This window comes from Protomyctophum parallelum (genome assembly GCF_964188405.1).
Source record: "Protomyctophum parallelum genome assembly, chromosome: 14".
Taxonomy (NCBI): domain Eukaryota; kingdom Metazoa; phylum Chordata; class Actinopteri; order Myctophiformes; family Myctophidae; genus Protomyctophum; species Protomyctophum parallelum.
The window spans coordinates 8,018,382-8,090,470 of record NC_139709.1 but is presented as its reverse complement, the minus strand read 5'-3'; the positions used below and the strand labels follow the sequence as shown (position 1 = coordinate 8,090,470).

General features: G+C 42.9%; 6 protein-coding genes across 6 annotated transcripts in view; 5 read left to right on the top strand and 1 right to left on the bottom strand.

The window, feature by feature from the left end:
* LOC310871036 (voltage-dependent L-type calcium channel subunit beta-3-like) overlaps nucleotides 1-31,882 on the top strand; it is a 32,223-nt gene extending 341 nt beyond the window's left edge. Inside the window, exons 2-13 of the mRNA XM_083782468.1 lie at nucleotides 13,939-14,004; nucleotides 15,613-15,735; nucleotides 15,977-16,116; nucleotides 19,034-19,092; nucleotides 19,202-19,227; nucleotides 19,324-19,404; nucleotides 20,031-20,089; nucleotides 20,216-20,325; nucleotides 26,393-26,544; nucleotides 28,325-28,420; nucleotides 28,751-28,924; nucleotides 31,100-31,882. Coding sequence (XP_083638594.1) covers nucleotides 13,939-14,004; nucleotides 15,613-15,735; nucleotides 15,977-16,116; nucleotides 19,034-19,092; nucleotides 19,202-19,227; nucleotides 19,324-19,404; nucleotides 20,031-20,089; nucleotides 20,216-20,325; nucleotides 26,393-26,544; nucleotides 28,325-28,420; nucleotides 28,751-28,924; nucleotides 31,100-31,876 — 1,863 coding nt within the window. The 3' untranslated portion in view covers nucleotides 31,877-31,882. The remainder of the gene's footprint in view (nucleotides 1-13,938; nucleotides 14,005-15,612; nucleotides 15,736-15,976; nucleotides 16,117-19,033; nucleotides 19,093-19,201; nucleotides 19,228-19,323; nucleotides 19,405-20,030; nucleotides 20,090-20,215; nucleotides 20,326-26,392; nucleotides 26,545-28,324; nucleotides 28,421-28,750; nucleotides 28,925-31,099) is intronic.
* Nucleotides 31,883-39,104: 7,222 nt separating this feature from the next.
* On the top strand, nucleotides 39,105-55,791 carry LOC310870709 (gigaxonin-like; the record flags this gene model as incomplete). Its single annotated transcript, XM_083781982.1, has 12 exons — nucleotides 39,105-39,274; nucleotides 39,501-39,615; nucleotides 46,900-47,094; nucleotides 48,327-48,395; nucleotides 48,989-49,128; nucleotides 50,115-50,236; nucleotides 51,462-51,574; nucleotides 53,005-53,154; nucleotides 53,411-53,547; nucleotides 54,405-54,542; nucleotides 54,755-54,864; nucleotides 55,046-55,791. The coding sequence occupies 12 exons, from the start codon at nucleotides 39,105-39,107 to the stop codon at nucleotides 55,216-55,218; spliced, it is 1,632 nt and encodes a 543-aa protein (XP_083638108.1). The 3' UTR covers nucleotides 55,219-55,791.
* Nucleotides 55,792-61,037: 5,246 nt separating this feature from the next.
* Nucleotides 61,038-61,421, bottom strand: LOC310871049 (histone H2A-like; the record flags this gene model as incomplete). Its single annotated transcript, XM_083782498.1, has 1 exon — nucleotides 61,038-61,421. One exon carries the CDS (start codon nucleotides 61,419-61,421, stop codon nucleotides 61,038-61,040), a length of 384 nt encoding a protein of 127 aa, XP_083638624.1.
* Nucleotides 61,422-62,087: 666 nt separating this feature from the next.
* LOC310871048 (histone H3.2) lies at nucleotides 62,088-62,498 on the top strand (the record flags this gene model as incomplete). Its single annotated transcript, XM_083782497.1, has 1 exon — nucleotides 62,088-62,498. One exon carries the CDS (start codon nucleotides 62,088-62,090, stop codon nucleotides 62,496-62,498), a length of 411 nt encoding a protein of 136 aa, XP_083638623.1.
* A 2,322-nt stretch (nucleotides 62,499-64,820) lies between these two features.
* LOC310871047 (histone H1-like) lies at nucleotides 64,821-65,426 on the top strand (the record flags this gene model as incomplete). Its single annotated transcript, XM_083782496.1, has 1 exon — nucleotides 64,821-65,426. The coding sequence occupies one exon, from the start codon at nucleotides 64,821-64,823 to the stop codon at nucleotides 65,424-65,426; it is 606 nt and encodes a 201-aa protein (XP_083638622.1).
* A 999-nt stretch (nucleotides 65,427-66,425) lies between these two features.
* Nucleotides 66,426-66,747, top strand: LOC310871052 (histone H4; the record flags this gene model as incomplete). Its single annotated transcript, XM_083782501.1, has 1 exon — nucleotides 66,426-66,747. The coding sequence occupies one exon, from the start codon at nucleotides 66,426-66,428 to the stop codon at nucleotides 66,735-66,737; it is 312 nt and encodes a 103-aa protein (XP_083638627.1). The 3' UTR covers nucleotides 66,738-66,747.
* Nucleotides 66,748-72,089: the final 5,342 nt, after the last annotated feature.

Here is a 72,089-nt window from a genome sequence, read left to right as displayed (position 1 = left end):
CGTGTGTGTGCATGTGCATGTGCATGTGCATGTGCATGTGCATGTGCACTGCAGGAGAGATGGATGGAGATTGGAGAGATGCATCTATTCTCCACACATGTATACATGTGTCATGTCATGCCACCAGGCAGTGTGACGCTTGTTCAGGGGCAGGGGGCATGCCACATATGATCTCGGTGGATAATTTGAAGAAGCACATGCTATGGTTGCATAACGAAATAGGCAGTAGTAAGGAATTGTATGATAGGCTACACAGTAGTATAGGGCTATTATTTGATTATCCATTGCATCGAAAGGGACTGATTGTATATTGTGAGTTTTGATTGATTGATTGAAATATGTATTAACAGTTTGCAGAATTACAGTACATTTCAAGCACAAACTCAATACAAGGACTGTTAACTGTGAGTGGACGACCCAATTAAGCATTGCACTTGTTTACAAGAGGGTCCACCTTGTTCAATTCATCAAAACATTTAGAGACGTACAAATAGACTATATAGTCAAAGAACAGAACGGGAATTCATCATAAGGGAGGTATAAAGGGAAAATAAACATATACAGTGGGGGGAAAAGGCCGTAGGTGCCCTCTGGGAGCGGTTTTGAAGGAGTCAAGGGATTCGCATGTCTTAATGACTGTTGGTGGGGCGTTCCACATTTTGGTGGCATAGGAGCGAAAATAATTTAGTCCCTTGTTTGTGCCGAATCTGTGTTGTACATTGTTCGTTGCACTTCCTCTGGTCAGTCTGGTGTTGTGGGTGTAGACTTTTTTAACATTAATTAAGGAATTATTTAGACAGGTACATGGGTATCTTGGTGGTGTATCGAATCTTGTGGACCAGACCCATTGCAAGATGCTGTAACACTTTGCCTGCCATTGACTAAGATTTCAGTCAATTGAAGCCTAATTTTGATACTGACGCTCACTGCCATTGACTGAGATTTCAGTCAATTGAAGCCTAATTTTGATACTGACGCTCACTGCCATTGACTGAGATTTCAGTCAATTGCACTTTTATAGTGCATTCGGTCGAGCGACCCATAATGCTACTCACGTTAGCCTGTTAGCTAGCTGTGTTGTTAGCACAACATTGGATCGTCCATCTTAGATCGCCTATCCATTTCTTTCAACTGCTTTTATACTGCTAACTGACAGGAAATGGCGGCTTTTCAAAATAAGAGCTCAAATTTTAAAAAATCCTGGCAGTATTAGATCCTAATTTTTCAATAAATGCTGGCAGTAATTAGATCATATTTTATTAAAAATGGCAGCAGTAAAAGTGTAAGCCATTCCAGCCTGTCAAAGTGGGCAGGGGTGAGGTGGGTTCGGGGGGTGAGGCCAAGTAGGAGCCTGACCAGTTTGTTTTGGGAAGTCTGGAGCCTATATGCAGCATATACTCTGCATAATATACTTGCCATATATTGGCATACAGTATGTTCATATATTTAAAAAATAAAAAATCACACCCGGGCCGTGTGAAGTGAGAGGGGTGCTATGCATCATCATACATCATCTCATTCTGTTATTTTGAGGGGTACACACCGCTCAGAGCCCTGACGTCACGTCATTTGGAGCGAGGCCTACGCGGAACGGTTGACTCCCACTTTTAGGCCAGTGCAGCCCATGCGTAAATCCAGGCTTTCATTTTTCACGCAGACTAAATGAAAGCCTGGGTATCGAGGCTATAGGCAGCACACAAGTAAGACGCGCAAACGCGGGAAGCGAACGCAGCTCGTAAATTGCAATAACAACAATTGTGTGTGTGTGTGTGTGTGTGTGCTACAGCTGCGCCCTCTGGTGGCGGGCGGGTGGTGTCACACTCACAGACAGACAGACAGACAGACACACAGACAGACAGACAGACATGATCTGCAGGGTCTCATAGTTAGTGCTCATTGCGTTCGCAATAAACGAGCGTTAAATGCCAACCTTTTCCTGTATGGTATAATTTATCATTTATGGCATAAAATCAATAATTCATTCCCCACAATATTGACCATTCATTCTTTCTGGAAATAAAGGAATGAAGTCCATGTCAGTAATCATCAGTAGCAGTAAAACAATATCAGTAAAATAAATATATATATACAAAAGGGTGTGATGTGTAAAATGTGTGCTTATCCAATTGGAACAAGTCGTCCTCTAGAATATTCCATAGATAGACCTGCTAGCAAACTAGCAGGCTATATCTGACTGAGAGAAGGTATATGTGGATATAATGCCCCAGTAATGACCATTAAGAGGCTTTTCCTATTCCGGGAAACAACTTAAGCAATGAGGCAGCACCAACAAACTGTACTGTCTGTCTGGAGCGTATACCACACAGCTCAACTATACTAAAACTACTATGCAATTCATGTTTTACCAAATCAATGTTTAAATTAAGTAATCTCAGGTAAACATTGACCCTACCTAAGGTCCATCTTTGTCCTTTTGTAGACAAATTAGCAAAGGTAATGGTGTATAAATGCCAAGCTTATTCATAAACTGGACATGCTATACATTTACATACTAAATGTACAGTAAGTAGCCTTGCCGAGAATACGAGAGGACTCGACCCGCCGAGTCTTCTTCAGCTTTGGCGAGATTTCTTCCCCTTTTGGTGAATCTGTGAGCTTGTAGATCAGCCTGCGGACTCTGAGAACATTCAGAATCTTGCAGCTGCAGCTGCTGAAAGTGCCCCGAAACGTGAAGAAAACTCGCCAGAATGTGAAGAAGCGTCGCCCCCGCGGCGAGTTTTCGTCACGTTTCGGCGAGTTTTCGTCACGTTTCGGCGAGTTCTCAAGATAACTCGCCAAAAAGGGTAAATGTGGCGAGTCTTCTTGTTACCCTTGCCGAGCCATGAGGCCCATAGGGCAGGAGCCTATCTCCTGTTTCTGTAGCGTGAGGCAGCTTGATGTACAAGTACACCCCCTGGACATGACGCTAGTATGTCGCAGGGACATGCGACTAATGTACAGTGGTGGAAAGTAACTAAGTACATTTACTTAACCCATTTAGACCTAAGAACTGATTCTACAAAATGTCTTCCACATCATGACAGTTTTCTGAAAAACCTATGTTTCTATGTCAGTGGTGGTGCTCAACCTTTCTCATGTCAAGGACCCCCAGAATTATCTGTATTTGGCCACGGACCCCTATGTTGTTTTAGTGCGTGATTTCTTTCTACGTCCGAGCATAGACATGGTAACGCCACCGCCTGCCTCTGATTGGCCTACCGACACTGCCGACGTCTTGCCTGTCCTCCGAGATGCAAGGCTACTCCGTGGTGGGAAATAATACAAGAGAATGGCAACACGCGACAGTAGCTTGTAACTTTAATTTTTATAGAAGAGCTCCCGACCGGATCATACGGACTTTTGAAACAGAGACCAGGCTTTCCTCTGAGGTGGTGGAAAGCTAGCCCCATATGTTCCCTCTCCCTACGCTCATTCTGTAGCTCCGAGATGAGGTCACACACTGGGCCACTCCCACCGCGTTTCAGAAACGGCGCAAGTTTCCACTATGTAAGTTTCTTACCCTGACGCCACGATTAATCCAAACGTGAAGGGGACGTGAAGGGTTTACACTAATTCAACCATAACAACGCCCAAGAAAATCCAACTAGAGATTTGAACCGAGCCTTTACGTCGCATATTTTGTCAGTCGCTTCCATGTTTATCAAGGAAGTGTGCGTGTGCGCGTGCATGTCGAGTGAACTGAAGTCAGTTGGAAATTTCGACCAGGGGAGGCGCCGGGGAGGCGCTAAAGCTTTTCAACTTCCTTGATAAACATGGAAGCGACTGACAAAATACGGGACGTAAAGGCTCGGTTCAAATCTCTAGTTGGATTTTCTTGGGCGTTGTTATGGTTGAATTAGTGTCAACCCTTCACGTCCCCTTCACGTTTGGATTAATCGTGGCGTCAGGGTAAGAAACTTACATAGCGGAAACTTGCGCCGTTTCTGAAACGCGGTGGGAGGGGCCCAGTGTGTGACCTCATCTCGGAGCTACAGAATGAGCGTAGGGAGAGGGAACATATGGGGCTAGTGGAAAGCCTGGTGAGGCGAGGTTACATGCTGGATAGTCTGCCGCCAGGTTTTCTTTTTGCAGATCAATTATTCAATCAAAGCAAACGGCACAAACAATATTAGTTTACCTCTTCTACAAAGTTACAAGTTACTGTCGCGTGTTGCCATTCTCTTGTACTTGTATTATTTCCCACCACGGAGTAATAGCGTTGGCAGTGTCGGTAGGCCAATCAGAGGCAGGCGGGCCGTTACCATGTCTATGCTCGGGCGTAGAAAGAAATCACGCTGTTTTAGTCCTGCTACATCTGCACTGCAGATATAACCTATATCTACTGTATGATAGGAGCCAGGCATGTAAAGCTTTCATGACATTCATTTTCCTTTATTTTTATTTTTATTTTTTTATTTTAGGTTTTCTGAGCCCAAAAAAAACCCTGAACTTTGAACATTCAGTGGATTCTCTGTTGGCTGGGATTTATTCTGTGTCTGTGAAGCCTTTTGAGTTGCAAAACAGGCAACATATCTGCTGGCAAATCCCATTGTCATATATGGGATTTGCAGGCTGTGACATCGCAGTCAGCAGGAAAATCATAGCACGAAAACCCCAGACCACAGAAAATCTACTGAATGTTAAAAGTTCAGGGTTTTTGGGTGTAATTGAGCTCAGAAAACCTAAAGAAATAAAGAAAAATTACAAAAAACTTTTTTTTAATGTAACAATCCCTTTAAAGCAATACAGATAAACCAATGCTGTGTGTCATTGTAAGGTAGAGTAAAGTACTATCACTATCTGATACAGTACTATCAGTGTCTTTCTCTATTAAATCCCAGATTGACACATGCTATCTTAATCTCCTTACAGAGAGAGAGAGGGGGGGGGGGGGGGGGATAGAGAGAGAGTTTCATTTGAGTGTGAGTATTAGGATCAGGACACACTAGCCTGCTCTTTGACTCTTTTTTCCTAATGATTCTTTCTCTTCCCCTTTCATCTATTTTGTGTTGGATCATTAGCTCACTCTCTCTACATGAACGGATTGACTAAGTGTGCCTTGATCACAGGCACAAAATAAACCCATTTTCCTTCTACGGTACATCTGGGTATCTCTAGGGCTTTCTTTGCCCTTGAATCGGAAAGAATGACCAAAACAAAAAAAATGATATTCTATAGGGGAACACGAATACATATGTCCTGTAGTTAGCATGCCACTTTTAATCTGCCATTTGGATTTGAAGGGTTTAGGCTTGAAGCCCAGACACTGTGGCCCATGCCAAAGTCAACTTCAGGGTGCCAGCTGTCTGATCCATGTCGGTCGATGATACGAGAAGGGGGGGGGGGGGGGGGGGGATTATGTGAACTAAGTCCTAAGGTGGGGTGTTAAAGAAAGAAAAAAGAAAGTTAGGGTTAGGGATCACTCTTGAAGATTTTGTGCCGCATTTTCACAATTTTTCTAAAAATAGCAGACCTACAAGCTCGTAGCACGCCACTCGGTGGCACGCTATGAGCTTGTAGATCTGCTATTTTCTAATAGCTAAAGTATAACATAATGCCTAGTTAAAACACCAAAAGGGGTTCCTTCTCAGAATGGGTTAAGTATCAGTACTGAAATGTAGAAATAGTCTGTATAAGTAAAAAATACGGAATTCTAAATTGACTTGAGTAAAAGTACAAGTGAGTACTGGTTTCAAAATGTACTAAAAGTCCCAAAAGGAGAAAGTACCCGCGCTACGATTTGACACGTTTTTCAAATGTATAGGCCTACAAATCCTTTGAAATTAGCAGCTCTACAAACTGACAAGGCGTCACACATCAGCTTGTAGATTGGCTATTTTCAAATGGCTGAAATCAGCGAAATTTAGGGCTGAAGTGGGTAATCTTCAAAGTAAGTAGTTCTAAAGTTTTAAAATAATTGTAGTGGAGTAAAAATATTTGTCTGTGAGATGTAGGTCTCAATGGTGTAAACCCCCAGATTGATGCAGTATGGGAACACCTTGCCAAAGTGTGCCAGCATCTCGCTGAGGTCCAGGCAGGAAATAAGTCTCAATGTTTTAGTGACCACGCTCCACAGCCCAGGGCGCGCTCAAAGTCTCAAAGTGGTGTTTTCAGGGAAGCAGTGATTGTATTGTCGATTTTCTGATGGATGATCCTGTCTCCTCTCGCCTGCAGCAAGATTATATCGAGCATGTTTATTCAGGGATAGTATTCCACTTTACATGAGGATAACACTATCACAGAGACACCGACACCTGCAGGAAAAATCATTAGGCTGATAAACTGAAAAGAGAAATTTATTTTGTTTTTTTACCTGTTGAAAATAATGTCCATAATGATGAGAATCCACCATCGAGCCAGGAAAACATATTGTACCTTTACTCCACTACGATTATATGAACACTTTAGTTACTTAATTTGTAGTTTGGGATTATTATTACAAAACACTAACCACTTCAGCCCTACATGATATATTTTGGCCATTTGAAAATAGCAGATCTACAAGCACATGCAGATCGGTTACAATTTTTAAATCGGATGTTGCACCATGAGTACTTTTTGTACTCATGGTTTTGTACTTTTTAAAATAATCACGTAGATTTTGTTACTTAGTGACCTACTTCTTCCGTCACCGCCTCTGATCTGATCACCACTAAGATGTAAGTTCTTACAAACCACTGCCTAACTAACACGTCTACTCTCAGATAGAGTATACAATTGCCATAAAAAGCAGAACAATTAACTGGTTTTCATGCAGTTCTCTCTCTCCAAATCCCTCGGATTGGAGGGCAGGCTCTCCACCCGTCAACAATAGAAGCATTATCAATGCGTCAATCATGAATACGCGCTGAATGCAAATTCACCGGACAATCACTGCAGCACACATGCACACAAAGTGGTTTGAGACAAATCCAACATTACCCAGACTTAAGTCAAAGGTCCTGCCCGCATACAGTTGCATGTCCGATCCTACTGAGCCAGAATGTTGTTGCGTACTATACATGTAAATGGGTATGCACTCTCTCTGATGCTGGCCTTCGGGTCTCTCTGGTCTCTCTGGCCTTCGGGTCACTCTCTCTGATGCTGGCCTTCGGTCTGGTGGAGACGATGATGCAGAATGCATTCAAAGCGTGCCAAAAGCTGTTCAATCATTCTATGAAAGAAACTAACACTTAAGGGACCAGCATGATATAGGATTAGTCCTCTCTGTCTTTTTTTGCACTCCATACGGGAAGCTACTCCTCAGGTTTACGAATTAATCTCTTTTTGGCATGCACCAGCTAAAAAAAAAGAATGTCGAAGTTACACTAACAAGTAACAAACAGGAGAAGTGTTGGCTGAGGTGCTGACACAGCCGCAGTGTGAACTTTGTGAAGGCAAACCGCAGCAAATTAAATATGCAATAATCGCAACTTCTCCGCCCATTCGCATCGAGTCTACTGAAGTATTATAGGTGAGAATGTGACCTTAGTTCAGTCAGACAACTCACAAATAGATTTAACCAATATTTATTATGGAATGAGTGTGCATATGATATTTGACTTGGTGTTCGGCTCTGCTGCATTTTCTCCCTGCCCATCAGCGAATGACGTGTGGGACTTGCACACACACACACACACACACACACACACACACACACACACACACACACACACACACACACACACACACACACACACACACACACACACACACACACACACACACACACATAGTAATGCAGTATGTTACTATGTTAACCCCTTGAGTATAGTGTGCCTATACAGTACACTTTATAGCCAAAAAACAGGAAATCATCATACAGGAGGTAAAAGGGGCCAGTTTCGTATTGCAGTCGTCCGTAGGTGCCCTTTGAGAGCCGTTTTGAAGGAGTCAAGGGATTCACATGTCTTAATGACCGTTGGTAGGGCGTTCCACATTTTGGTGGCATAGGAGCAAAATTAATTTTGTCCCTTGTTTGTGGGTTGCACATGGTTTGTTGAGCTCCCTCTGGTGTTGTGGGTGTGGACTTTGTTGACATTAAGGAAGTATTTAGACAGGTACATCAGGCAGGGTATCTTTGTGGTGTATCGAATGAGTCCCCTAACATCATATCAGTCTTAACCGGCCACGTAAGTCAGCCACGTAAGACAGTTGACAACGTGCGTCATCGCTGTCAAAACAGTAGCCGTGATCAACGCACAGAATGCAGCCTGCTGAGATCTTGGTAGGTCAGTAGTAGACTGAGAGCATTGCAATGCTCTGATTACAGTTTAAACGTCATTTTGTGCCTTTCAATATATTCACATTCGAAGCCATTTAGATCTGCCTTTATCTGGTGTATTATTTAATACTCTCTCTCCTACATAATGCTCAGCTTTCCCCCGTTGCCTTGAATTACCTGCCATGGTTAGGCCACGGTCATGCTGTAGTACTACTAGTAGTACAGTCAGGGACAGATTAACCCCCACAAGGGCCCCTGGTCCGGTAATATTTGCAGGGCCCCCATAGCGCGCACATGCGCGACATTTTCTTGTTTTTCCGTGTTTTTATCATATTTTTTACCTAAATTTAACAAAATCAATGGCCAATAAAGGGCCCCAGGAGCCCTTTTCAGGGCGTCAAACCTAGTACCTCATGGTCCAATTTGCCACAGGGTCCCTGAGAGCCAAGAGCCCATGGGCCACGGCCCCACTGGCCCAATGGCTAATTTGTCCCTGAGTACAGTCAGGGTGCCGAGCGAGCGCTGCCAAGCTGACCTAACTTTACTCATATTCTTTTCTATTGAGATGCAACAAAACGGTCTCTTCCTCCTCGCAGTCCTTCTGTGGCTCTCCATTGATTTAAACGTACAGCTGAATAATAGTATCTCTACTATCGCTTGATGAGGAAGGAGCTTGCCTCATTCTAGAACCCTGTAAGTCACACAAGTTACAACCAGAGACACATTTCACCAGTGGGAATCGTTTTCTGCTTAGGTGGCATATTCATTTTGAGTGGTTTCCATGGAAATGCCCCCCCCCCCCCCCCCCACCCTTCCCAATATGTTCAGGGAGTAACTTATGCACTAGCCCATTCTGACCGGGCAGTGCGGGCACCCATTTTGGTGTTGGCATCATGTCGTGCTTTAGGTATTTAAAAATAGCAGATCTACAAGCTCATATCGCGCCACCGAGTGGCGCGATACGAGCTTGTAGGTCTGCTATTTTTGAACAATCGAAGAAGACTGACATTTTTTTTAATCTGATCTCAGGTCAGAATGGGTTCTTCAGACCGGCGTGTGTCCAGTGGAAACCTCGTATGAATCTGATCTCAGGTCAGAATGGGCTAGACTCGAGACATGGGTGCTCATACTGAGCTTCTGTGCATGCTCTAGTGCGGAATAATACATCACAACAAGATGTTTTCTGCACACATACGAGGAATTTAAACGATCAATCAGTCCCGGTGGATGGACATACAGATGGATGACAGATGTTTGTATATACAGTATATGATTATGAATGCATGTAAGACAGACTGACTGATATTAACCCATTCTGAACTGAGATCAGATTCATACGAGGTTTCCGCCGGACACACACTGGTCTGATGAACCCATTCTGACCTGAGATCAGATTCTAAAAAAATGTCAGTCGTTCTTCGATTTAAAAAAAATAGCAGACCTACAAGCTCATAGCGCGCCACTCGGTGGCGCGATATGAGCTTGTAGATCTGCTATTTTTCAATAGCTAAAGCATAACATGATGCCAACACCAAAATGGGTGCCCGTTCAGAATGGGTTAAGGGAAGACCCTGATGTCCTTGATGTTAAGGCTGTAATATATTGCATTATTATTATTAAGGCCAATTCATAGTCCAGTTTTCGGTGACGTGTTGTGTGAGCGGTGACCACCGCAGCCTGACGTCATGTTTTCCGTGGTCACCTCTTCACCGACAACTGGACTGTGAATAGGCCTTTAATCTTGCCATATCACCATTCTCAGTAGCCTATTTTCTAGAGTTGATATCTTGTGTAACGTACATCTGCCCATTTGGGTCTGAATGTCCCCGTACTATTTGGGGATATGCCTGGTCTATTAATGTATTTTTCCTGACCGGCGCTGGTACTGTACATGCCATATGGTCTAGCACCATTTACATTTTGCTGCGTGAAGGTCGTCGTGTATTGGCTGCATACTCTCAACTCGATCAAGGTGTCAGACGGGCTAGTTAAGTCACTTTCCACCAGTGGAAACTGGAAATGTTGATTCACACTGTGATTCTGTGAACTCTTAAAAACTGCGATATATATATATATATATATATATATATATATATATATATAATATATATACCGGTGTGTATATATATATATATATATATATATGTATATATATGTATTGTATATATATAGCCAGACAGACAATATTAACTGGGAAAGACTTGTTCAGCTTTTGTTCACCTAGCTTGTAGGCTTTGTGCTTAATGACATAATTGGCTTCATTTGCTGGTAAATTGCTGCATTCAAGTACTGACGTAAGTTGTGCTATACAGCAGCCTGCTTACTTAAAGGGCCATTTCAACGCTGGAAGGAACTGCAATCACTCAATTAATAGTAGCACAATTTGAAATTGGCCAGAAAAAAAAAAAAAAAAAAAAGTCTGCGTGTTTGACTAGGTTTTGACTAGCCTGGCCACCTTTCCATGTCGGGAGCGGATGATATCGCTACGTCATGTCATAGACAGTATTGTTTTGTAGTCATCGAACTTCCGGAACTTCCTTTCCCCTCAAAAAGGGGAAAGGCTACGATCTTTTATTGTTATTTTTTACAACATGACGTAACGATATCATCCGCTCCAGACCGGTTCACACGGCACTTTTGGAACAGAGACCAGGCTTTCCTCCGAGGTGGAAAGCCTGGTGACAGACAGTGGTGAGGCGAGGTTAGGTTTTGAGTGGATTGTTGAATTCCTACACTGACCATAATGCTTTGGTGCACTTGTGGAGAGGAGACACAGTAGACACCCCATGTGGGCTGTCTTACTGAGACAACATGTAGTCCATTTTCATGACAAAGCGTTGGTCATGAAGATGGCGGCTTGACTAATATATCTAGAAACACATATTACACACAAGACAACTCTGGGTTTGAATAGTTGGTATCCATGATGCTGACTGTAATGCTGCTATACTGTACATTCTTAGTGGAACAACAGGTGGTTTAGTTGGGCAATGCCAGGCTATGGATTGCTTGTCCCAGCAAGCCAAATGACGTGATCATCCCCACATGGGGATGATCTTTAATTACGTCATTTCCAGGACGTCTTCGTCCAGGACGCCCGCCTTAGTGGGCAGAATTTATGTTGGTTGAAATCGGGTGATATTCTGAGCCAGATCTGTCTAGTCTTGTTTTGACTTGACCCAATCGAGACGTCACTAATTCGTCCATTGATTGGTTGAAATATTTATTAACAGTTTGCTGAATTACAGTACATTTCAAGCACAAACTCAATACAAAGACTGTTAACTGTGAGTGGACGACCCAATTAAGCATTACACTTGTTTACAACAGGGTCCACCATGTTCAATTCATCAAAACATTTAGAGACGTACAAATATACACTTCTATATAGTTAAAGAACAGAACAGGAATTCATCATAAGGTCCTGACCGTGCTTGCCGGGGTGTAAGATTATTATATTGGAAAAAGTCACTACTGTTTTTTTGAAGTTACATGACATAAATGTATACATGTATGTCACACATGTCACACATGTATTCACAGCTGACGGTATATGCAGCTCCATGCCACCGTGCCTTTCCTTCACCCAGACAGTATGCATCCCTATGCCACCGGCCGTAGCAGGCCTGTCTGTAACATACATTGCTTAATAATTCAACAGTGGCGTTTTGTACCATTGGCTAGGTGACAGTGCTGCGTGAACAGATGTCTGTGCCAAGCATGGGTAAACAACAACACAGACATTGGTCTAACTCTGCCCAGGGGAGGTATATATAGCGCTTCCTCTGTCTTCCTCTACCACCCCTTCTCTCTCTCTCTCTCTCTCTCTCTATCCTGTTTGTTTTAGTTTCACTTTCATCTCTCTCCGTTCTTTGCGCACAATTCCTCCCACTTTGATTTTTCTTTCTTTCTTTCTTTCTTTCTTTCTTTCTTTCTTTCTTTCTTTCTTTCTTTCTTTCCTTCTTTCCACGCTGTCCTGTGGCTAACTATGCGCTGCATGCTTTCACACTGCAAAGTGATTATCATGGAAAATAGTGAGCCAAAACATTATCCTATATATTCTCTCTGTTGCTCGATTTACTTTATATCGTTTACTTTGTTATTCGAGAAAAGACGGCTCCTAAGTCATATTCTCCAAGCTCTGCTTATAACAATTGGCCTTGTGTTTTCTGTGCTGCAGTCATAATACCCCATATAGACACATGAAAAATAAATTGTGGCACTCCATCTAAGATCTTCGGTCTGGCTGTGCCTGCGTGCAGTGCTTTTCCTTGACCCAGTATCTGGGGGCGAACTCGTAAGAAATCACCACGATTTGGCTTTTGGCGTGGTGATAGGTATGGGTATAAGGTTTGAAGCTGTGCAAACGCGTTGGGCACACCCCTTGGCTGTTTGCACAGAATACAATATTAGATACGTATAGCTATGGTTGTAAACCAAAATAATTGATAAAATAGATTTTACTTTTAACTTTTATTCTGTTACTGTTGGAGTGTTGGGTGTGCTAAATAACATACTACAATTTTAGGAAAAAACGAAAAACCAGAAAGGCATAGTTTTCAAGATGGCGTCCATGGTGGCTAAAATGAGCTAAAATACCTATAAACTGGGATTTAATATGTAAATAAATCATAACAATTATGCACTACTTTTTGAATTTTGGCATGGTGGTCGAATTGCAATGAAACCACTTCATTTACTTTCTATTGTTTACATTGTTATTCGAGAAAAGACGGCAAGGCTCCTAAAGTAATATTCTCCAAGCTCTGCTTATAACAATTGGCCTTGTGTTTTCTGTGCTGCATTCATACATCACCATCCAGGCCAGAAAGCATTCAGCTTCAGAGTGTGTGCTCATTTGGAATAACTGAGATGGTGAGCCGGAGAGAGAAGAGAAGGGGAGGAAGGATCGAGCGAGCGAAAGCAGAGAGAAGGAGAGAAAGTGAGACAATAATTCTGTCCTGCAGTGAACGACTGACTGAGCATGAGCAAAGCAAATGAAAGAGTGTGAACGACCTTAACTCATCAAGACCTCATGAGGCCGAGATTTGGGTTACAAAAACTCTTTCAAGATTGAAAAGGTGTTCAACAATAGCAGATGTACGAGCTCTCAGCATGGCATGAAGTGACACATTGTGAGAGAGAGAGAGAGAGAGAGAGAGAGAGAGAGATGATTTGTGACTTTGCGACATGACTGGCATGGCCACAATGACACGTTCAAGGATCTGTTGTGTTGTGCAAACTACCAGCTAAGCTATATAGATAGAGGCCATTCATTACCATGTCTAGATTGAGGGGACAATTTTAATCACCGAGACGCAGCGCATACATCTGTGCGTCACGGGGGCCAGCCCATGGCAAGCATCACGTCCTGTTCTATTAAAGACGGTGGAAGTGCTGGGAACACTGAGACAGAGGAGACATGACAAAATGTCCCTCCAGACTCCACGTGAGATATTGGAAAAAAGCCGTTTTGTCAATCCGCTGACTGTAAATTGGATATGAGTTGTGTTTTAACACTGATCTGAATTTATTTGGCGTGAAATAATATGACAAGTTGTCCTCCACCCTCCCCGCCACCACCCGCCTTTCTCCACTGTCTGTGTGTGTTTCACTCTCTCTCTCTTTCTCTCTCGGTTCCTCACTCTTTGCCCATTGCTGTCGTTTCTCCTTCCCCATCATGCCTCCATGTCGCTCTCAGTATTTATTTCATTCTCGCTCTTTTTCTCTCACAGGGAGAGCGTCAGGACAATGACGAGGTTCAAGAGAGAAATGCCCAGGTTCAGTTGGAGAAGGCCAAGGTACGTACATGTGCTCTCCCCCTTCCTTCTCCTCAAGTCCCAGTAGTTCTACGAGGTCCCTAGTGTGATATAATGAGCAACGGGACATGATCTGTTGTCGATATATCAATACAAGTCACTTGTGTTTCAACAGATATAACATGATTATCTGATCTCTCTCTGTTGCTTCTCCTTGATTGCTGTTGCTTCTTTTTCTCCTAACCCCTCCTCCTTAACTCCTGTCCTTGAGTGCAATTATACACGCACGCACGCACGCACGCACGCACGCACACACACACGCACACACACACGCACACACACACACACACACACCCACACCATGAATGTTGTGATATCACATGCAAATTATTTCACTAATCCTATCCTGCACAGCCTAAATGAAGTAATAACTTCTTTCAAGGACACGATTACATCACAGGCAGGAAGCAGGAACCACAGAGACATCAATACAGCGGATTAGCGACGCAATATTCTGCTGCAATAGTCACTGTACTATCTTCAAACCTTAATCCATTTTACAGCATTTGTTCAACGTCTGGAGCAGGAAAATGAATGGGTATTCAATACTATTGATTATTACACTTTATATGCATATCAGTTTATTTCTGTTTATATGCATTCTTAAACTCCCTGGAGTTGACTTCTTTGTAGAACCTTTTGGTATTAGCATTACGTTATGCTTTAGCTATTTAAAAATAGCAGATCTACAAGCTCATAGCGCGCCACCGAGTGGCGCGCTACGAGCTTGTAGGTCTGCTATTTTTTAAAAATCGAAGAACGACTGACACAGAAACATAGCTTTTTCAGAAAACTGTCAGGATGTAGAAGACACTTTTAGAATCTGATCTCAGGTCAGAATGGGTTAAGCTACTAGGGGACCGGAATGAAACCCTGGCTGTGTAAAGTGTTGCGCCGTCGTAATGTCTTTCACCTGAAACATACATTTTGTAACGTGATCGTCTGTGCTTTAGAACTGGGCCGTGTTTTGGAAATAAACGCAATCTGGGAAAAGAAGATACATGCATTTTAAAGAATCTGTTTACATGGAGGCGGACTTTTCACTTCCTGTTCATCTCCGGTTTTATCGATCGCAAAGCAACCCAGAGCAGTTCATGCGATGGAGAAGAGCGTGAACTAACTATAAAACCCTTAAATGGAGAAATATTTCGTCGATGGCAGTGAGCGGTTGGGTTTGAAATGGCGACATGCTTCATCAATGGCAGTGAATGCCTTCACATTTTAGTATTCTTTCCAATTTGTTAGTTAGGGTTAGCGGTCCACTTGCAAATGTAATTTGCACCAGTGGGCTCCCCACAGGTCACTGCTCCAGCTGAGGAATTAAATTACATTAAATCCCACCTCCCAGCTTCACTGTGCTCCAAGTGGAGGCTCTGTAATTAACGCTGCGAGCCCGTAGGTTGCTGAACCACGTACAGCCTTCTCACAATGAGCCAAACCTTCCCAACCAGAGTAATTAGACTTGTTGGTTGTCCCCATGCTCAATAGAAGTCTATGTAGGAGAGCCGCCATTGGACTGAAGCCCCCTGAAGTGAACGCAGTCCGCGTAACTCTGTCTTTATCTAAGGCTCTGCTCTGTTCCTACGACAGTACAAGCCTGTGGCGTTTGCCGTGCGCTGTAACTTCTCGTACACGCCAGCGGACGATGACAACGTGCCCGTACCGGGCCGCGCTGTCACCTTTGAGTCGGCTGAGTTCCTACATGTCAAAGAGGTGAGAGCTTCATATGCTGTACATAGGACATAGTTTTAGCAGATGAGACTCACTGCTTTATCATGGCAGGGTGGGTCCATGGTTCTGCTTTTGATAGTGCCCGTGTGCCCCTCTGGTCATTATGTTTTGTATCGGTTATTATCGGTTATTACTATTAGCTTAAAACTGAAATAAGAATTTGCTGCCAAAAACAACACTGGTTCAAATGTTACAATAATTTTTTTTTTCTTCTGCCCTGCAGAGGTTTAACAATGAGTGGTGGATTGGACGACCGGTAAAGGAGGAGGGTATAGTGGGCTTTATCCCAAGTCCAGTCAACCTGGAGACAATCCTCATCAGAAGAGAAGTCCAGGCTAGGAAAGCTGCCAAGGCCTTAGCCAAGTATGTATTGTGATGTTTTGTTAAGTATCCGTTCACAAAATACTTCACTCTATGGGATGTTTCCCTTGCTCCGCAAGAGTGAGAGAGGTTTTTGGTTTAGACTAGTCATTGGTTAGACCAGTCATTAGTCCTACAACTACAACCTATCTCAAACCCTCACCCTAAACCTAACCTCCCACGAGGCAGCACACCTAAACCTAACCTTAACCCATGTCTAAGTATGCACCCCTTTCACTCACTTTACTTACAAAACCTTGGTTTCTAAAGAAACCTTTTCATTTTCCTATATGTGCAACAAAAGGCACATAACTACAGTATATGGGTATATATTATGTCTCTGCTGTCGGGAAGAAACTACCTACCGTAACTCCAAAAGAAATAATCAGGAAATTATATAATATTTTTCTTTTCAGGAAATTAAGAAAACCTTATATTTTTAAATATATGGTATGCCCATGCATAAAATAAAAGGCAAATCGAGTGGCATCAAGTGAGTTTAACGTAGTTTGACTTTGTTTAATGCAATCAGATATAGGACTTTTCTGTCAAGGGCTGTCAAGGCCCTGAAAGTAGTTTTTTGCCACTCAGTAACTTCCCGGTATGATGATGATTATGTCAAGTCACCCGCATACCCTCCATTGTGACTTTATATATTGTCAATTACTTCCATGAGAGGGGGAGAGGTGGTGGAATTAGCTGCTTTAGCAGACAGTTTGAGGGTCCAATGGAGAGAGTTGTGCGCAAAGAAAGCGCCTTTTAATACCTTTCATTGGTTCAATATCTTTGAGGGGCGCTAGACCCTCCTATGCCCAGCTTTGTGTGTTTGTGTGAATAATAGCGATGCTTTGATTGGCTGATCACTCCATAGCAAGGATTTGATTGCCTGAGCAAAGTACGTATTGAGGATACAAATGAGGACTGAAAAGTGAAGACTGAAAAGTGGGGACGCAAATTGTGATTGGCCCGAATAAGATGACGTATGATGATAAGAGCGCCCCTCACTTCACACGGGTGTGATTTGTTTTTTAACCAACACACAGATGTCAAGGGTGTTCAATCAGGGGACATGGAGATGGGGTCAGAAGGGTCTGAATGTCTAGCACTTTTGGGGGATGACCGCTCTATGTATTTATTTATTTTTCCCAGACTGTGTTGTATTTGCTGGTCCAAAATGTAACATTGACGATGTGGTATTGAAGTGTGATTTTATTTCTGCCTCTTGGCCAGTTCATACTTGTAAAAGAGACACAGGGTGCCATTAAGGACTTCAAATTATATTACTAATCATATTACAGTTTTATGAGCTGGGGGCGTGTGGTATGTCATATTGCAATTTTGGGCATGTTAAGAAGCGCTTTTGACACCCGTGGAGTGCGCAAAACGGCCTTGAATTAGTCATGGGTGTGTTTAAGGAGTGTTTGAGACGTACCCAATCAACATGTCTATGTACTATTCTATTTACCAGTCAGCTGATGTCACATACGGAATGCGCACTTTGGGGATCGTGGTATTACATTTCTTCAGGCTGGCACCATAGAAGACATGACATGACTTTGTCACATTTGGGTTAATTATTCCTATTGCACTGCATGCTGTCACCTTTATGCCTAAAAATAATTTGTTTCTATTGAAAAACACCAGTAAAATAACGTTTATTATATTTTATTTCATTCAAGTCATGATGAAGGAATGAGTTGAATGTTGCTGCTTAATGCTGTGCCTGTGGCCCCGATGTATTATGGTCTTCGCTCGTAGCATTTTATTGAAGAAGACTTGAATCGGGTGTGATACAGCATATGAAAGCAAACTTCCCGAGGATTATGGAGATGTTTTTATTTATTTTATGGCCGTTTCTAATCTCAACATTTTACAAACAAATACGCAAAAAAAGGCTGTTGCCATGTCTCATAGAAACAAGTAAATAGGTCTATAAAAATAAGCGCATATAACAGGGGTCTGCAACCTATTTTAAATGAAGTGCCATGTTTTTATTTTCTAGATAGTGAGTCTGCCATATCCAGATTCATTTTAATGACACCACATTAAAATAAAAAAACATATTTTGATTGTCCACAAATATAAAGTTCTTCCTTCTTTTTAAATATGTTCTTGCACATTGTTATAATGATCATTATATATCCCCCTGCAGTCAGAGTTCATAGTTTTAATGAATGAATGTGATGCATTGTGAGCTGGTATAGATCTGCTATTTTCAAAAGTAATCTTGGAAAATGTTAATTTAATTTTTGGATTAGCCGTCCTTAGTTGGGCAAATGCATTCATCTGGGGATCCTTGACATGGGAATGTGCTGTGTGAGGATCACTGGTTTAAACAACATTAGGAGAAAAGCCCAAATAACCACTTTAGAAACAAGAAAAGCAACCACAAAATAGTACAACTACCAATATTTACAAGCAACTTTACAGAAAAAGAAGCCGCTTATAATAAACAGACATGGCAGCACTCTAGCAGCCTCCCAGAGCCGCTCAAGTGTAAAATCAAACAGTGCTTGTTGCGTTTATGAGGTGGTCAGACCCACGTCTAATCGTTATGCCCTGAGTGTTTCTAGGTCAAGGGGCTTAATAGCAAATTGCGCAAAGCGAAAATAATTAACATATGGACACTCCCACAATGTTAAAATATTCAGGAACGCCGTATGCCATAATGTGTGTGCGTTCAACACGGGCCGAGTGCGTTCAACACGGGCCGATATGCCTTTCATAGTGCGCAGAGCGAGGGCAATTTCTGTATTACCCCATTGTAAAACGGATCTTCAAAATCTGGGCCACAGTCTCAATGTGAATTTACTGGTTAAATAAAGGTTAATCTTTTTTTAACAATGGCTAATATAAGAAGATAATGGCTAGTTGCAGCCCTACTGAGGACACAGTTTTCTTTCCCTTCTTATAATTCCAGCAAAGCAGCAGCAGCAAAAGAGGCTCAAGACACAAAGAAGTATACCCCTCCTTCACAAGGTCAGTTCACCCTTTCCACTTTCATATCACTAGCGATAATGCAGGATGTTTTCACTCATGGCGTGTTATCATTATGTAACTCTCTGCACTCCCTCCCTGCCCATAACAGCTCAACAGCAAGTGAAAAGGAAACCGGTAAGTGAATAAATCTGTATAGCTCTGTATGGTTCATATAAAAACAACATGATCAAACTATGTATGATGTTTTCATGTTCTTTCTGTGGGGTGCAGGGGGAACAGATCGCTATGTATGATGTAGTGCCTACCATGCGTCCTGTGCTGCTAATGGGGCCGTCGCTGAAGGGCTTAGAGGTATGTAAATGCAAACAAAAACAGCAGATCTGCAGAACGTCCCTGGGAATTTCACCCACAATTCCTGGTGTTCCAGTGACCGAACATATGAACATACAGTATTTAGGGGTGTAACGATACAACAGCGATACGAAACGTATCACAATACATGGTTGACGATACAATACATGGACGATATTGGTTCATTATGGCGATGCGATTCAATGATTTAAAATACGGTAACTATTTAGCAAAGAAATTAAATCTGTGTGAAATGTGATTCTCTGCCAAATATATAGACATTATATTTGAACACATATGGACTTTATTTATTTGTCTTGAGACAATCTAATATTTGCATTGCAAAATGATACGATACAAAGTCAATGTAGCCGTTTACATTTCGATGTACTTCGATTCTTGAAATAGATTTTTCGATGCAGTTAATACATCGTTACATCCCTAGAACGCCCAACAGATCAACGCACTGTATACTGACCAACCAATTGTCATCAGAATCGGAATCTGCTTCATTGTCACATCACAGATTTACAAAGTAAAACAGTGGGGGGGGAAATAAACAGTAATTTAGCCATTCAGAACATTGGATTGCTATTCAACACTCTTTTTTTCCCCTCCAATTTCAGGTTACAGATATGATGCAAAAAGCTCTATTTGACTATTTAAAAGGAAGGTTTGCAGGAAGGTGAGTTTATGTATTTTCCACCACTTACTGTCACTGTAAATAAGTTAAATGAATAAATACGTAAATAAATAAATCATGACAAATAGAGAGTGTGACTTTCCGTTTGGACTTTTTTTCCTGTTTCAGAATTACAATCACACGGGTGCAGGCAGACATCTCTCTGGCTAAGCGGTCCATACTCAACAACCCTGGCAAAAAGGCCTTAATGGACCGCTCCAACACTCGCTCCAATCTAGGTAAATAAATAATACCGTAGCTCCTCAAACAGTAGACCTGAGTCAGTTCATGTGTGGGTTCTTAATCCTCAGTATTTCTAAACCTCCTTAAAAAGAAGACAATAACTCCTTGCTGAGCGTTCCGTTCCTCAGCGCTTTACCTGCACGGCCGCTCAAACGCTAGATCTCTTCTTCAATCGCACGGAAATTATAATTATTTCTTTCCATCTGTTGTTGTTGTCTCTATCGCTTCCTACTTACGCTCGTTTGACCGGTTTGAGACCGCCTACCTTTCTTAAAGCCGCAGCACCATGTATATCTTTAGTTATATATTTTTTCGCAACTAACAGGGCTTCATACATACATTATCATCAGAATTCAGTAAAAAAAGAAAAAAAAAAAACGGATTGTGAGGAATTCTCCTTTAAGACTAAGGGTCGGGCTACACTGGGTATGGAACTGGCTCCGCAGCGGTCTATAATCAATGGAATCCGGCTGCGGTGCGCAGGTTGTGCGTAAGCTCCGTGTGTGAATCTTTGTTTTACGCAAGTGCTCTATTTTTCCATGTGTTCGTGGCGGTCACGCCCACGTCCCCTCGCCTTCAGAGGAAAAGGAAAAAAGTAAATAGGAAACTCCCCGCGGGACGGACAAATTGTCGGTGCAGCCACCTAGCTGCGTACGGTTCCGTTATGTCCCCAGTGTAGCCGCCCCGTGAGAGTACCAACCAGGTACCACATGGATGTTTTATTTTATTTATGTTTGTTCACCACCAAGTGTCACAGACAGACACAGACACACACAGGCCAGGGAGGAGAGCTTGTACAGTACAGTGCAGTACAGTACAGTACAGTACAGTACAGTACAGTACAGTACAGTACAGTACAGTACAGTACAGTACAGTACAGTACAGTACAGTACAGTACAGTACAGTACAGTACAGTACAGTACAGTACAGTACAGTACCACTCACTTCAGACGGGTCTGATTTTTTAACCACAGCCAGGGAAATTAAGATTTTGCCAGTGACGGAGAAACATTTTAATTTACTTTTTAACCACATGAATCCTAGCATGTCTATTCTGGGTATGTCATAATTGGTGAATATTCTGTGAAAATAAGTGAATATTCTGTGAGAATTGGCAAATATTCTGCAAACTATAACCTTTGGTGAAAATAGAAGATGTACAAGCTCACAAAGTGTCACAGATTATGTGACACATTGTACGCTTATAGATCGGTTATCTTTGTTTAGGGTTTAGGCATTTCAACTTTTAATTCCTTCCATTATTCCTTGTTATAATAACTAGTGTGCTAATTTTGACTGACGCACAATACCAATTGCACTACAGTACACTGCATGCAGCAACACCTATTGCTTCAGGGCACCAGATAGAAAATGGGATGTAATTTGAGACATAGCCTTGTTTCACTGTCAGAGTAAAGATTGTATATTTTAGGATGTAAAGCGTCAATTGTCTCTGACCCGCTGAGAATTTAGGCTATTCTAACCTCCCCTTTTTGTAAAAGAGGAACAGATGATTAAATTGCGAACCAGAGGCAAGATTACGATTTGCTTATCCTATCTTTCTCTCCCTTGTCTCTCCCATTGCTCTCTGACTCCAGATGCTGCGGGTATGTATGTATGTATGAAGAAAAAAAAACAACTAGAGACAAAAACTAAACTATACGCTAGCTTGATAGTTCATTTGTGTTTGAGTGCTCCCCTTTCTTTTTTTAAATAAAATCATGATGAAAACCGTATACCTTTAAGACCTCCCACAAATACTCTCTGGATATAAAATCAAAAGCCTTTTTTTGATCTAAGCTTATAATAAAGAAACCCTCATTTGTATACCCACTTGTTATATCCCTTAAAATACCTAAGTTATCCCACATCAACCTTCCCTTAATAGCACATGTCTGTTCTTTTTCAACAAGTTTTTCCAAGTCTGTATTTAATCGATTAACTATTATTTTTTTCTATAGTATTTTATAGTCAACATTCATTAACGTAACATGTCTCCAATTATCTAAGTTATATGAAGACCCTTTTTTATATATAAGCGATATAACACCATGGTAGAAGGATGAATGCATTTTGCCTTCCTTGATCCCATCATTATATACAGAGGTTAGCATATGTACTAATTCGTTTGTGCAGGAGAGATATAACTCATTAGGCAGGCCATCGGGGCCTGGGGATTTACCCTTACTCAACTGGACAATTGCGTCCCTCACCTCCTGATTGGTGATTTCCCCACCCGTAGAGTTACGGCCAACCTCCCTCAAATCAACGGAATCAAGGAAAGCATGCAATTTATATTCATCAATCGTAGTTTTCTGGTAAATTTTTTCACAAAGCTTCCTAACAGTTTCTCTTTTCATCTTCTCATCTTCTACCATATCACCATTTTCATTTAAAATCGCACTGACATGTTTACTTTGGAGTTTCTTTTTATGCATATTAATAAGACAAAGTGCATTGCTGGACGCATTTGTGTCACCCATGCCTGCCTGTAGGCGGAGGCCCTGGGAGACATCATTTAATTTGGCCAATTCAGATTCCATTTCAGTTAGTTTATCATTATCCTCATCCGTTCTATTTGCCTTAGTTTTTAGATTTATATAATCAGCCATTAATATACTGTATATTTCGTTTAGCTCTTGATTCAATCTTTTACATTTGTATTTAAAGTAGTATCTTAGTCTATCTTTAGTGATTTCCCATAAATCAACATATGAGTTAGTCAAGACATTTAAGCTTTTGGCAATAACCACTTATTTTTTTAACTCTGTAAGCACATCATTATTATTAGTGTGGTTGCCCCAAAAGGGGCAACCAGACTCTAGTAATTAGTGTGGTTGCCCCAAAAGGGGCAACCAGACTCTAGTAATTGTAACACTTTATTATTATTATTAATTTTATTATTCCACAGTAGTCTTTTTTTTGTCACTTTATACCTCCCACACTGTACGCTGTACGCACTTGAGCCATATGTCAAATTGACCGGAAAAATCGGGAATCGTGTGCTTGTATTTTGTTAAAAGAAATGTTGTATAGTTTAATTGATATGAATTTATTAGTGAATTAAATTTCCCCATTGACATGAATGGGAAAAGGCAAAAAATCACATTCAAGTATTTTTTCCTCGGAGACTGTAATCACTATAGTTACAAAACTTTTAGGGATATTTCTTAATTATGACTAAAATTAATTAAAATTCTAATTTTATAGGTCGGCCTCATGGTGGCGCTATAACAGCCCACTTTACCTTTTGGCTTATAACTCTTGAACCGTAGTTCGTAAAATCAAAATTATTTTTTCCCTGGATTCCTTGGGTCATAACGCATCTCCCCATATAGGCCACGCCCATTTCCGCCATGATGGATTTTCCGCCATTTTGAATTTTGTCCAAAACAAACTTTTTGCTTTTCCTCCTACATATTTCGTCCAAATCTCACAGAAATCGGCACACATGATCTCTGGACATATCCGATTAAAACACCAGATGCAGAATTTTGGTAGTGCGTATCGTTCGGCCGTAATCGTCTTCCGAAGTTAGTAGGAGGGGCCTATATCACAAAAATGCCATAAATCACGAACGGAATGTCCAATCCATCCCAAATTTGAATCACATGTCCGGGGTGGTTCAATCAACCAAGTTCTAAAAGCAATTCCATTTTCATCCATAGGGGGCGCCGCAAATGCGAGAAATGTAACCGTTTGTCGCAAAAACATGAATTTCGGGGGTTAAATCCCCTCCGAATTACTTACGCATGATCTAAGGCGTGACTTGAAATTGTAATTGGCTGGCAATACTAGTGGGAGGGGCATATGTAAGCCACTGCGGCAACCACACTCTGCAATTTTTTAAAATTGCGAATTTTCTAGTTGTAACACTTTATTCATGCGTATTCTTTTTATTTCACAGTAGTCTTTTTTTTGTCGCTTTATACCTCCCACACTGTACGCTGTACGCACTTGAGCCATATGTCAAATTGACCGGAAAAATCGGGAATCGTGTGCTTGTATTTTGTTAAGAGAAATGTTGTATAGTTTAATTGATATGAATTTATTAGTGAATTAAATTTCCCCATTGACATGAATGGGAAAAGGCAAAAAATCACATTCAAGTATTTTTTCCTCGGAGACTGTAATCACTATAGTTACAAAACTTTTAGGGATATTTCTTAATTATGACTAAAATTAATTAAAATTATAATTTTATAGGTCGGCCTCATGGTGGCGCTATAACAGCCCACTTTACCTTTTGGCTTATAACTCTTGAACCGTAGGTCGTAAAATCAAAATTATTTTTTCCCTGGATTCCTTGGGTCATGACGCATCTCCCCATATAGGCCACGCCCATTTCCGCCATGATGGATTTTCCGCCATTTTGAATTTTGTCCAAAACAAACTTTTTGCTTTTCCTCCTACATATTTTGTCCAAATCTCACAGAAATCGGCACACATGATCTCTGGACATATCCGATTAAAACACCAGATGCAGAATTTTGGTAGTGCGTATCGTTCGGCCGTAATCGTCTTCCGAAGTTAGTAGGAGGTGCCTATATCACAAAAATGCCATAAATCACGAACGGAATGTCCAATCCATCCCAAATTTGAATCACATGTCCGGGGTGGTTCAATCAACCAAGTTCTAAAAGCAATTCCATTTTCATCCATAGGGGGCGCCGCAAATGCGAGAAATGTAACCGTTTGTCGCAAAAACATGAATTTCGGGGGTTAAATCCCCTCCGAATTACTTACGCATGATCTAAGGCGTGACTTGAAATTGTAATTGGCTGGCAATACTAGTGGGAGGGGCATATGTAAGCCACTGCGGCAACCACACTCTGCAATTTTTTAAAATTGCGAATTTTCTAGTTTAAACAGTTCACGTTTAATTTCCAAAACCCCTTCTTTTCTGTCTTTCCAAACCTCAAGAGAACCACTACTGCTAGGTGATCTGAATTGACCAAGACACGTGTCTTATAGTATATAGGGATAATATCATCATTTACATATATACGGTCTATCCTCGTCTTGACATTAGTGTCAAAGCGAGTATAGCCGACCTCAGTTGGATGCAACATCCTAAAAACGTCACTCACTCCACAAGATTCGCTCATTGCTTTAAGAGCAATACCTTCCCTATTGCGAGCCCGGGCATTCAAGTGTTGAGCCGAAATCCTGTCATTATCATCGGTGTATGCATTAAAATCTCCACATAGTATGGTAAAAAAACCAACTGTTAATAACTCATATAATTTCTTAAACATTCGTACTTTCGTTGCTGCATCCGGAGGAGTATACACATTTATAATTCTCATTTTTAAGTTTTGATAAAAACAATCTACTAATAAGATTCTCCCTGGAATAATTTCTCTTGCTCTTATAATTTCAGCTTTACTCTTAAAAAATATGCCTATACCATCAGCCTTATCTGTGCCAATAGATATAATTGAAGTGCCCTTTTCCCACTTTAACGTTACGTCTGCAATGTCCTCCTGAGCAGTTAGCCGCAGCTCTTGTGCGCATATAATATCATATGTAGTGTTGTGTAATATGTCCATTTTCATCTTTCTATTTTCCATCGACTTGATACCTCTCACGTTACAAGTAACGATAGAGAGTGTAGACATTATAATATTAAGTTAAGTAAAGGCATTCATTTCCTTTTGTATCTTTTGTCAAGTTCATTCGCCAGAGGCGACGTGAGTCGCTTCTGTTTGGCACTCACTTGTTGCTCCCCTTTCCTCTTAACACAATACTTATCGCGACAGCTACTGTGTTTGCCACTGTGTATAGCATGAGCCTTGCATGACTTGTCCTATCATGCATACGCATCTAATTTGTTATATTCTTTTTCATGATCATGTCGCTCAAAATAAATAATAGCAGTTCCATTTTCTGTTTATTAAATAGCTGGAGATACAGGGAGACCCCTGCTATTGAACAGTTTATAAATGATTGCTGTCATAATATAGAGAATCCCTTTTTTAAACAGGTAAGATTGATAGGTAACCCAGTCTGTTGCTCATGTGTAACTCTTCCATCATCCCTCTCACTCTGGGCTCAATGCAGCCCAGATCCAGGGGGAGGTGGAGCGTATCTTTGAGCTGGCCCGCAGCCTTCAGCTGGTGATCCTGGACGCAGACCAGGTCAACCACCCCATGCAGATCGCCAAGACCTCACTGGCCCCCATTCTTGTCTATGTAAAGATCTCCTCGCCTAAGGTAAGCTCTTTTACAGCTTATAGACCAGTGGGATTCACAGTTGGAGGTCGCCGGGGAGGCGCGACAGTTTGGAAAGGGGGGAGGTGGAAATAATGACAACAAGAGTTAAAGTGAAAGATCGTAGAGTAGAGTGGATCGAGATACAGTATATAGTGAGGACATCATTTTATGTAAATTATTTCCCTTTACACGGTTAAAAGATGCAATAAAATATTTCGCATGATGTACTGGCCAATTTTATGTACTAGACTTTCACTCAACTACGTAACGTCGCACCACTGATCCTGAGTCATGGACGGTGTGGGCTTTGTCAGAGCACCCGTTGTGCCTCGGCTCTCTGTCCCTTTGGGGAGGCATACTATCATCCGAGGTGCGCTGCGGGTCGGGAGAGGGTTGCGGTTAGGTTTAGGTGTCTGCCCCGGGGGAGGTTAGGGTTAGGGTGAGGGAGGAGGTAGGTTGTCGTTCGGACCAATGCTCCGTCGGATGAAAGTACTGCACTCGTCCCTTTGTGCCCATATATGGAGCTGACGTATTTGTTTGTGCCTGATGCCGTGACGTCACATTGCAGTGTTTCCCCTTACCTAGCCAGAAGCTGATGTTGTCGGGGGGAGCTTTCATGTTGGGCATGGGCACACACACACACACACACACACACACACACATGCAGATTGTGTTTTTTAATTGCGTTGTTTTTTTGTGGTTCTTTGCATTTTGCCTTACCGTGGCCACCTACTAAAAATCATACTGTGGTGGCTGGTCATGATTGTGTGGTCAGTGGTGGCCCAACACACAATCATGCATATGGGGAAACACTGAATTGAGGTTAGACAACATACTCCAAATTGGGCATATCTACATTGGGAACTCCTTATATAATTATGGCTGAGTCATTATTGCCATGAAAGTGACGTCAGAGTTCCACCGGCCGGTTGGCCCGACCGGAAGGCCCGTCCGTCCTCCCCTCCCGTTAAGCCAATTTTAATATATTGGATTGTCTAGCTCTAGTCCCAACCTTCTCAACTCAAGTCAGGATTCACTTCTTTTCCATGGAGAGAACACGTGTTGCTGCCTGATACGTGACATTCTCAGCGTGCAGTATGAAGGCAAGCTACAGTATTATGAGTCATACTTGCAGTATGAGAATTAAATGTCAGGCAGACATATGTGGCTTGCTGTGCTCTGTAGATCTGCCATCCTAACTACCATGATGCCAACAGTTGCCGACACCACAGTGGTGTTTTTGGCAGCATATTTTAGTTTTAGGCATAGTCTCTTGAATAGTGTTCATTTAGGTCACATTTTAGTCACCCGGAATGTTTAGTGTTAGTTTAATTTTAGTCGACTAAATATCATACAATTTTAGTTGACTAAATCTACAGTTGATTTAGTCTACTAAAATGTGTTTTGGTGGGTCTTGATGCCGTTGTAATGACTGTTTTTACACTTATAATAGCTGATCTACAAGCTCACAAAGTCACATTGTGAGCTTGTGAGCTACTATTTCCAGCATGCAACCAAGTGTAAAATGACTTATACTGGATCTCTTGTCCACTAGTCCCTTCCTAACATTTTAGTATAGTTTTTATTTGTTGACGAAATTGTCAATATATTTAGTCTTATAGCTCATCATAGCTTAGTTTCCACTGTCATGCAGGTGTTAACCAGACTGATAAAGACCGTTTCCACTGTCATGCAGGTGTTAACCAGACTGATAAAGACCGTTTCCACTGTCATGCAGGTGTTAACCAGACTGATAAAGACCGTTTCCACTGTCATGCAGGTGTTAACCAGACTGATAAAGACCAGAGGGAAGTCACAGACCAAACATCTCAATGTCCAGCTCGTGGCTGCAGACAAACTGGCCCAATGCAATACGGTGAGTGCCATCTAGTGGCCATGATGTGATATGGTCTCACCATGGTTATGTGTCACTCACCACAACAGATGTCAAAGAGGTTTCGACAAACATATCTATATAACACATATAGCATGATAAGCAGCAAGTATGTACGTGAGGTTACTGTATACTTTGTCCTTTTTTTTCTCCAAAATGTTTTGAAATAACAATAATAGAAAACCAAATGTAGGAAACGAAAATTAAGGGGACCAATAACATTGTGTCGGTGCGACCCACAGATGGGTCCCGACCCCCCTGTTTGGGAAACATTGCCATAAATCCGTGTCCTTCCCTTTTTCGTTTCTGTAGGAGAGCTTTGACGTCATCCTGGACGAGAACCAGCTGACTGACGCCTGTGAGCACCTGGCTGACTTCCTGGAGTCTTACTGGAGAGCCACTCACCCTCCAGAGATGGAGGCGGGCAACCCGGTGGTGGCTCGGCTGGTAGAGAGCACCATGCCCACGCCCCCGGTGTCCAGAAAGGTACAGTCACTGGCCCCGGTGGACAGGGGTCATCGTCGTCATGCTCGGGAACATGCATGAGATTGTTAGAGGTGGCAGTGGCTGAAATCCCGTAAGAGGGGGCACTTTTTTAACAAAAGATTGCGAAAAGAGCAGATCTACAAGCTCACAACGTGTCGCAGCACGACACGTTGAGAGCTTGTAGATCAGCTGTTTTCGGTGGCGCAACCCAGCACTGTTTAGCTAGTGGAGATGCGGTGTATACGACATTACATGGATTTCTGAACAAATTTGTTCAACGCAAAATACTGTGTTCAAGTTCAGGAGACTTTGGAAAAAAAGCAATTCTCCTGAATGCTGCCTTCCGGCATGGCATGGAAAGGAGTGGCATTAGCATTTCTATCATCATAGTAAATGCTGCATTCGTGGTCTGGAAAGGGCAGTTGTTTTACATACACGTAAAAGGGCAGAGGCTGAAGCCCCCTTTGATGTCTATGTGTGCACGACACTGGTCATGCTGGCTTGTGGTGGACATTTTTGTCAAAATTCCATTTCTTGCCACGGACATACACAATATTAACAGAAATGCATTAAGAACGAAAATACATCGCATGGATGCAACTGGGACGTATCCTCAGTGATGTATCCCAAGGTTATCGGGGTTTCGGGTCTCGCGAACATCATATCCCTCACTCGGGTGACTCAGCCGGGGTGATCAAGTCCCGACTTACGTCCCAATAGCTACCCTCGATCAGACCCACTAGGGAAAGACAATCCGTTGTTGTAGTTGAAACCACTCCGGAACTACTATGAGAGGTACAATTCTGGCATGTGGATGGACTAGGCTCTGTGGGTTGCCTCCTGTCCGGACCCCTCTTACGTCTCACCAGGTCCACTCCTGCTCTCACCAGGAGTACCGCGAGGCGCGAGGACCTGTGCGTTGCACCAAACTCCCAGCACCAGACACTTCATTCAGGAGTGGTGGATTCTTGAGCTGCAATGGTTCTGCAGGCTCCACAAGAGCTATAGCCTTGAATGACCATAACAGGTCTGTAACTCTGTTCAAATGAACACCAAATTTGTATGGGGGTCCTTGCAGCGGCGTCGAGTCCGGGGGTGCTTGAGGGCTGAAGCACCCACTGACACAATGGGCGTGTTCGGAAATAGCACACTGAGCGCACTGTGCAATGCAAACTAATAGGCGACTGCGCTCCCACACTGGGGGCGGGGTGGTGGGGCACCCACTGCCGTTATAAGAACTTCCCGCGCCTGGGTCCTTGCAAATAAGACATTTGAGAACCACTAGTACTAGTGGACTAGTGTCGTAGTAAATATGTGTCGTACATAATCTGAAGAAAACTTGGAGACATTCAGTAATTCAATGTTATGATCAAAATAAGAACATTATAATGATGTGTAAAAAATTTAATCAAACATTTAGATACACTATTGTGAATGCTTTATTTAAATCCACCCATTGCAGTACATTATTCAGCATTACATTCATTACAGATATATTTTAAGGACACAGAGATGCAATGACACAACACAAGAAACTACTAATCGTGGAGAGTAGCCGATTCCCATCCGTACTCTCCGAATGCGTGATAAACATGGCAACGGACAGTTGTTGGAGATACATTTCATTGACATTGACTTGATTTTTTGCAATGTAATATAATGTATGTTTACTGTACATTGTACCCACAGGTGTTTTCATCTTTGCATGTGACAGTGTGATATGATATATACTTTTCCATTCCATTTCTTTTCATCCAACACCACTTGGGAAATGTGCAGAAATGAGATAGTTCTACCTCTGGTGAGTGAGATACCACCATATACTGTAGCTGAATCACCCTTAGTCCCCTGCGGCAGTCTAGAGGAGTTACAGTAGTCGCTTTGGTGAAAGAAGATAGATGTGTGTGTGTGTGTGTGTGTGTGTGTGTGTGAGTGTGTGTGTGTGTGTGTGTGTGTGTGTGTGTGTGTGTGTGTGTGTGTGTGTGTGTGTGTGTGTGTGTGTGTGTGTGTGTGTGTGTGTGTGTGTGTGTGTGTGTGTGTGTGTGTGTGTGTGTGTGTGTGTGCAGTAATGCACAGGGCTGTGTCATGCGCGCTTAAGCAGCGTGTGCATTCATTCGTGTGCGTGATGGGTATATGAGCTTTCCCTTGAAATGATCACTTTTTTTTTTGGTGCAGGAGGAGCAGAAAAGCAAGAAGTCATCAGCGACCAAGAGGAAAGGCTCGTCGTGCGAGAACCACTTGGATCAGGACGCCCCTGCCTCGGCTCTGGCCCAGGGGGGGCAGGGGGCAGAGGTGGGCCACCGAGAGGAGGATGAGAGACCCCTGATATCCGAACGAAAGAGACCCCAGCACCACCAACACCACCAACACCACCACCGTAGGACAGAACACCACAACCACACCCAGCACGGCCAGCCGCAAGCGGTCGCTGCCAGCCCCGCTGGTGGACCCCCCCTCTGCAGCGGGGCAAACAGCGGATACCCCCCTGAGGCGAGGAGGCACGACGGGGAGGAGGCGGAGGACTTGGAAGAGGGGGACTACCATCACCGGCCCTTATTGCCGCCTCAGCGACACCACGAACACCATCATCACAACAGCAACCACCAACACCATCGTCATCATCATCACCACCACCAGCAGCAACAACAACATCAACACCACAGGAGCAGCCTGCAGCCCCAGCACCCACCCGGGCAGAACTATGAGCTGGAGCACAACGAGCGCAACCGTCAGCGCAGCGCCAGACACCACCAGCAGCACGTGATGCCACAGCAACGACACACTGCCGTCCACCACACTCACCACAACTACCATCAACACCACCAGAACCACGGCAGGGAGCACAACAGAGACGCGGACGGAAACAGAGACAGGTGTCAGGACAGAGATACTAGGGGAGGGAAGCACGGAGAGGGGAGACAATGGCACAGAGACTCGCATATACATCAGTGACTGCCTTTTGCACTGTTGTGTTCTATATTTGGTTTTATGCTGCTCATTTATACGTTGTCGTGGGACCCCCCTTTTGACAAGCATCGTTCGACTAAAAAAGTTAATACAAAATCACCTGAGAATGGCAAGCGGAAGGCTTGTGCGGCAAAGTCTAAATTAGCCTTAAGCGTATTGCACTGATGGATATAGGCAGGCAGGGTGTCTCGTCTTTGTACACACATTCCAACCCAGTCATCTCGTTAATTCTGATCCTTCCCTCTCAGTCATGGGCACACTCTAAAACTGGTCCCTGACACTGACAGGCAGTGAGTGAGCGAACTGGCAACGAAATTGTGCACAAAAATGTACTGAAATGTAGTGTTTGTCGTAACGAGACTAGTCAGAACCAATCTACTTCACTAGGGGGTAAACAACTCCTCAGTCAAGGAGAAGGAGTGCACAGGAATATCCCCCTATCTATACTGCGCGCATGCACGCACACGCACACACACACACACACACACACACACACACACACACACACACACACACACACACACACACCAGAATGGCTCTGTGAGCAGAGCACTGAACGAATGAACAAAAGAAAAGGGTGATGATGATGGCAAGACGGATAACACTAACTCAAATACAAATACGAAACTACAACTGAACCTAACAAACAGAACTAAGAAATAAACGGGACAAAACTAACACTCCTTCCTGAAGGGAGTAAAACAGAACGAAAACACAGAATGTAGGCTGCTGGAGGGAGGACCACGCATAGCAGTGTTTCCTCGTCGGAGTCCAGGCAGAGAGTGAGCTTTGTAGCCAAGGACTATTTAAAGAGGACGGGAAGCAAAGACCGTACGGTGGACTCCATGTTGCTCCCTGCGCACTTGAGACCAGGAAGTTGTACATGACAAATCATAGATATGATTTGTCATGTACAACTTCCTGGTCTCAACTACGCATGTTTCTTTCCTTCCAGGGAGCAACATGGAGTCCACCGTACGTTCTTCGCTTCCCGTCCGCTTTAAATAGTCCATGTTTGTAGCCAGGTAGCCAAGACTCTGAGGTGCCAACAGGACTGGTCAGCCAATAGGATCCAAGCCAGGCCCTCCTCAAGATGGCAGCTCATTAGGGACACATCACTCATCATCTGCAGGGATGACAGGAACAACAAACAGTACCAAGCATAATAGGCGTCCCTATAACCTAGTACCGCTAAGCAAGCGTACTAATAAATAAATATATAGATATAACGGCATTAGCTCTATAATCAAACATAATAACAAATCCAGCCAACGGCTGTTACAGTTGTGCTTGTGCCAATGTCACGATACATGCTCTAAGTCTAAGGTCCTGGGCTATTACATCCAGCCAGCGGGTGCGAGGGGAGCCTCTTGCTCGACTCCAACCAGCTTGCTGGGGATTGAAGGCGAGGATGGTGCACGTTGGATGTTCCTCTGACAGGCGGATGACGTGGCCGTACCAACGCACTTGCCGCATTGCTGCGAGGCGAGATGCTGGGAGCTGTTGGGTTAGCTCTCTTAGGGCTCCATTTTCGTCACCGCTAAGTAACCCCTTATCCCTAAACTTATTTTTCAAAACATTTTTGAATAGTTAAAATGGCCATACTACAAGCTCACAACGTGTCAATGTAGATTGGCTAGTTGAACTATTCAAAAATGTTTTTCAAAATAGTAAAAAAATAAAAAGGCAAAGAAGTTTAGGGATATGGGGTTTAGCGGTGACGAAAATGGAACCCTTTAGGTATAGTCTTTGTGCACAATATGCACAAAATTGCGAACTGCATGTCAGGATGTGGTATTATTCTGTATTTTGTTCAAAATAACTTTCTCTCACTGGTGTGCTGACGTTCTTTCCCTGTCATTGCATTCCATTGATATCAGCTAAACAACATGACTCGTATGTGAGACAGAGTATAATATTTTAAACAACATGACTCGTATGTGAGACAGAGTATAATATTTTAAACAACATGACTCGTATGTGAGACAGAGTATAATATTTGTTGGAACTGTATGTGTCCTGCAATGTCAAGGTAATGCATACAAACATACTTTAATTGGCTCACAATTGTGCTTGCTGCTTCATGTGTATATTTGATATCTTATGCAACATCTTTTTTCCATAAAAAAGGTAAATGCAAGTTTAACTAGCATGATAGAAATCAAATGACCAAATATCTGTGCACAACAGTGAATTCCCCTTTCCCCCTGTATCACATAATCATGTATTTCAAATCACAAACGGTACATTCCTTCAAATGTGAATAATATATTTTCCACATTGGTAAAATAAATGCGTACATTAAAAAAAAAAGAAGGTACTAGACTATTTTTCTACATAATATGATTGTACAATTGAGTCATATTTAGCTACCACCTCTATAATGGAGGTGGAAGCTGTGTGGAGGCATGATTTATTAGTTTGTTTTTTAATTTGATTTGATTGAGACATTGACTTGTGCTCTGTACTGAATACTCTATGCATCTAATTCTGATATATACAGTATGTGTGTGTGCGTATGTGTGTATACAGTATACTGTATACACAGTACATGTATATATTTAGCTTGGATACAATCTATGCATTTGTAAATACTTCATGATTGCCTTGTTAGTTTAGTGCAAGGAGAACGACAGAACGTTGAGAGACTGTTGCACTGTTTGGTAGAACTTTACTTACACTGTAATGTGATTGGTTTGATGTGTGAAGACTGTGGATCTGTCAACCTGAACTGGCTGTTCCTCAATTTCATTTACTTTGCTCGTTTGGGTCATTTTCCCTTTTTGTACATTATATCGGTTGGTTTGGATTAAGAGCACTTCTTTAGTTTGTGTGATGTGACATTCTTGATGATTGTGTTAATTTGGAAGGGAAGAAGTGATGACATGCCACTCTAAACTGAATTGTTTTTTTGTGTTACAAAAATAACATTGTACCGGTAGGTTAGTTGTATTGGGGTTTTTGGGAACTACAGTTTGACTTGCTAATTAACTTATGCTACTTTTTAATTCGCTGGTGTGTACGTTGCCTACGAGCCACTTCAGTGCTCCACAGATCTTGAATACATTAAATACCGGTATGTTTTTTTTTGTTCTAATTGGTGTGGTATCTTCAGTGCTCCACAGATCTTGAATACATTAAATACCGGTATGTTTTCTTTTTGTGGTATCTTCAGTGCTCCACAGATCTTGAATACATTAAATATGTTTTTGTTTTGTTCTAATTGGTGTGTTTTTTTCTATCATAGTCAATGCTTATGAAACTACTATTGTGGCAAGACTTGTTGAGGGTGCCTGGTGTAGTGGGAAATTGTGGGAGTAAAATCTTTAAGGCAGCAGAGGACATAGGCCTATAATATTTTTAGATTCTCGAAAATAAACCGGTGTGTGGCTAATGATTTAAGTAATCTCTCATCAACACCAATGGCACTGCCCTGAACAATACTTGGTGGTGACTAAGTATACATTTACAATTTTGAGGTATTTGTACTTTAATACTTTAGAATATTTCTATTTGCCAGTACTTTTACCTCTACTCCACTACATCTCAGAGGAACATTTTGTACTTTTACTCCACTACGTTTATTTGAAAACTTTTACATCGTACATTTTGATTATTAATACAAAACATAAACCACTTCAGCCCTATAGGCTACATTTCGGCCATTTGAAAATAGCCGATCTACAAGCTCACAATGTGTTGCATTGCGACACATTGTGTGAGCTTGTACATCTGCTATTTTGAAAACATTTCAGGCTTGAAATGAGACATTCTGCATGCTTTTGGTAGCCTACTTCTAGTAGCCTACATTCCGATGCCAACACTTTTGTACTTTTACTTTTACATTTTGAATTCCGGACTTTTACTAGAGTATTTTACTATTTATATATTGCAGAATTGATCAAATTGATAAATATATGATAAAATATTTGAGTATAGGCCTACTGTTTCCACCACTGCTAAATTCATGGGAACACTGTCTGGGTGGGTAAGCACCATAGACGTAATTGCGAACGCAGTGAGCCACTTACTATGACAGCAAGGGCTGAATGTCTGTGTGTGTGTGTGTGTGTGTCACGCTGTTACACCACCCGCCCGCCACCAGAGGGCGCAGCTGTAGCACACACACACACACACACACACACACACACACACACACACACAGGGCGCAGCTGTAGCACACACACACACACACACACACACACACACACACACACACACACACATACACACACAACCACACACACACGAGCTGCGTTCGCTTCCCGCGTTTGCGCGTCTTACTTGTATAAAGGCTTTCTTATATATATCTATGGTGGACAGCACTGGGCGAATACTGGACCACTCGCCCCGGTGCGTGCCCGTTTTTCCTCCCGGAACTTTCCCCAGTGAGGGGGATAACTTTGTATATGCTATTGGCTGTTTGTATTCTTTTTGGAAAAATATAAAAAGATACTCCTGTGGAAAGGCTATATTATTTGACTTATATTGAACCTATAAACAATTTAGTATTATTTAGTATTATGTAAGGTTTTGCCCCCTCAAATGGTACCTCGTCAGATAATCCCCACATATCCTACAACAACTTCTGTGAACAGACTTCACTGTAGTAGCTTTTCCTAAATTATATTTGTACTTATTTGTTCTGCTGTCATGAAAGTTTATAGTTAGAGAAATTCAAAGTCCAGCCGTCTGCTGTCCAGCCTCTCCCACCCCTCACTGGGGGACATTCTGGGAGGAAAACAGAAACGGGGCGAGTAGCCTTGTTACCCACTGGGCACTGCAGGCACCATGGCATAAACTTTACAGGTTGCACGGTGAAGATATTATTCCACTAGATGGCGGTAATGCAACACCACGGATGCCAGCCGCCGTAGAATCCCCAAAAGAAGAAGAGGAGACAAACATTACAATCAAAGAAGAAGAAGCTTCTTCCGGCATCATAACGCAGTATTAACGCTTGGTGTGTTGTGAATATGAATGTGAGGAAACATACAGAGGCGACAGTTTTACAACATTTAAGAAGTTAGTGTGAGTATAGTAGTAATACAGTAGCTTTCAGTTTAATTCTGGCTTTGCTGATTATTTTGGTCGAACGATTGTTATTAGTAACAATCATAATGGAAACCTATAGTTCCATTTATAATCTGAGCTTTCTTGGTGTCTGTAAGCATAATAACCAAATTAGGCTACACGTTAGACCCTGAAGCCCAAACCACACCAAAGGGTCGGGTCGGGACAATTACAAAACAGTTTTTAAGGTAAACCACAACAATGCAACTTATTGCAGCTCAATGAGTTGCATTGGTGTCGTTTACCTTAAAAACTGTTTTGTCCCTATGTCTCTAAATGTTTTGATGAATTGAACAATGTGGACCCTGTTGTAAACAAGTGTAATGCTTAATTGGGTCGTCCACTCACAGTTAACAGTCTTTGTATTGAGTTTGTGCTTAAAATGTACTGTAATTCTGCAAACTGTTAATAAATATTTCAATCAATCAATCAATCCCCACAATTGATTGATTGATTGAAATATTTATTAACAGTTTGCAGAATTTACAGTACATTTCAAGCACAAACTCAATACAAAGACTGTTAACTGTGAGTGGACGACCCAATTAAGCATTACACTTGTTTACAACAGTTTCCACATTGTTCAATTCATCAAAACATTTAGAGACATACAAATAGACACTTCTATGTAGCTAAAGTACAGAACAGGAATTCATCATATAGGAAGCAAAAAGGGAAAAGATACATATACAGTGTGAGGGGAAAAGGGGGGGGGGATTCAGATTTTACAGAGGCCAGTTTCGAATTGCAGCCATCCGTAGGTGCCCTTTGAGAGCGGTTTTGAAGGAGTCAAGGGATTCACATGTCTTAATGACTGTTGGTCCCAGAGGGAGTTCAACAAACCATGTGCAACCCAAATTTGGCACAAACGAGTCAACGACTGACTAAATTAATTTCGCTCCTATGCCACCAAAATGTGGAACGCCCTACCAACGGTGCGAATCCCTTGACTCCTTCAAAACCGCTCTCAAAGCAAAGGGCACTAAATGTTATGATTAATCGAACAAGGTGGGCCCTCTTGTAAACACGTCTAGTTACTGTTACTTTCTTAGCTTACGCATGTTTCATGACAAATGTTTTTATGTGATGTATTCCCATGCATTTTTGTTCTTGCTTAATGTAAATCGCTCTGGATTAAGAGCGTCTGCTAAATGCCTAAATTGTATATTGGTCGTCCACTCAGTTAACAGTTTTTTTATTGAGTTGTGCTTGAAATATACTATAATTCTTCAAACTGATAATAAATACTTAAATCAATCAATCACTGTCCCAAGCCTTGGACGGTGTGGTTTGGGCTTTCGATTTTGACCCCCATGGTAGATGGGTATTTTTCAGTAACGGCTGTGCGCTGAGAGTTGAGTGCAGTAAAAGCAGTCGATCTGCTACGATTTGCAACAACTGTATACAGTAGAATCACAATAATTGTGTCAAGTAGACTAGATTCCAACAACTGTCTGTCAGAGTCGGAGACTGCACGCTTACGCTTAGCTACCAAATATTGTTCTATCTCAGTGGTTTTCAACAACCCTTTTCATATCAAGGCCTGTTATTTATTTGGCATTTGAGCCACGGACCACCATTTGATGGGATTTAGCCTCGCAGACCCAAAACTAAGAGATAACAGGCAAATGTTCATCAAAATCATAATTATTAGATTTTATATTATGTAATAGTGTAGACGTTCTTAAGTAATGCAGATGTTTAACTCTTGAGCGTAAAATGAAACCAAATAAACCCATAAGGGTCCATTTGGTTTCATATTTCGCTTTCAAGAGTTAACCCATTTTGGGCGGGAACCCCTTTTTGTGTTAGCATTACGTTATGCTTTAGCTATTGAAAAATAGCAGATCTACAAGCTCATAGTAGCGCGCCACTCGGTGGCACGCTACTTGTAGATCTTCTATTTTTGAAAAATCGAAGAACGACTGACATAGAAACATAGCTTTTTCAGAAAACTGTCAGGATGTAGAAGACCCGTTAAAGATCTAATAAGGGTCCATTTTTGGTTACCAACTCCATCATTTAGCCGAGGACCACAAGTGGACCACCACTGGTGGTCCCCGAACCACTGGTTGAAAACCACTGTTCTAGCTGGTCTTTGTTCTGCTATACTAGGCTAGACATACCCGGCTCGGGTGGCATGACTACATCTGGTGCGAAGATTTCTGACCCGCTGCATTCTCAGAAACTCCTGGTGGTCCTGCGTTCCTTTTGGCAGCAGCAGTGTTTTCACGATGCGCTGTTGGTGGTCGACGGAGAGGAGCTTCCCGTCCAGAAAACCATTCTCGCCGCGGCCAGCCCCTACATCAGGTGAAAACAAGACAACATCACAAATTTTGTTTGCTCCTATGCCACCAAAAATTATAAGTATATATATTTGTCTTTAAATGTTTTGATGAATTGAAAATGGAGGACCCTTATGTAAACAAGTCTCAGTGCTTTGAGCTCATAAGATATACATTGCCGTATTATGGTACCGTATATAGATGATACATAATGTCCTGGCTGTAGCCTATTGATAATTCCATCTGAATAGGGCCAAGCTCAACTACAATCCTCCTAAGGAAGATGGGTCAACATACAGAATCGAGTTACAGGAAGTGTCTATGCCCATCATGAAAGAGATCCTGGACTACATCTTCAGTGGAGAAGTGAGTATTGTGCGTGTGCGTGCGAAGTCATGTTTTTATTTAATGTTTTGCTCCATGTGTGTGCATGAGGCAAATTGTATAAAGGACTGGTTTGTCAAGGACAGGAGTGATTCTTCCTTTTTCCTACTAGCAGTGTTATGCAGTGTTGTTTTTGGCAGCAAATTTCTATTTTAGTTTTAGTCATAGTCTCTTGAATAGTTTTCACTTAGTTTCAGTCACCTGGAATGTGTTAGTGTTAGTTTAGTTTTAGTCGACTTAATGCCCTGAGATTTTAGTCGACTAAATCTGCAGGTGATTTAGTCGACTAAAATGTGTTTTGGTGGGCCTTGATGCCGTCACAATGACTGATTTTACACTTGAAAATAGCCGATCTACACATCGCTGTGAGCTTGTAGATCTGCTATTTTCAGCATGCAAACAAGTGTAAAATGACTTATACTGGATCTCTTGTCGACTATTTCCTTCCTAACATTTTAGTCTAGTTTTTATTTGTTGACGAAATTGTCATTATGTTTAGTCTTAGTTTTAGTCATCTTAGCTTAGTTTTAATTTAGTTTCCATTTAGTTTTTTGTCAGTGAAAAAAGGTAGTCGACGAACATTTTTCGTCTTAGTTTTAGCCGACGAAAACAACATATGACCGCCGACAGTTTTCAGATTGAATTGAAAACAATTAGTTAATATTCGAGCGCTTTATTCTATATACCAACACAAGCGCAGGGCTGCCCTTGCTGTGCCGAGACTGAGTGTGCTTACTGCACTGCTGTGACTGGTGAACTGCATCTGTCAAAAGCTGTGAACGTATTCTGTTGGATTGGGGCGACTGTGGCTCAAGAGGTAGAGCAGGTCGTCCAATGATCCATGGGTCGGCGGTTCGAATCCCGGCTCCTCCTGTCTACATGTCGAAGTGTCCTTGGGCAAGACACTGAACCCCAACTTGCTCCCGATGTGCTGGTTGGTACCTTGCATGGCTTCCGCTGCAATCGGTGTGTGAATGGGTGAATGTAATGCACAATCTATGTAAAGCGCCTTGGATAAAGGCGCTATATAAATGCACCATTTACCATTTACCATTTATTGATCATCCAACACATTGTCTCTGTAGGAGGGAAACCTCATATGTAAAACTGTTACTTTTCAGGATTGAAAACCTAATAATTAAAAATGCAACATTAGCAGATCTACATGCTCAAAAGATAAGGTTGAGTTTTGAGCCTGCAGATCTGCTACTTGTGATATTCTTGTGACATTGTAGTTAGTATGATCATGTGTAGTAGTCTGGGTTCCAGCCTGCTTCACTGCGTTCCGTGAATTTGTTTCGTCACCTCGCTACTTGGTCTGGAAAGGGTCCTATCGCCAAGGTAGGCGGGACATGTAAATGGGATAAATCAAGTTTCAACCCAGGTCTTCTGATTGGTCTGTGGTTGGGGAAAAAATTTAAACACCAGTTTGGACGTATCAATGCACACTGCGTAGCTACTGGTGTTACCCCACACAGATGAATGTTGAATCTACTACTGAATCAAATTAGTGTTTACTTTTTACTGTAAGGTTTAGTCTCGAGTCGAGTTGAGTCTCGAACTGGCGCTATTTTTTTTCACAATGAGAAAAGCATGGACAGAGTGGCGCTGGCTGATGATGACGTATCAGCAACAACGTGGCTACGTAACAGGTGACACTATGAAATACATGTCAACAGCCTGCTGGCCAGACAGAGTAGTGAGTGAGCCATACCTACTGGGAGAAATACAACCAGGGGCGGCCTTAGGAATCTGGAGGCCCGTTTCAAGACCAACTAGACAAAGTGCCAATCGGCACAGGTCTCCACCAGGGCAGGTCAGGTTGTGGCCTCATGGTGGCGCTATAACAGGCTGTTGAGGAAGATTTGGGCCGGAGGTTCGTGTTGGAGGGATGCAGGTACAATGTTTTTCCATGTGTGCATACATAAGTTGTATACAGATCGATGCAGTTATAGCTAAAAACAGGAATTGGCCTGTTATAGCACCACCGTGAGGCTGATTTTGAGGAAAGAATTGTGGCATGTCGTCCTCGGCCTAGTGAAAATGTGCGTGTATAATTTAACGGAAATTGCACACTGTGTTTGTGATTTGTGGCCTTTTTTCGAAATGGACGAATCGTGTGAGCTTTGGAAGCCAATCTTAGCCAATCAGGATGGAAGATGGGAAATGGTGCCGCTCCGTGTTGATCACATGACTATGGAGATAGTGTATACCGATTTGCGTGAAATTTGGATAAAATCTGAAGGAGTAATAATAGAAAATGTGTTTTACATATGTCGGCCTCCTGGTGGCGCTATAAAGAGCAGATGTGAAAAATTCCAGGCAAAGGTTTTTCCTTGGCCTCTAGGGAGTTGGCATACAAAGTTATCCACAGATCCGTGCAGTTAGAGGTAAAAACACTTTATGGCCAGTTATAGCGCCACCTTGAGTCTGAGTTGAAATTGTTCATGTGGCATTTCGTCCTCGGCCTAGTGGGAATGTGGGTGCACAATTTCACGGAAATCACGCGATGTGTTCATGATTTGCAGCATTTTGTTTGAAACTGAGCACTCCTGTGAACTTTGGAAGCCAATCTTAACCAATCAGGATGGAGTGTGAGAAATCTGAAAGACCGGTTTCGTTGAATGGCTCTAGAGAGACTGTGTACCAATTTGCGTGATGTTTGGACAAAATCTGTAGGTGTACTGTGCAAAAACTTGTTTTGCACAAAGCGGCCTCCTGGTGGCGCTATAACAGGCCGTTCTGGAAAGTTTGGGGCAGAGGTTCATCGTTGGCATCCAGGGAGTGTGTGTGCAAACTTTGGCATCGACCGGGTTAACGGTGGCCGAGATTAGCTGCTCACGGACACACGGACGGACGGACGGACACACACACGGACGGACGGACGGACACACGGACGGACGGAGTGCAAAACATACTCTCCCCACATGCCTTCGGCCTGGTGGAGACAAATATGAGGCCCCCATATACCTATGACATCATTATTTTGTTGATACAGCCGTATATTGATACGAATAGTTTGACTGTTCAATATCACACGCAGCCATTACTCTCGACAATTAGCAACAACACCTTTCCTCATCCTGTAGTCCCTTCACAATTAAAGTGTCTCCCCTTTACCTCCCAATGCCGCACATTTTACCATGTTATTTACATAAAATAGGTGTAACTTTACTAACATTAACATTGTGGGAGAGAGCAAGGCAGTGAGTGAGCGAGAGAGAGAGAGAGGGCCAAGAGTGGTGGGGGTTGACTGAGGGGACTTCAGTGCACTGTACACTCTTGCTTCGTGTCCCAGGTTAACTTGGTGTGGAATGTGCTAATTGTCTCCACCAGGCCGAAGGCATGTGGGGAGAGTATGTTTTGCACTCCGTCCGTCCGTGTGTCCGTCCGTCCGTGTGTGTGTCCGTCCGTCCGTGTGTCCGTGAACAGCTAATCTCGGCCAACGTTAACCCGGTCGATGCCAAATTTTGCACACACACTCCCTGGATGCCAACGATGAACCTCTGCCCCAAACTTTCCAGAACGGCCTGTTATAGCGCCACCAGGAGGCCGCTTTGTGCAAAACAAGTTTTTGCACAGTACACCTACAGATTTTGTCCAAACATCACGCAAATTGGTACACAGTCTCTCTAGAGCCATTCAACGAAACCGGTCTTTCAGATTTCTCACACTCCATCCTGATTGGTTAAGATTGGCTTCCAAAGTTCACAGGAGTGCTCAGTTTCAAACAAAATGCTGCAAATCATGAACACATCGCGTGATTTCCGTGAAATTGTGCACCCACATTCCCACTAGGCCGAGGACAAAATGCCACATCAACAATTTCAACTCAGCCTCAAGGTGGCGCTATAACTGGCCGAAAAGTGTTTTTACCTCTAACTGCACGGATCTGTGGATAACTTTGTATGCCAACTCCCTAGAGGCCAAGGAAAAACCTTTGCCTGGAATTTTTCACATCTGCTCTTTATAGCGCCACCAGGAGGCCGACATATGTAAAACACATTTTCTATTATTACTCCTTCAGATTTTATCCGAATTTCACGCAAATCGGTACACATGATCTCCATAGTCATGTGATCAAGGCAGGTTTGTTTGATTTCTCATATTCCATCCTGATTGGCCACGATTGGCTCCTACAGTTTTCAGGAGTAGCCCGCTTTGTACAAATCGCCACAACTCCTCAACGCAGCGTCCGATTGCGAGGAAACTGTGCACGCATATTCCCACTAGGCTGAGGAAGAAATCCTGGTGGAGACCTGTGCCCAGAAGGGCACTTTTTCTAGTTTGTCCCCTATATTCAAAGTCAATTTGGGGTTCAGTGTCTTGCCCAAGGACACTTCGACATGTAGACAGGAGGAGCCGGGATTCGAACCGCCGACCCATGGATCATTGGACGACCTGCTCTACCTCTTGAGCCACAGTCGCCCTTAAGAGTTTTGTTTTTTCTGTAGGCCAAGTTTCGCGATTATTATTATTTTGGCAGAAGGAGAAGGAAAAAAAAACTAACAATACCAATAAAGGACCAAGTCCTTTCAGGACTCCTTGGTCCTTTAAATAAAAAAGATCATAGAAATGAATATACAATAAAGAGAGTATTCAGTTTGGAACATACAGACACAGGTTTGTGTTTCCACCGCATTGTGTTGGACGGAACAATTGTCATTGTTTGATGCCTAGCTGAATGGTTAGAGAGCCTGTCTGGAGAGAAGGAGTCTCCTGAGGTTTGAATCTCAGTAAGTGATGCTGAGAGGTGGCTCACCATCAGGTGGGATGAGATGTTGATCCATCATTTCTTGATCTTTCTGCTGTTCCTTCGTCTGGAATGTGGTCTCTGTTGTTGTTGTTGTTGTTGTCGTCTGTTGTCGTTGGTTGCCATGTCTGCCAGTTCCCACCTGATGTTGTGTGGGAGTTCTGATTGGTCCAGAGCGTACTGAATAACTTCTAGCTTGCATAACGTCTTAAGACAAGGACTCAAGTCTAAGATGAACAGCTCATCAGAGATAGTGTAACCTTTCCTTCCTCCAAAGAGGATGATACGATCTCCCACAATGCAACAGCACATACCATACATTGGACATGGTCCTTTCCCCTTGGGCTCAACCTTCTTCAAGGAGAAGGTCTCTGGACGTAATTTCCACACATCGTTTAGGTTCTGGTTACTGTTCCAGCCACCAAATATGTACAGCTCTCCATTGTAGGTAAAGACTGAATGCCAACCGCGTCCTTCTGATAGAAGTTGTGCAGAAGGTGTATTCAGCCAGACGTTGGTCTCTGTGTCAAACACTCTGATGGTGTTGTAGACCCACTGGTCCCTACGGCCCCCGAATACAAACATCTTGGTACCAATGATGGTAGCAGAGTGAACTGATGAAGCAGGAGGTGGAGTTCCTCTGGTGTTAATTAATGTCCAGACCATTGTGCTGGTGTCCAACTTGTACATGTCATTAGTGCTTCCAGTCAGCTTGGTGTCTCCTCCATGGATAAACATGACCTTCTCCAACACACAGGCTGAGTGGTAGCTCCTCCCCTCTGGAACAGTCCCAGAAACCCTGGGTTGGAACCATCTGTGGGAATCAACATCAAATGCATAAAGCTCATTGTAGTAAGGCTCCCCTCCCCAGATGTAGACTGTATCTTCAACCAACACAGCTGTGTGGCCCCGGCGCCTGGATGGAACCTCAAGGTGACCGTCTCCTCTTCCTGGTTTCACTGGAGGTAACTTCTTCCAGCATAAAGACACTGTGTTGAAGACATGGACATCCATCTGTCCCTGCATGTTGTTGAAGGTCCTTCCATAACCGTAGCCTCCAAAGGAATACAGTTTGTTCCTCACTGCTACAGCAGCATGATAGGCTCGCTTTGGTCCTCCTGCTTTGGAAACGGTCCAAGACAACATCGCTCTGTCTGTCTGTCTGTCTGTCTGTCTGTGTCTCTCTCTCTCTCTCTTTCTCTCGACGTCTACAGTAATTCTCAACACGGTGCATCATCTTATATCTTCTGGTGTGACATCACACGCAACACAAACTGTTGCCATGCACGCCTTAACGACGCCAATTAGTGCAGCTGTTCTTCATCTGCACCCTTTGAACTCTATTGCTATATTTATTACTTCATTGCGGCTACCTTGGGGTCTATGGATCTATGGGTCTTCCACACGTATAGCATAGTATAGTATATTTGTATAGTTTATAATATAGTTTCATTATATAGATATTCCACTGTTACGTTCTTAGCTTACGCATGTTTCATGATAAATGCTTTTTATGTGATGTATTCCCATGCTTTTTGTTCTTGCTTAATGTAAATCACTCTGGATTAAGAGTGATGCTAAATGCCTAAATTGTAAATTGCTACAGCGTTCCCTAACACTGAGCTGTGTTGTATTTTGAGGTGTGTGTGTGTGTGTGTGTGTGTGTGTGTGTGTGTGTGTGTGTGTGTGTGTGTGTGTGTGTGTGTGTGTGTGTGTGTGTGTGTGTGTGTGTGTGTGTGTGTGCGCGTGCAAGCTGACTGGCTGAGCACGGAATGTGATGTATGGTGATAACAGTGCCGCTCACGTCACGCGGGTGTGATATTTTTCTCCATATCGCTGTGTGAGAGACAGTCCACTGAGCAACTCAAAGTGAGGCTGAATGACAAGCATTTTGCATTCTGGCTCTTTGAGGGGAGCTAGCGCCCCCTATGGCCAGCTTGATGTGTTTGTGTGTTCTCAGGGGCGGCCTTAGGAATCTGGAGGCCTGTTTCAAGACCAAATATGAGGCCCCCCTGAGGGTGGAGGCCCGTTTCAATTGAAACTGGTGAAACATACTTAAGGCCTCCTATGAATACAACCATGTGCAAACACAGCAGCAAGATTTATGAACTGTTGCGACAAAAGAAGGTTAGCTATTGGGATACAACCACTCTAAGGACTACCTATCTGTACCAAGTAGACCTACTGCACATGTAAACAGAGCTGTGACCTTTAAACACATCTTAAATCTGATTTGTGTATACTATTTTAATAGTCTTGAGAAAAAAATGCTGCTATTTGTCCTAAAGTGACTGCAAAAGAAATTTGTTTCAAAAAAGCTTTATACCCTGTATAACATGTATGTTACGATGCAATGTGAGATAGCTCTGTCTACAAAATGCTGTATGTGTAGGGCATTCCTTTTATGAAAACAAAACAAACAACACAAAAAGTTAAAATATGTACATATTTGTACCTGCCTCTACACATACATTACATAGATATGAATGCACCCTCCTGCCTTTTGCACACAGATCAGTCTGAGCGAAGACACCATCCAGGACATGGTAAAGGCATCTGACGTGCTGCTCCTGACTGACTTGAAGTCCCTCTGCTGTCAGTTCCTGGAGAGTTGCATCACTGCAGAGAACTGCATTGGCATCCGGCTTTTCTCCCTGCACTACTGCCTTCACCATGTCCACCACGTCGCCACCGAGTACCTCCAGACACACTAGACACTAGACACACACAAAGCGGAATATATACAGTATATACTGAAACATTTGCTTGTGCGGAAATATCCGCAAATCATTTTTTCCAGTGTTTTTCGTTAATAATATATTGACGATCGAAAAGAGGTGATGAGATCACTTAATTGCCGATGCATTGGCCAATGTTAAGGCAATTTCTGGGCCAACCACCCTTTTAAATGCATTTGGAGGTAATAGTTTTAAATATGAATCATTGTACTGTATCCATAATCCGCAATGACAATTTTGTAAAATAATGTGTAACTTAAGCAATAACAAGAAGCATGGCAATACATCACATACATTAAAAAGTAGTTATCATGAACATGAAACATGCGTAAGCTAAGAACGTAACAGTGGATTATCTATATAATGATACTATAACAATACATATGAACTATAAAGTGCTATGACTACATAAAATGCAATTCTAGTGCTGTCTACGTGACATGCTATAAATCTGTATAAAATGCTATCTAGGTCTAGTGTGTGACGTGTGGAGCGTTGTCCCAGCGTTTTTAGTGAAGGTAGTTCCAGACAGTTTCCCTGCGTTGGCTGATCTGAGTGCGCGGGAGGGTTTGTAGTAATAAATCCAGTCAAGCTGGTTTTATTAATATTTGTGCGGGCCACGGGCAGAGCCTGCCTGGGAAGCAGAAAATCCCAGGTTTGATTCCAGTTCTCCTCCGGCAATGTGTAGAGAATGTTTAGTGGCTGAGCAAGCCACTAAAATCCCCAGTTATCCCCAGTTCATCTAGTACATTTAACATATATATGACCAGACAGTGGCCTTGTGGATAGAGTGTCCGCCCTGAAACTGGGATGTTGGGGACCCTATGCCTCACTGCTTGGCACTCGGCATCAATGGGTTGGATTGGGGGTTCAAATCAACTAATCAAATGATTCCCGAGTGTGGCACGGCTGCAGCTCACCGCTCCTTGGCTGTGGCTCAAATGCAGAGAACACATTTCACTGCGGTAACGTGTGTGACAAATCGCATGTCTTTGACTTTGACTAGTGCTCTGGTAAAGCTGAGAACTGAATTTCACTTGTAGGACGAAATGGGTAATTATTATTAAAAAGGGAATAGGAAACCCATCAATAAGTTAAAGGGACTAGTACATTTAATATATTACTTTATAGTATGAAGTATACCCAGGTTTGTTCAGGGCAGCCACGGAAGTCCTTTAAAATAATAAAATGTCCCCTGCCAGCTGCACATGAAGGAGGTGATGTCTGCAGTGTGGTGGCAGGGCCTTGATGCAAGCTATTTGAGAGAACAGGTAATAATTATGTCGCAGCATAATTGACACTTTATTTAATACATAGGACCACAATGATTTGTGTGTTATCCTTTTAGCATTATTCTATAACTGTACCTTTTGCAAACTGTTAATAGTATCAAGTATTCAATCCATCAAAACCAGTTATTAAAACTGCCTCCCCCTGGCCAGCCGGGGCGCCTGATGGAGGGGAAAGGAACTGGTTGGAATAACGTGTTCCTTCCACGCGCTACGTCCAACCAGGGAAACTCCCCCCTGTCAGGTGTAAAGGAGCAACTTGGACACTCAGGCATGAAGGAAGCATGAGTTCAAGTCTGTTGCTCTCCCCAGGTTGGCGGAGGGTGTGTAGAGCCCGGGATTACATTAGATAATTGACACAGGGGTGAAAAATGGGTTACAAAATCGTTGGATAAAAATTATAAAGAAAAAAAAAACGTTATTACAACATGAACAACATCATATTTGTCATATTTGAATACTTGACACCTTGCCTTTGCTCTCCAACTATGCTTCTTTGACGATGGTATTACCTAAATCTCTTTGACTTTGACGATTGTGTGACTAACGGTTCGTTTTGCATTTGATACCATCAGGCCATAGGAGAGCCCTTGATGAGGGAGGTGATCCGAGATTACCTTGAACCAACCATAGGCGGTATACTAAAGGACGAGGACCTCCTGTCTTGGAAACAACGAGGTTACTCTGAGTGCATTGTTATTGCAGGGGGAGAAAAGTGAGTTGCTGTTTCAACCATGTGTGTGTATGTGTCTGTCAAACTGTTACACACCTTCATCACTGGGAGATACACAGCACAGTTGAGAAGATGGGAAGTCCTCTAAACTTTTAATTATTTAAAGAGAAATGCTTCGACCTTTGGGCATTCGTCAGGAATCATACTCTTCATTCCTGACGAAGACCAGAATGGGTCGAAAGTCGAAACATTTCTTTATAATTCTTTCTCTGCTGCAAGCTGTTAGCATTAATGAAGTTAACCTATGTCGGCCGCATACCACTTTAACCCATTCTGGACGGGAACCCTTTTTGGTGTTTTAACTAAGCATTATGTTATACTTTAGCTATTGAAAAATAGCAGATCTACACACACTCACTACACCCACTTTACTTTAGTATCATTAGCACAAGCACACACTCCCTACCTGTCGGCAGAAATGTTTACATGTCGGGAGCGACGCAGCACAAAGTCAGAAATTATATCCGAAATGTGGATGGCTGAAGAAGATTCACCAAGGACAGCTCTCCTGGGTTCCGAACTTATGGAGGTTTGAAAATCCTGCTTGTAACCGAGCAAAACGGTGATCAGATTTTGCGTCCATAGCTGGTGGTGACGGGACGTTGCCAAAGCAACCGGACCAATGTTAAAAGCTTCCGTGCGGCCTAACCGTGTGTGTGTGTATGTGTGTACACATATACACACGGACCTAGCAAACAACGTCCCCTAGCGGCCTGGTAGAAAAGGAGTTAATACATTAAAAGTTTGGAGCTCAAGACCGGTGTGCGGACTTCCTATCTTCTCATCTGTACATACCCTATCGTGCTGAATATAAGACCGCGTTTTTTTTTTCTCCAATGGAAATATATATATAAAAAAAGTGGTCGTATTATAGTCGGGGACTAGACTAGACACTTTGAGCTGCATTTGATGTCATGAAAGGTGCTATACAAATATTTTATTATTATATTATTATCTGTCCTGCACAGAAATGGAAAGCCGTGTGAGAAGGTGCGCTGCATCTTTCCGTTCAAAGACCCGAGCAGACGGGCCTGGATTGAACTTCAACCAATGAACACTGGCCGTGTGGGCCACGGGGCAGTCGCTGCAGGTTAGCACTATTATTTACGACGGCAGGATTTGACAAATAATTGTGAAATTCAGTTTAAAAAACAAAAATCCTTATTGGTTTATCTGAAGATGGTTGTCATTATTATTTTACTGTGTCTAATATTTAATAACATGTTTTTCATCAATTACATACAACTTAATAAATCATAAATCCATCCCATTTTTGTATTGTTTCCCGCTACGGCTCATTATCATTGGTTCATGAGAACAAACTCCATAATAATTATCAAAGTATAATGTGCAGTATGAGACCCATGGGTACTTAGGAAGGAGGAAGCGATTGCTAGGGTAGAAGAAACTCTTAATCTAGGGCGATTTACAGTAGTACGCAAGAACGGCACTTGGTAAAACATCAAATGCATAGAAATAGTCATCAAGGATCATAAGCAAGCTAAGAACCGAAGTTTGTCTAACCGTAGAATATCTGTACAATTAAACAGAGTATACTGTAGGAATGCACCGAATGGGAAATTCTTTGCCGAAACAGTTGGCCGAAAACCGAATACCCGAATATGATTATTATTTTTACTGTAACATTGCTGTAACTTTGTTGTAGAGCTACATAATAATGACAAAATATATGATTACATTTTGTTCACGTCATCACAACCAGAGCCATCTAATAGAAGAGTTACGATATTGAGGGGGAATAAACCGAGTTGGAGCTGGAGTTGGAAATACATTGTTTTCAACGAGGGCGGCGCAAATATGAGCTATTTTAAGCATGTGTGCAACATGACAACTGTTTTAAGTAGTCACTTTAATGTTTATGTTGTGCTATTACTAAAAAAATCAAAAATTGTACTGAAGCCCCATGAAGTGAATGCAGTTTGCGTAACTCTGTCTATACCTAAGGCTCTGATCACAACAAAACAGTAGGTTACGAAGGTAACCCCGGTTCTTTGGCTATTCCGTTTTTCGGCTCTAAAATCAACCAAACGGAATACCGCCGAATATGCATTTTTTTGCCAATAGTCGGCCGAATAGTTTCGGTGTCCGAATATTCGATGCATCCCTAGTATACTACACTAGAGTGCTATGTCTACATAAAATGCTAACTAAATTACCTAAGTTTAGCCTTTGCATACGCCTGTAAGGTCATCGAGGCTAGTGCGTGTGAGCCTGCAGTTCTGATTGCAATGGAAGTTCTACATGTATAAAGTGGCATTCATTCATATATATATATTTTTCTCTTCTTCAATCAGACGGCTATGTCTTTGTGATGGGTGGCATTGAGGAACACGGTACCATCCTGGAAACTGGAGATAAATATGACCCTGATTCCAACACCTGGAGTCCCATAAGTCCCATGATACAGGTATACTAACACCTGGAGTCCCATAAGCCAAGTATACTAAATGTTATACAGTACAATTTTAGAATGAGTACATACTGTAGTAAAATACTAGGCATAGTTTTAAATGTCTTGCCGACATGGACCTTGCATGATCAGACGAGTAATCTTATGGTTACTGCAGTCCTATCCATTTGGCCTGACACAGCAGATAATAGCAAGTAGGATATACAGGTTTATATACATGTCTTTTTTATATTTTTTTGCGGCTTACGCCTTTATTAATTTTTTAAGGGATAGAAAGTAGGCTGACAGGAAACGGGAGAGAGATGGGGGGATGACATGCGGTAAAGGCCGTGTCGGGTCCGGGAGTCGAACCCGCGGCACACCGCGACTGGATCACTAGTCCGGTGCCCAGACCGTTACGCTACAGCCTGGGCCTATATACATGTCTTGAGCCCCCCTCTGGTGGTACACAGATAGGATAAGAGGAGTCGCCACCAAAAAAGGAGAAAATAATCACACCCGTGTGAACTGAGTGGTGCAATCCCCCCCCCCCCCCACCTCTCTCTCTCTCTCTCTCTCTCTCTCTCTCATTAGCAGGCAACAGAGCATGCACTATCCCTCTCTGTTTCTGGCGCCCCCTACTGGTACTAATAAGTCATATACTCGTGCTCATGACCAATGCCACATAGGCGGACACGGACATTGCTGGTTGTAGGAGTGGTTGCACCACTCAAAAAGACAAGATTGGTTGAAATAGGCTATCCAGCCGTGCTGAAATAAGCATGACGGCACACCTAGCCGCTAATAGAAGATTTGAAAACGGATTAATTACTACTGATTAGACAGATATTTGTCAGAGCAGCAGCATTATTGGTTTAGGAATGGAACAAAAGGGGGCAGGTATATGTTCCTGTATTTATTCATCAGTTATTATGGTGGTAATTGGAGATCCAAATATATTCTGAGGTGGTACTTCAGTATAAATGCTGTATAAGACAATCCCGAAATTCCTGGTTCCAATGAATCTACATGTCCCTTGTTTACTGCAGTCATGGTGTCTTATGGCCAGTGTTCAACAAATATAAAGTGGAAGAGTGCCTGATGCTGGTCCACATTTCACACCTAACTGCTAGTTTAACCCGATTCTACAAATTCCTTCCAGTTTTTTGAAAAACCTCATGTTTCTCATGTCGTTCGCAAACATTTTCATGTTTCTTGATGGTCATGGACCCCCAAAAATATATGCAATATATAGCAGGGCACGGCACCGCCGTACAGTAGTCTCTCTGTGGTGTTGAGTGTATGCCTACTTGAGAGCACAGCTAAAGGGAACCCTAACATCTTCGCTTATCTCCATTGCAACTCGCCACGTTCTCATTGTGGATTCACTCATTCACAAGGGGGATTGTGTGGCCCTCTGACAGCCTTATCACTTTAACTGTATCCAGGCCCGTAACAACTTTGGTGTCGCCGAGTTGGATGGGAGGATCTATGTTATGGGAGGAGAAGACTACGAAACACAGTTGCTGACAGTCGAGGTGTTTGACCCTTACTGTAACACCTGGAAACAGCAAACCAGTATGAACATGGTTCGCAAGGTAAGAGATGGAATCCTATTCACAAAATTACATTAACAGCTTGATTGCATTTGCTTGGAAACTTTATTAACAGCTTGATTGCATTTGCTTGGAAACTTTATTAACACATTTGAACACAAAAGTCTCCGGAGGACTTGTTTCCATTATGGTCCATTCGATTCATCAGACTGGGTGCAGAGTTATAATCGATAATCGGTGTTGCTCCCTTTTCACAATAAAACATGCATCATATTGTTTGATTGTCCCTCTTGGCCAGATTGGATGCTATGCCACTATGAATAAGAAGATCTATGCAATGGGTGGAGGATCCGATGGGAAGCTATACGACTCTGTTGAATGCTTTGACCCAAAGACCCAGCAGTGGACTAGCATCTCCCCCTTGAGAGACAGGAGGTAACATTTTATTGTACCAGTAACAGTTCAATAATTTAAATAAAACGCAGAAATGTTTAGTGGTCTGGTTTAACACCAGTGCCTCCATGAGGCTGATTTGAAAATGTTGGGTGCTGCCTTGGGCTACTGGGAGTGTGTGAGTGCAAAGTTTCACGGCAATTGTGCCATTTTGTGCAAAGCGGGGCCAACCACCAACCATAGCCAATCGGAATGGAATCTGACAGATACATGTCAAATTCTGTAGTAATAAAAGAACAAATATATATATATATATATATATATATTTTTTTTTTTAAAGAAAATGCATTTCTGCCTGACAATCTTGGTCAGCTGAAAATGTGTGGTAGAGGTTCTTCCTTGGCCTATTGGGAGTTTCATGCCGATCATGAAACCGTGCCAGACATTAGCTGCTCACAGAGGCAGGCAGGAGCAAAAACATACTCTTAGTACATGCCAGGGTAAATAAGAATAATTGCGCTCCAACAATAATGCAAGAGAAATGCTGGGACATTTCTCTCTCTTTCCAGACCACATGTTCAGGCCAGGCCCACTGTAGGATGTGTGCATGTGCATATCTTGTTACCGGGGCGGACCGGGTTTTTTTTCTCCAAATCACTGAATGCTCCTTTAAAGGTTATTGCTCAGATGTCACGTTGTATTGGACACAGTGGACGTCATTTATCAATGGACCGCAGAAACCTGTGTAGATCCGACACAAACGCAACATAATTATATTATTATGACCTCAGTCGTAACAGTCCAAGTCCAGTGGAACAAATTAAATTGTGTCATATAGGCAGAAATGTTTTCTTCCTGTACTGATGATGATATCCATGCCCTTGGTCCTGCTTTGCAAGGTATGGCTCTGTAGCATGCGGCGTGGGCCAGGAGCTCTATGTGTTTGGTGGGGTGAGAACCCACGAGTCTGACGACCCGGAGTTTGAAGACACGGACATAACCTGCAAATCTGAGTTATACCACACTGAGACTGGGAGGTCAGTCAAAACTAACTACTTCACGATCGACAAACATTTTTCCTTTGGATCAATATTGTTCTCCTAAAAATATGCTAATAATTCTAAGGGTAATAGGTCCAAATCACTGAGAAGTGACAAATTCATAGCTGTGACTTTGTTTCACTGACTGGAAATGTGTTATTTTTTTTTATATTTTACATTAACATTTACTGTATCTGCTGTGCCTATAGGTGGAAGTATCTGGATGACCAGAATCTGTGTATTCAAACAAACACCTCTCTTCTCTATGGAGCTGTGCCCATTGGAGCTAGCATCTTTATAGTTGGAAACTTGGACTGTGGTCAGTTAAGTGTGTGTGCGTGTACAGAGCGGTTATTCTTGAACAATGTTCAAGCCATTTATAAAACACATTCTTGATTGTGTTTTAGAAGCATTGATATGTCGATATAAATTCATATTCCTCTAGTTGCATTGCAACTGTGTGAAATGAATACATTAATGTTCCCTTCCTGTGTTTACAGATAGGAACTTTGACTACATACGTGAGTTTCGGCGCAGCACAGGGACATGGCACCACACCAAGCCATGGTTGACTAGCGACCTCAACAGTACATCTTGCACGGCCCTGCGCATTGCTAACTGGAGACTGGTTCAGCGGTGGACGGACGGACGGGCCGGCCCGGGAGAACAATAACATGACACGAGACTGTATCACGCTAAGACGTTCACAAAGTTTATTACATACATACAGAACATGTATAGCTATTACAATAAATTGTAAAAAATGACAAAGTAGCATGTGACGTGTCAAACTTGGGGGTTTTCATGATTCTGAATCCATTCCAAGCATTAGTTTTGCGCAAAAAACACTCCTTGCCTGTTCTGACATTCCATATGTTCATCCTTCCCCACCCGACCTTTCTGTTCTGACATGCCATAAGCTGATCTGACCTCACCAAACCCTGTACACTGAAGACACGCTCCATATATGGCCAGTACAGAATTCATTACATATGTTGATCTGACCCCTCATGCCAAATCGCCAGCGCTCATCCAGAAGTCTGCTGTCACCCAGGCGGATGTGTGCAGTGTGCACGCCCTCAGGGGGTCTTACTGGTGGCATGGTCACATATAAACCCCTATAAAAACTTGTTAAATACGGACAGTAAGTGGATTCTGAATGTATGTATATACTTATAGACAATATTTATAACCCACTGTCCCACTGTCCTGACTGAAATGTCCCTTCCCCAGTGGTCATGTTGTCATGCACGTAGTCACATACATTACCTTTACGGGGGGTTGGGGGCGCTTGGGCCAAGATAGGTGTTGGGCAGCCGCCCATGGGCATTCAAATGCTAATAAGGTGGCTTTTGTTCTGCCGTCTCACTGCCGATAAGTAAACTCCGGACAGTGTTATGATGGTGCAGCGAACATGGCTGGTTCCAAAACAGGCTTGCAAGCCCGAATGCAGGCGCTGGAGCCTCAGGCTCTTTACATTCACGGTGTTGAAACCTCTGTGCCCAACACGCTGGACAGTGAGAGCTGCGTCGTTACAAGCGGTGCTTTCCAACTACAGTGCAATCATGGACTCTCTCGATGCTATGCATCACTCACAAGACAACGCAGCCTCGAAGGCTGGTGGCCTGTTTTCGCTGCTAGAGAAGTCTACCACCTTTTTCTCCCTGCAAATATAATAATAATAATCTCCCCACAAAGCGACTGCTTTACTGTTTATCATTGATCATGCTGAAATGTTGAAACAAGATGCTGAAACAATTTAATGTGTTCGTTGTGAACTGAAACACTGTGTTCATTAGCAGTTGTCAGTGTGTTCACTCACAGTTGTGTGGTATATAAGATGATAGTGATACAGGAAATTGTCAAGTGGAGCTGCTTTGTAAAAAATAAAACTAGTCTGCTAGAATGTTTGTAATGGAAGAGATGTGCAGTTGAACATTTCATGTTACATGCATTATGCCCCCCTAGTGATACCTGTCACTGTCAGGTGGAAAGAAGATGGTGGCCCGGGTATCGAGGCTTTCTTCAACCTCCCAATAACTGATTGTGGGGGTTAGCAGAGATGTAACCAACCGTGAGGTTCTCAAACTGCTTAACGGCAATTTTGCACGCGTGCGTATGCGTTTACTGCGCGCGTACAGTGCGTTTGGATAGGATAGGACCAATATATGTCAATGATACCAGCTACACCAGACGTACGGATACCGCGGGCCATCCTACGCGTGCTCTAAAAATAGGATTGGTTCTAAAATGTATACGCGCGTTAGCGCGTATCTATATATCCTCCCGGAAGGTCCCGCACAAATCTGCCGCGCGCCACAGATCTGGTGTAGCCGGGGCATTTCGCACGCATACTTTGTGCGCGCAGTGCGCTTACGTCAAACGCACACATGCCCGGTGTAGCTTGGCCGTAACCAATGTGAGATGGAGTTGATAAAACATGCACACCATTCAGCCACAAATGGAAATGGGTTTAAACTGCATAATTGCGAACGCAGTGAGCCACTTACTATGACAGCAAGGGCTGAATGTCTGTGTATGTGTGTGTCTGTCCCGCTCTTACACCACCCGCCCGCCACCAGAGGGCGCAGCTGTAGCACACACACACACACACACACACACACACACACACACACACACACACACACAGGGCGCAGCTGTAGCACACACACACGCACACGCGCACACACACACACACACACACACACACACACACACACGCACACACACACAACCACACACACACAAGCTGCGTTCGCTTCACGCGTTTGCGCGTCTTACTTGTATCTAAAGTAATTTAATGCAATTATAGGACTTGGATTTATGGCCTGTTAAGGCCAGAAAGTAGGTTTTTGCCACTCCGTAGGCATTCCCGCATCACTTCCAGGTATGATGTCACACGCATACCCTCTATTGCACCCTGTCTTTCAGATAATTTATTTCATTTTGTATTTTACAATAGTAGTAGTTAAATGTTTAAAGTTTAAACAACATTAAATTCACTGTCACTCACTTTGCCACTCAATCTGCCATTCACTTTATGTATGCGCATACCTTCTATGTGTGCAGGATGGATGTGATTTGCATTCAAGATGTGAGGGGACTTCATTTTATTGACTTGTTTCATCAAAATCCTCTTTCTCTCACTTATGCCAATACATTATCTGAAAGACGGGGAGCAATTGTACAGGTGGTCTTATATTCTTTACTTTTTCATTGAAATCCTCTTTCTCTCACTTATGCTAATACATTATCTGAAAGACGGGGAGCAATTATTGTACTCTTATATTCTTATATTCTTTACTGCTGAGGCATTCATCATTCTACAATACATTTACTAAAGTTGGTGCTTGAAGTCAGAAACAACTCACCCCACCTATGATGAACAATTGAAATAAAATGCAAACGAAATGCAAATTGCTTTGTGTGGTAGGGACATGAAAATAAATATCTCGGATTAGTAGCAAATATAGACTGACTGCAGTAAGTGGACTGGACTGACTATGGAAAGCGTGGAGTAGAGCTATTCATTTAATGTTTGCGGTCTCTTCCAAGGCCATGGGCATCATGAACTCCTTCGTCAACGACATCTTTGAGCGCATCGCCGGTGAAGCCTCCAAACTGGCTAACTACAACAAGCGCCGCACCATCACATCCAGGGAGATTCAGACTTTTGATTGATTGAAATATTTATTAACAGTTTGTAGAATTTACAGTACATTTTAAGCACAAACTCAATACAAAGACTGTCAACTGTGAGTGGACGACCCAATTAAGCATTACACTTGTTTACAACAGGGTCCACATTGTTCAATTCATCAAAACATTTAAAGACATACAGACATTTAGAGACATACAAATAGACATTTCTATGTAGCTAAAGTACAGAACAGGAATTCATCATATGGGAAGCAAAAAAGGGAAAAGATACAATATACAGTGAGGGAAAATGGGGGGGTGGGGGGGATTCAGATTTTACAGAGGCCAGTTTCGAATTGCAGCCATCCGTAGGTGCCCTTTGAGAGCGGCTTTGAAGGAGTCAAGGGATTCACATGTCTTAATGACTGTTGGTAGGGCGTTCCACATTTTGGTGGCATAGGAGCGAAAATAATTTAGTCCCTTGTTTGTGCCGAATCTGGGTTGTACATGGTTTGTTGCACTCCCTCTGGTGTTGTGGGTGTGGACTTCGTTTACATTAAGGAAGTATTTAGACAGGTACATGGGTATCTTGGTGGTGTATTGAATCTTGTGGACCAGACCCATTGCAAGATGCTGTACTCTGTCGTCGACCCTAAGTCATCCCAGCCTGTCAAAGTGGGCAGGGGTGAGGTGGGTTCGGGGGGTGAGGCCAAGTAGGAGCCTGACCAGTTTGTTTTGGGAGGTCTGGAGCCTTGTTTTAAGGGCCTTTGAGGTGCTGTGGTACCAAGAGGTGGATGCATAGTCAAAGAAACCTTGTACGAGGGCTCCTGTTAAGGTCTTCAAGGTGTTTTTGCTGACCAGTGAGGAGATCCTGTAAAGGAATCTTGTTCTTTGATTGGCTTTTTTGATTACGTTGGTGGCCATTTTATCACCGGAAAGATTGGCCTCCAGGATGGAACCTAGGTAGGTAATTTGATCTTTTCGTGTGATAATATTGTCACCCACTCTAACCAAGAAGCCATCTGCCTTGCTGAGTTTACTATTTGATCCGAAGAGGATGGATTCAGTTTTTCCCAGGTGTAAGGATAGTTTGTTATCAGCGAGCCAGGTGCAGATTCTACCGAGTTCAGAGCTGAGGGTCTTTTCAACCTGCAGTTTGTTCCTGTCCGAGACCAGCAGTGCTGAGTCATCTGCGAACAGGAACAAGTTGCAGTCACAAGCTGAAGTCATGTCGTTAACATAAATTAGGAACAGTAAAGGCCCTAGTATGCTTCCTTGTGGGACGCCACAGCTCACTGGGAGGGGAGGGGACAGTGTTCCGTTCACCTCCACCATCTGTTCTCTCCCCTCCAGGTAGGATTGCATCCAGCTCACTGATGTGCTATCAAAACCAATAGCTTTAAGCTTGTTAACCAGTATGGAGTGGTTCACGGTGTCAAAAGCCTTTTGGAGGTCCAGCATGACCATGCCGCAGTATTTTCCAGCATCCACCTCGTGTTTGATGTGATCGCTCAAATAGAGGAGGCATGTGTCAGTGGAGTGGGATGTTCTGAAACCAGATTGGAACTCGTACAGCAATTTATTAGAGGCAAGATACTTTTCAACCTGTTCATAGACTATTTTTTCCATCACTTTCGAGATGGAGCTTAGAATAGAAATAGGGCGGTAGTTGCCGGGTTCTAATTTACTCCCTTTTTTGTACAAGGGGGTTACTTTGGCCAGTTTAAAATCTTGGGGGACCTGTCCCTGTTTAATGGAGAGGTTAACTATGTGGGTGATGACTGGAGCTATGGAAAAGGCTGAGTCTCTGAGAAATTTGGAGGGAATATTGTCATGGCCAGAGGCCTTGTGGGGTTGGAGGGCACTCAGTTTTTTAAGTACCTCCTCGGTTGTTACCATTGTCATTTTAAAATCATCTTTACAAACACCAAGGTTTTTGTAGAAGGCTTTGATGTGCTCTACACCAAAACGCCCAGAGTGGGAGGGCAGTTTGCTAACCAGCTTTGTTGCAATGTTTGTAAAGAAGATGTTCAAGTGGTTGGCTACATCGAGTTTGTCAGTGATGAGGGTGTTATTCGATTTGATGTTTATGTTAGTAAACCTGGTTTTTAGTTTCCGACCACAGCCTAGTGGATTGTTTAGTAACTTCCATAGCTCCCGAGGATTGTTTTTGATTTCCTCGGCTTTATCATTGATAAAGTTACATTTGGCTGATTTGGTCATGGCAATTACACTGTTTCTTAGCTTGTTACACTGGGCTTTTAGGTTGCACAGTTTGGTTTGGAGATCACTGTCGAAGCGCCGTCCGCCTCCTGCTCCCCGGAGTCCCCGGTGAGCTGGCCAAGCACGCCGTGTCTGAAGGCACCAAAAGGCTGTGACCAAGTACACCAGCTCCAAGTAAACTCTTCTGTCTGCTCTAAACACAACGGTCCTTTTAAGGACCACCCATCTTTTCCAAGAAAGAGTTCATCCACATACTATACGCAAACGGCCTGTAGGCTAAAACAGTTAGTCCAGGTCAGTCTTCTGACGCTGTTCTGAATAACTGCTGACATTAACGTGTGAATTTACTAGATATCATGCAAGAATTACACTAAAAGAATTGAGCAAATGTACATTTGTCCTCAGAGCGGGAAAATGCATAACTACCACGAAGCAGTGTGTTCATTTGACTTTTTTCCCCATTCAAACTGAAGAAAATAAATTAAGTTAACTGTTATGATTGCAGACATGTGGACAGACTGGATAAATATAAAAGTGCATTTAGAATATTGGAAATTACTCTTATGCCGAAACAGTGGGTGGCTCTTAAAAGAGCCTTTGTGAGAGTTTGTTCAGTCAAGTTAAGTAGGTTTATTTCTTGGCAGCTTTCTCGGTCTTCTTGGGCAGCAGAACAGCCTGGATGTTGGGCAGCACACCGCCCTGAGCGATGGTCACTCCACCCAGCAGTTTGTTGAGCTCCTCGTCGTTGCGGACGGCCAGCTGGAGGTGACGGGGGATGATACGACTCTTCTTGTTGTCACGGGCAGCGTTTCCAGCCAACTCCAGGATCTCAGCGGTCAGATACTCGAGGACAGCCGCCAGATAGACCGGGGCGCCGGCACCGACTCTCTGGGCATAGTTGCCTTTACGCAGCAGCCTGTGGACACGACCCACGGGGAACTGGAGCCCGGCACGGGATGAGCGGGTCTTAGCCTTCTGCCTGACCTTCCCTCCGGTTTTTCCTCGTCCACTCATTTTTTAGTAGGTTAGGTTTATTTCTAGAATAATAAGCACTCGAAGAAATATGCTGGACTAGAGGCGTGCGAGACCTTTTATATGTTCAGTTTAGTAAAGTATTGCGTGGGGTTGTGCGCCCCGCCAATCATAGAGACGGATGAGAGCGCGTGCTGAGTGTGTATGAGTTTCCCACCAATCACTGCTAGTGGTGTGATCGGTTCCTCCCAGTCTAAACTCTGACTCTTCCCAAAGACGGATGTTCTTGACCACACGTCTCTCAGAGCAAGTGGGATAAAATATTATCCATGCAATATGACACTAAGGGCTGTATTTGTATTGTGCGTGTCTTAAGTACCAGGTCTTATTCCCTAACTTGAGTAAACTAAAGACCTGGAGGCGTGATCAATGCTCTTTAAACAAGTTGTATTGTTGCAAAAAGGGAGCAAACTGCTGCATTCAAGTGCAAGGCACATTTTAGTTCATCATCATCCCATTTAATTTTTCTTACTATTCCGTAAGAGTTCTCCTCCAATCGGTGCCAGTGATGCATGGTACCTCCCCAAACAAGGAGGTTCCTGACTACTGACTAATCAGAGGACGATGGCGTCATCGAGGCGCTAATAAAAGGCAGCAGTTTGCTCTGAGAAAAATATTCTACTACTCAGAGCTTTGATAGATTAAGCAATGGCAAGAACTAAGCAGACAGCTCGTAAGTCGACCGGCGGCAAAGCCCCCAGGAAGCAGCTCGCCACCAAGGCAGCGCGTAAAAGCGCGCCGGCCACCGGTGGAGTGAAGAAGCCTCACCGTTACCGTCCCGGTACAGTGGCTCTGAGGGAGATCCGTCGTTACCAGAAATCCACCGAGCTGCTCATCCGCAAGCTGCCCTTCCAGCGCCTGGTGAGGGAGATCGCCCAGGACTTCAAGACCGACCTGCGCTTCCAGAGCTCCGCCGTCATGGCTCTCCAGGAGTCAGCAGAGGCTTATCTGGTCGGTCTGTTTGAAGACACCAACCTGTGCGCCATCCACGCCAAGAGGGTGACCATCATGCCCAAAGACATCCAGCTGGCCCGTCGTATCCGTGGAGAACGTGCTTAAACAAATCCGTCACTGTCACAACCCCAAAACGGCTCTTTTAAGAGCCACCAAATGTGTTATTTAAAGATTAATTATTCCCCTACATTTATACAGTGTACATGGTTACATGCACAAAATGTATTCAGAATTAATTAATTCATTCCGAACAGATTCATTCCCAGCTGTACATGGAACCTGAATACAAGTATTCCTATCGTTAACATGACAAATTCATTCGGAATATAACGGCTATTATCTGATGAAGCGCAGTCCCTGCAACCACACACGGCCGCCACCCAGAACAAAAAAACATAGCATCCATAGTTCCATACACTGAAATTGGCAATGTAATTAGCTGATGTGTTTGTAAATAGCGCATTTTATTATGGGGGGGAAATTACTGGTATATTTGTATTTTTCAAATGGGTAAAATAGCGCATTTCTGCATGGGCATTAAGCACTATAGTCTACATGTGTAAAATAATATTCTATTCCAAACTCCCAGTATGGGAATGGGATATTCTATTCCAATTTGAGGTCTTGAGCATTTTTATTCTGATGACTAGAATGAGTCCATTCATTCCGAATGAATTTCTGCATTATTTGGCGGACACTTGACCTAATTTCTCCTTTCATTGTCGATGGCAAATATGAGACGTGGACAAAAGCTGTTTATAGGAGGGGCTCAAAAATCACACCTGTGTGAAGTGAGGGGCACTCTTATCATCATACGTCATCATACATCATCTCATTCTGGCCAATCACAATTCATGTCCTCGTCTTCAATGTTTGCGTTAGCACACATTGTATTGGGACAATGACGTAAAACTGGCCATTCATTGTCAATGACATGTCATGTTTGTATTGGGACAATGACGTAAAACTGGCCATTCATTGTCAATGGCATTTCATGTTTGTGTTAGGACAAAGTTTGTGTTTACACGCACACCAAAGTCTTTGACATCCCCTCAAAAAACAACAACACTGCAAGTCTGTGACTGTGTGATCGTGTAGATTTGCTATTCTTAAAACAATTTGAAAATATGGTTTAAAGTGATGTTGGTGCTGTTTATCAGGGGGAAAAATACATCCTGACTGACCAAAATAATCACAACCTTTCAGACTCTTATGTTGAACTGGCACAATACTGGAGAAAGAAAACAGTTTGATCTGGCACATCACTGCATTCATTCCATGATGTTAACTTGAGTCCAGCTGTGTGAGGCTCCATAACCATAACCAAGCTTGTCTCAAAGTCGCCTCACCTAAATATGCACTGCCACCTCTGTCATGAATTCATCCATTACTACTATCACTGTTGAGAACAGGTTACATATAAGTAGTTATTATTGGCCTCATTGATCATGAAACTTAACTGAATAAATATTGAAAGTGTGGGTGGCTCTGAAAAGAATACATATGAAGTAGTGTACATAAAATACATTCTAGTCTCCATGTTGTCCATAATGTGACACTACAACAAATACTTTTGTATTAATACAAAAGTATAGTCTACTAGTGTACACACCAGTTTAAGTTAAGTAATTCATGCCAAAATACAACATCATGTTCCAAAGTCACATTTGTCTGCCTACATCATCACATTATTGTTAGTGGTAATGCATGGAAGGAGTGTAGGCATATCAGTGAAAGTGTATGTGTGCCATAACCAAATACATATACATGCACAAATAAATGCAGTTGATTGAAGATGAAAACACGTGTCGTTTTCTGTATTTTGATAGCAATACGTTTTTGAACACAAATTGATCAAGTGTTACAACCTCTGTCATTGGAAGTTAGTATCAACTCCACCATGCTGTTCTCAACTGGAGTGTGTTTACTTGTGTCAGAAAACCTTCTGTTTGTAGGAAAACGGAAGACAAAACAAAAGTATAGTTTATGTTATTGCGTCGCCATGCATGTCTGCTAAGACGAGTTTGAGTATCATTGTTAATTTATCGTAGTTTAAAATGTTTTAGAAGACAAATTGTCTAGTAAACACTGGTGTCGGACTGTGGAAGGGTGGCGTTTTTATCATATAACTTAAAAACTAGAGTGCCGTTTTCATCTCAGATGTATTCATGTAAAAAAGGAACATGTGTGTTAACTGGTCAGCTCTTTGTTGCATTACATAATATACCCAGTAGATAGTTATATGATGTTTTAATCGAGGAGAAAACACAAAAGTGTCACATTAAGATACTACAGTAGAGCTGCTGTATGTGTTGAGTCTACATGGTTCTCATGTGGTATTTAAGTCCAGCCCCTTCAGAGCGTTCAGCATCACACTGTGAGAGTTTACTTTAGAGAAGGAACAGCAACCTACTATCCGAGAGAGTAATGGCAGAAGTCGCTCCAGCACCAGCTCCGGCCAAGGCCTCCAAGAAGAAGGCAGCACCCCGACCCAAGAAGACCGGCCCCAGCGTCGCTGAGCTGGTCGTCGAGGCAGTGTCCGCCTCCAAGGAGCGTAGCGGTGTCTCTCTCGCTGCGGTCAAGAAGGCTCTGGCTGCCGGCGGCTACGATGTGGAGAAGAACAAGATCCGCGTTAAGACCGCCGTCAAGAGCCTGGTCACCAAAGGCACCCTGGTCCAGCTCAAAGGCACCGGCGCGTCTGGCTCCTTCAAGATTAACAAGGCAGAAGCGGTGAAGGTAAAGAAACCTGCTGCTAAGAAAGCAGTCAAAGCAAAGAAGCCCGCTGCAGCCAAGAAGCCCGCAGCGGCTAAGAAATCACCCAAGAAGGCGGCAGCAAAGAAGCCCGTAGCTGCCAAGAAATCACCCAAGAAAGCCAAGAAGCCTGCCGCCAAGAAAGTAGTAGCTAAAAGCCCGAAGAAGGCCACCAAGAGCCCTAAGAAAGTGGCTAAGAAGCCCGCAGCAGCCAAGAAGGCTCCAGCCAAGAAGGTTGCCAAACCCAAGGCAGCAAAGAAGGCAGCTCCCAAAAAGAAGTAAACCGTCTGCTCCATATTTATACCCACAAAAGGCTCTTTTAAGAGCCAACCACATTGTTTTATAAGAGTATCTTATCCTCGCTATAATGGTGATCATGTGAACACCAGGCAGTTTAACCTGTGTGTTAAAATGAATGAGCGAATATTTTATTTTCGTGTCCAGACCAATTGACCCATCCCACTTATCAGACAGCAATTCAAAAACGGCAAAACAATAACATTCAATAACAACAGCCATAATACAATACTGTGTGTTAGAAGTCAAACATCACGCAATTAAAAGGCCATGAGTTCTAATCCGGCATTTCTCCTCACACCTAATTTTGCTGAACCATGAATCAGTTTGGTTCAAATCAACATTGAATAGTGGACAATGACATATACCGGTAGTTCCAAATCATAAAGACCTACAATACATTATCGAGAGCACAGTACAGCATAGGACAATAAGCCATGAATTCATGGAATGTTATTTATGCCTGCCAAGGGTTTTTACAAATGTTTACATATACATTATTGTATTAGTCTCTTGCATGATAATATTATTTAATATTTAATAATAATAATATCTCAAATTTAGGTAGCTCTTTTCTGAGTAGTGAGTACCCAAATACACTTTACACATGAGGGGCAAGAAGAAGCAACATGTAAAGTCAACTTTATTAGGGAGTTAAAAAGAAGAAGAATGCCAAGGAATAAAACCAATAAAAACAGGGAAAGCAATATTGGAGTGGCAAAAATATTGACAAAAAATAACAGCATTTATATATATGATTATAGAGTTGAATAGCAATTACTGTAAAGACAAATGGGTGAGGAGTATGCGTGTGTGTGTGTGTGTGTGTGTGTGTGGGGGGGGGGGGGGGGTGCACATTGGCAACGCCCACGCAGCTCTCTCTGTGCCTGTCCTCCCTTACGTCCTCATAACACACATAAAAAGGCAAGGCTCTGAGCTCTCAAATCATTCAATTTTCTATCTTCAACTACACTACTGCTCAAAATGTCAGGTCGAGGCAAGGGAGGAAAAGGTCTTGGAAAAGGTGGCGCCAAGCGTCATCGCAAGGTTCTTCGTGATAACATCCAGGGAATCACCAAGCCCGCTATCCGCCGTCTGGCTCGCCGTGGCGGAGTGAAGCGTATCTCCGGTCTGATCTACGAGGAGACCCGCGGTGTCCTCAAGGTGTTCCTGGAGAACGTGATCCGTGACGCCGTCACCTACACCGAGCACGCCAAGAGAAAGACCGTGACCGCCATGGATGTTGTCTATGCTCTGAAGAGACAGGGACGCACTCTGTACGGATTCGGAGGTTAATAACGCTGACTTGATCTAATCTACCAACAACCCAAAGTGTAATGTATGTTTGTTGTAAGAATAAGTTGACAGGATCACCAGATTTGGAATAACAATGAGTCAATCATTTATATAGTTCTTCAGGTTGAATGACAAGTTACAACTGACCGGCATCCGGTATCACGTGACCATGCGCGTTCCCCGTACGGGTACTCTAGTAGCCCAATATACTACATCCCCCTTCTTAAGTTGTTTACTCAAACACAGTAGGAAAAAAAAAAATCAATGTCACCATTCACAGATAAAGCTGTCTTTTTTCTTTTTTTTTTTTTTTTTTTAACATTCTTCAGCAAGTAACATCACAAAACCATGCAGTAAATACCCAGATTCAGTGCAAAATAAACAGTCCACATTTGTGTTCCTACTCTCTGAATCTCGCTGGAGTTCTGACTTGTCTCCCTGATCTAGTGCGATATGGTTGAGTGGGAGAGCGAGCAGACTCAATGTGTTCCTGTGGAGTGTGTGCTGAGGTGTGTGCGTGTGAATTGTCCTGTTCAGCAAGCCTTGGGTTGTCACAGTTCATATCCACATCCGCGTTTCGCTCAGCATCAGAAGATGGAAACTCTCTCTCAGCAGTCCCTCTGAGATGTCTTCTGTTCCTTCTGAACATCCTGCCTTCAGGTGTACGCACCATATAGGAACGTTGTTGTTCGTGACTCCTCAGAACTACAGCTGGCTTCCAAGTGTCTCCAGACTGCATCTGCATTCTCACATTTTCTCCAGCATGAAGCTCAGGTAGGTGTTTGGCATGACGATCATAGTAGATTTTCTGTTTAGCTTGCTTTTCTTTCAGCTTGTTGTGAACTTCAAGCGCACCCTCAGGTGTGAGTAGTGAGGTGGACGCTGGTAGTTTTGTCTTGAGCCTACGTCCCATCAGCATCTGGGCAGGCGACAGGCCCACACCTTCCAGTGGTGTATTTCTGTACTCCAGAAGCGCTATGTATGGGTCACCTGACTTCTTGAGCAGTCTCTTGACGGTTTGCACAGCTTTTTCTGCCTGTCCATTTGACTGTGCATATCGTGGACTTGAGGTGACATGACTGAACTCCCAGCTAAGTGCGAAGCTTTTGAATTCCGCACTGGCATACACTGGGGCGTTATCGGAAATCAAAATGTCTGGTATGCCATGTCTGGCAAACATGGACTTCATGGCTGTTATAACACCCTTACTGGTGGTGTCGCTCAGCCTCATTATCTCCTGGTATTTGGAGAAGTAGTCGACACATAGAAGATATTCAGAGCCACTGCTGTGAAACATGTCGGTGCCAACCTTCTCCCAAGGTCTAGTCGGCAGTGGATGTGAGATCAGTGGCTCTTTTTGATTGCTACTTTTGTGCTCATTGCAGATAGCACACTGTGCTACAACTTGTTCAATTTGGGCGGACATGCCTGGCCAATACAGAACATCTCTGGCTCTTTCCTTACATTTGACCATGCCCAAGTGTGACTCGTGTATCTTGTCAAGCATCTGTGCTCTCATTTGCTGCGGCACAATGAGTTTCTCAGATTTGAATAGCAGTCCTGAGGCAAAACTGATCTCCTCTCTGAATGTCCAAAACGGTTGAACGCTGTCTGGCACAGCAGACCTGTCTTTTGGCCATCCCTGCATAGTCATGTTCTTTAGCTCCTGCAGTACAGGGTCTTGTGCAGTTGCATTTCTGAACATTTCCTGTTTTTCTTCTGATATAGGCAACTGTGGCGTGATCCAGTTCACCTGCAGTTCCTCTTCCAGAAGATTCTCTTTCTGCTCACGTAGATATGCACGGCTCAATGCATCTGCAATGTGAAGCTCCTTTCCTGGCTTGTATGCCACTGCAATGTTGTACTTTTGAAGTCGCAGCAGCATCCTTTGCAGCCTCATAGGAGCCTGATGCAGTGGCTTCTTGAAAATGCTTTCCAGCGGTTTGTGATCGCTTTCCACCTGGACTTCTCTGCCATATACATATTGATGGAATTTCTCACATCCATATACTATGGCTAGGAGCTCTTTTTCAATCTGAGCATACCTTCGTTGACAATCTGTGAGCGCCCTTGAGCCGTATGCCACAGGTCGACCATCCTGCAGCATCACAGCCCCGATGCCCTCCGAGCTGGCATCCACAGACAGCGTCACAGCCTTGTTGACATCATAATATTTCAAAGTGGGAGCTTCAGTAATCAGTCGCTTCAGCTTTTCATAGCTCTTTTCTTGAGGCTCCTCCCAGTGCCATTCTGTTTCTTCCTGCAGCAGCTGCCTTAGAGGTGCAGAGACTTCAGATAAATTAGGAATGAACTTCGCTAGGTATTGAATCATCCCCATGAACCTCATTAAAGCTGGCTTGTCAGCAGGTGGGGGTATTTGTACAATGGCTCTTATTTTCTCATCATCAGGCTTTAGCCCCTCTGCACTCAGTGTATGGCCAATGTACTTGACTTCTGTCATCTTGAATTTGCACTTGCTCTTATTGAATCGCAGGCCATTTTCATCTGCTCTCTGCAGTAGCTTTAACAGCCTCTGATCGTGTTGCTGTAATGTGTCCCCCCACACCAGCAAATCATCAATAATGTTGACCACGCCATCTAATCCTTCAATCATCTGGGCCACAGCTCTCTGGAACACCTCGCTCGCTGACGAGATGCCAAAGGGAAGCCTCTTGAAGCGATATCGTCCAATGGGTGTGTTAAATGTGCACAGCTTGGAGCTCTCTTCATCCAGTTTAATCTGATAAAACCCTTGGTTTGCATCTAAAACTGAGAAATATTTTGCATTCGGCATGCGTGACACCACTTCCTCCACTGTGAGGAGTGGATAGTGCTCTCTTCTAATTGCTGTGTTTAGATCTTTGGGATCCATACAAATCCTTATCTTCTTGGGTGTGACTACTGTCACCATACTGTTCACCCACTGTGTAGGCTCGGACTGCCTTGTGATCACATCTGACTGCTCCATTTTATGAAGCTGCTCAATAACTCTGTCCCTTAGAGCAACTGGGACTCTCCTAGGTGCATGTATCACTGGCCTCACTTCCGGGTCAATCTTGATGCTGTGCTCACCTGGTAAGCAGCCAAGTCCAGAGAAGAGATGTTCATAATTCTTCTGTATGTTGTCTTCCTTCTCTGTGCTGTACAGCCTCTTCACCATTTTCAGCTTTGTGCTCGTTTCCCTTCCCAGGATCGCTGGTGCCTCTTTTTCAATGATTTCAAAGTCAATCTTGTGTTTCTGGCCCTTGTACTGACAGGTGACTGACGTTTTGCCCAAGGGCTCCATCTTGTGGCCAGAGTATGCCACTAACCTGCAGCTTGATGCACGCAGCTTTCCACTGACATCCAACATGTGAAACGTTTTTGCTGACATGACGTTACAGTCAGCTCCAGTGTCAATTCGAAATTTGACTCTCTTTTTGTTTATTAACAACTCTTCAGACCATCTGTCTTGGTCACTCTTTGCATTTTCAACAGCATCAATGCTTTTCATCTCTATTGTTCCAATGAACATTTCTTCCGTCTCACTGTCGTCAGTGTCATGAGACTTTTCCACAACATGCATCTTCCTATTTTTCGGTTGACTGTTTGCACGACACATTTTTGCATAGTGATTCTTCCTATCACATTTTCTGCATGTCTGTCCATAGGCTGGGCACTTCCCTTGCTCATGCTTGTAGCCACATCTGTCACAGTCAACTTTATTTTCACTCGTCATGGGGCTCTCTCTTGTATTGCTGCCCCCCTTTTTATAGGCTCTTGTAGTGCTAACTTTGTGCACGTCGACTTCATCGTGCAAAGCCTTCATCTGTGTGAAAGTTATCTCGCTTGCACGGCACACATCGAGTGCTTTATCCACCGTGAGATCCGCCTCTCTGAGCAATCTGGCTCTTACTTGATCATCACGTATCCCACAGACAATTCTGTCACGTAGCAATGAGTTGCACAGGTTGCCAAATTCACAGTCTTTCGCTTTATATTTCAGGTCCGTAACATAGGCATCTATTGTTTCTGACGGACCTTGTACACGAGTGAAAAACATGTGCCTTATGTACGGCATGTTCTTTCGCGGCTCACAGTATTCTTTGAACTTCTGTTTCAAAACAGCAATCTTGTCTTTCTCCTCGTCGGTGAAAACAAACGTGTTACTCACTTTTATGGCTTCTTCCCCCGCCACATGAAGGAATGTCGCGCATTGCACCACTTCAGTCTTTTCTGCCACTCCACTGGCGACACAGAAAAGTTCATAGCGTTGCAGCCACGTTTTCCAATTCTCTGCTAGATTCCCTTCTAGGCTCAAATTCGGCGGTGGTTTGAAGTGTGCCATTCTTGCCGTTCTCTCCTAGTTTCTTCTGACACCATGTAATGTATGTTTGTTGTAAGAATAAGTTGACAGGATCACCAGATTTGGAATAACAATGAGTCAATCATTTATATAGTTCTTCAGGTTGAATGACAAGTTACAACTGACCGGCATCCGGTATCACGTGACCATGCGCGTTCCCCGTACGGGTACTCTAGTAGCCCAATATACTACACAAAGGCTCTTTTAAGAGCCACCCACACCTTCTTTAAAGAGTATTACCCAATTTTATACTCTATTGAGTGACCGTTAACTTAGCTGTGCATTTATTACTGTTCAATCATGTGGTAGTGCAGGATCCAGTGTGTGACTCTTGAACAACGAATTTGGAATAAGATTGAAACGACAGATCATCTAATGCCTTTAATGAAGGGCATGCTGTTAAACACACAAACGCCAATTGCCCCTTGAGGGGTAATAAATACAGTAATTGGGATAGAAAAATAATAGCAGTGACAGTGCAACATTACGGTACAGTACAGAGCCAACTCAGTTCTTCCAAATATAGAGGTTAAGAAGACAGTAGCCTCTGACTGAATGTAATAGTTGGAGCCATAAACTGGCAATCAAATGTTAAAGTGTATTGGGAAACATTGCATAACTATGAATTTGGATGTTTCTTACAATTCCGTGTGAAGTGAGGGGCACTCTCATCATGTAACTCATGTTGCTATGATTAGGTGTAATGATGATGTAAAACAAACGGTGACAAAACAAACATTAACTATGCCTTTATTGTCAATACATAGCGTTTTTAAAACAAACATTGAACTAAAAACAAACATTAATTATCCCTTCGTTGTCAATAAAACTAACATTATAGAAGGGGATCAAAACAACTATCAAAACAACAATACAAAACAGTTTCTATTACTTCTGGTAAAGCTTGTACGCTCTCTGGATGAATGAAATGTGGTGCCAATAAAGAACATGTTAATTAATGTAGTAGTTAATCCGGTTCCTGGTTTCAGCAGGCCGGTTTCTGTCAG